The 72089-nt window shown below is 35.6% G+C and overlaps 1 protein-coding gene across 1 annotated transcript; it reads right to left on the bottom strand.

The window, feature by feature from the left end:
• Positions 1 to 50362: 50362 nt before the first annotated feature.
• Positions 50363 to 62594, bottom strand: LOC113521101 (peroxidase-like). Its single transcript, XM_052894545.1, has 11 exons — positions 62389 to 62594; positions 59502 to 59641; positions 58537 to 58701; positions 58120 to 58307; positions 57746 to 57950; positions 57108 to 57305; positions 56515 to 56659; positions 55248 to 55404; positions 53878 to 54045; positions 52412 to 52610; positions 50363 to 50706 (listed from the first exon to the last, which is right to left on the bottom strand). Exons 1-11 carry the CDS (start codon positions 62514 to 62516, stop codon positions 50597 to 50599), a joined length of 1803 nt encoding a protein of 600 aa, XP_052750505.1. The 5' UTR covers positions 62517 to 62594; the 3' UTR covers positions 50363 to 50596.
• Positions 62595 to 72089: the final 9495 nt, after the last annotated feature.

The following is a 72089-nucleotide window of genomic DNA, read 5'->3' as shown; positions in this document are numbered from 1 at the left end:
AGCCGCCTGCGTGGCGTCAATTCTCTTTGGGAATGCATTTGCCGTTGACATCTGCCATCTATGGTACATAAAATAGGATCGATAAAAAAGTAAGGGGACATTGTGAGTCAGTAAGGGAAGTTGGTAACAAAGGAATGAAGAATTTATGAGAAAAACTCAAAGGAGAACATTGTAGTTGCGGAGAGGAGACTGGTCAGAAACTGTTGTTTGCTATTTTAAATAGTATAAAAAAATTAGAGTATACTATCATGTATCACGTGTTAAAGAAATACGGCAACTCCAATTTATAACAGTAAAATTTAACGATTAAAAAATAATTACACAGTAATTTCACAATTGTTAGAAAGTTTGTTTTAAACAAACGTCATCGTGTAGCACAAAAAATTTAGACAATAATAAAAATCTGCGTAGACTGAATGTTGTTTAAAAATTAGAACACAACTTTTAGCGTATATACTAATATATGTCTGGGTGCCAGTTTGATTGATATCTAGAGTGGAGAGTTCAGCGCAATCTGGAGATACGCAAACATGGGACGTCTTCACGCGCGAAGGATTTATTGTATACTGTGAGATAACAGGGCTAAAGCTGGAGAGAAAATATCAAGTGCATATATTTCAATGTAAAAGAGAGTGCATATGTGTTGGTTAATTCAGTAATATAAAAAATTTGTTAATAAACAATCTTTGTACATGGAAGATAATTAAGAAAAAATATTGTAAGGGATATGATAAGACGAATAAAGATCAAAGCAACAATTTTCAGAAATTTAGTCTGTCTTCAGGTTTTTTTCTTGCGTCTCGCTAAACTGTTGCGTCGAATTGTCTGTACTAATTTTTTTTATACAACTTAGAATGGCAAACAAGCTGACGGCCCACCTGATGGAAAGTGGTAACCGTCGCCTATAGACATGAGCAGTACCATGGACATAACAGAGTATACTGTTTCGCCCATGATACCCCCCATGTGTTGTCATTCCTGAGGATTCAGGTGTTACTCCTCTGTACTCAGTAAATTCACGCCAAATTCCACCCTTCAAAACCGAAACACAGCCATGCAAACACAACTGCTTCACGGTTGAAACACGAATGGGACAGAGGTACTCAAGCAATCGACTTTTGCACAAAGACTCCCTCTAGTAAAAGTATTCACAGTTGTAGTTGTCTTGAAAAACTAACATAAAATCTGGTATGTTTTATCTTAACACAAGATCTGGCAGTAGTTTATTTAATTAATTTTTCTATTTCTGAAATCCACTTGTATGAAATAGTGGACAATATTTACATATCAAATCAAATCTTTAAAAAGGTGTGTGTAGAATAAAATGTATCTTAACAGACCACTCTACCATTTGTAATAACATTCTTTGGCGTATTTATTATATTCAACAGTTTCTTAAAAACAGCGATTTTAATAACCTTGATACTAGATAGAAGTACAAATTCAAACTTGCTGTTCCGAAGTACCGTTTAGAAAAAGTTAATGGGTCTTTTATGGACGTTAAATGTTATAATAAAATACTGAAGGATATGTTGGACTTGCCTTTTAATAAGTTTAGAACTGTTGTTAAAAAACACGTATTAAACAATGCCTAACTTATAACACACTAAACGATTACTTGAATGACAAATATGTTTGGTTTTAGTCGATCATGCACTTTAGCAACTATGTAATTTTAGATATAGTACATTTAAATAAATACACATAATGTTAACAGAGATTCAAAAGAGTAACTTTTGAGTTTCTAGCGGGCTTTTCTCAACAGATAACAACTGTCCGAATCCTGCATTCATAAAAAATGGCAATTTAAAAGTGCTTATACACAAGTGTATTTTAATATAGATGATTCGAATTTGAATATTTTTAGTTTTAAGTTCAAGCAATGTAAAGTCCCCGCAATACCGTCTCTAGTGGGACGCGAGCAATTCAGTTTGTTGTCTGGAACTGCGATTTATTCTCATAACGCTGCCCGGTCGTGTGTATCAAAAAGAAATATGTCGTGCGATGTAACGTTACCACGTACGGCCGTGTCTCCGGTTGTGATATTTGTAATTTTTTTTATTCAATTACTAGATTATTATAGCGCCATTGTACGACTGTTGTCTCTTATAAAGTCATATATATATATATATATATATATATATATATATATATATATATATATATATATATATATATATATATATATATATATATATATATATATATATATATATATATATATGGATTTATTTAAATATGTATTGGTAACTTAAAGTATACATTTATATATTCATATTATTATACATATGTATATTTCTATATGTATTTAAAAACCGAACAGTTTCGTGCCTCCAGTCAAACTGTTTATAATTACTCCTCTCCATCCAAAGGTTGCCTGGAAGAGATCGCTCTTAGCGATAAGGCCGTCCATTGTTTTCTTAGTGTAGTATTTTTTTGTAACTGTTTGTATTTATAATAAGTTTTCTATTGTAATCTTATGGAGGAAACAATAAATGGTATCATCAATCTATAGTCTTACAAATTATTTATTTATTTATTCTCGTAGATAACATTTCAACTTCAATTATGGACTCTATTGGGCACAGCAAGTACGAGAGAGATGGACAACACTTTTTTTCTTTAAAAAAAATTGTGACAATTATTTGTTGAATTATATATAAAAAAAGAAGTTCATATTGGGTAGTCAATTAAAATAATAACCTTTATTTACCGTTAACAATTTAGGCTGGTAGGATACTATTAATTCGTAGTAATGAATTCACCAGAAATTTACCGTATAAAGAACGCCGTGGAGGTCGACCCGAGTGACAGTGAACAATTGTTCTATGTTTAAAATATAAGTATCGACTGCAAAATAATTATCACAATCGCTTTAGAAATAAGTAACATATACAAAAAACAAATACAGACAGTTTGAGAATTCAAATAATAATTTCTTTTGAAAGTTACTTAAAACTATATTATACTCGTACTAGTTTTTTTTATGCAACTTAGAATGGCAAACAAGCTGACGGCCCACCTGATGGAAAGTTGTAACCGTCGCCTATAGACATGAGCAGTACCATGGCCATAACAGAGTATACTGTTTCGCCCATGATACCCCCTATGCGTTGCCATTCCTGAGGACTCAGGTGTTATTCCTCTGTACCCTGTAAATTCACGCCATATCCCACCCTTCAAACCGAAACACAGCCATGCAAACACAACTGCTTCACGGTTGAAACATGAATGGGACAGAGGTACACAAGCATTCGACTTTTGTACAGTCTCCCTTCGCTCGCGTGTGATATTCGGTTTATCGCGGATACATTTTCCACCATGAGAATTTTCACGTGTAAAACTTGACATGACGAACTTCTAATCTTGACTCTCACGTTACTAAATTATAAACCGTCAAAATCTAAACCTCTTTTTATCTCCTTAAGGGATATTTAACCTAACTTGGCCGTATAAACTTTTAATAACGCCCTCTTTACCCCTTTAAAGGTTATATTTCCAAAATACCTTTCTTTCACCTATATAGCATAGGGAACTTAAAGAACTTATCTGCAAAATTTCAAGATTCTAGATTTACCAATTTCGGCTATGCATTGGGTATTGGATATGGTTCAATCAGTCTGTCACTCACTATCTTCATTTATATATATTATATAGATTTTCAGATTAGAATTGCATAATTAAAATTATGCTCTTCACATGATTAAATTAATATAACATCTTTTACAAAGAGAAATAAAAAGAATCCATATTCCAAGTAAGACTTCTAAAAATCTCTACTCCGGTAACTATGACAACGTCACGAATTGTCGACAAATTTATTAAATCCGTCATATTAAGTTTAATTTCTGTTGTGATAGAGTTGAAAATGCTTCGTGCTATCCATTTAATACTTGTTCAAGTGTAGTAACAATGTCGATTGGAGTGGACAATGGCGCAAAATTGTTTGCTTCGCTTCAGAGGGACTTAAGAGCTATTAAGGACGTCTACGAGTCTTATTGGAGCATTTTGTATGATTTAACTCTTAACAGTGCTGCAGAATGGTTTAATGTTTGATGAGTGAATTAAAATTGTATAATAGCTTTATACATAGTTCAGTAATTATTATATTTATTCAGTTATGCATTTAGAAAAGGAATACTAGTAATTTAACTGGTAATTTTTTTATGCAATTAAGAATAACAAATAAGCTAACGGCCCACTTGATGGAAAGTGGTAACTGTCGTTTGTAGACATAAGCTGTACCATGGACATAACAGGTTATCCGGTGTCGCCTATGATGCCCCACATTTTTTTTTACACAACTTGTATTGGCAATCAAGCTTTTTTTTTTTTTTTTATAGAACTTAGAATGGCAAACAAGCTGACGGCCCACCTGATGGAAAGTGGTAACCGTCGCATATAAACATGAGCGGTGCCATGGATATAACAGAGTATACTGTTTCGCCCATGATACCTCCCATGCGTTGCCATTCCTGAGGACTCAAATGGTATCCCTCTGTACCCTGTAAATTCACGCAATATCCCACCCTTCATACCGAAACACAGTCATGTAAACACAACTGCTTCACGGTAGAAACACGAATGGGACAGAGATACCCAAGCAATCGATTTTTGTACAAAGTCTCCCTTACATGTGTTGCCATTCCTGAGGACTCAGGTGTTATGCTTCTGTACCCTGTAATTTCACTGCCATTTATCACCCTTCAAATCGAGGGAAAAAGGGATTAGTAATGCAGACTACAAATCTCATTGCTAGCAATATACCCTGGCAAGTCAACTTCCACATGGCCCTCCTGGAAACCATCGTACTGAATTTCAGGTGTATTCATCACGATGGGCTAAATGACCAGCCCTTTCATTCTCACTTATCACCCCTCACTGGTGCCCCACCAGCGTATACTGTTAGCGCAAGCGGGGCTACCAATCCATTATCACCCATTAAAACGCTCCAAACCGAAACACAACCATGCAAACACAACTGCTGGGGAATTAATAATGAGAAGAAGAATATTATTTGCTAGTAATATAGCCTATCAGGTGGTTCTCCCTGGCAACCATCGTGGTTAATTCGACATGAATTCGTCACAAGGGTCTAATGAATCTGGGGACCATGAAATGATATTCCGAATTTTCGGGCTCTGTTTTGTGTTTTGTGTTCATACCAGGCTGTGTTGCTGGCGTCCATAGGCTACAGTGACCGTTTACCATCAGACAGGCTGTATGCTTTGTTTGCCACCATTGTGGTACAAAAAAAATTCAATAACATTTCGTTCGTCATAAATAATTTTAAATACATTTAAACAGTACGTATTATGTAAATTTAACATGAAATTTATATTTCATTCGGGCCTGAAATTTCGGAAAATATTTCATGGTAGGCCTACCATGAAATATTTTCCGAAATTTCAGGAAACCATATCTATTTTTATCCTTACCTATCACCCTTCACTAGTACCCGCCAGCGTAAACTGATAGCGTAGGCGGGTTTACCATTCCATTTTCACCCATTAAAAAAACATATATACTTCACAGTAGAAACACAAACGAGACAGAGGTACCTGAGCAAATGATTTTTCTACAAATTCCGCCTATAGTAAACTTTACACTATACAGTCAACTCCCACAAATCATTGTCGTTAAACCCTGATGAATTCGTCACCAGGGACCAATTTATCTGGCTTCATCCTCACCTATTAACATTCACTGGTGCCCCGTCTGCCTACACTAATAGCGTAGGCGGGGTTATCACTATTTATATCCCATAAAAAACCATGTTGCCACTTCTTTTCGTTCCCATGCCATGTAAGGGACTACAATAGGCGTTATCGACCTTTCTGACAATACGAGGCTATACGGTTAGTGTATAGAGACATAAATAAGTATATAATTTTCTGCATTACTTACTGTATACAAACAGACATAGATACATACAAAAAAAAAGTAGATAAAAGAATACATATACAAAAAAAAAAATACACAAACAAGTAAAAATTTTTCACTTCGTGGTTGTAACACAGTAACACAAAATGGCCACAACTCAGTTTATTGCTTTGCCCTCAAAAGAGCAAAACACTGGTATTCGGCTCTGACCTTTTGACCAAAAGTAATCTATTTTTAAATTTTTACAGAGTGAAAAATAGAAGGTTTTCAATTTGATATGATTTTTGTGTGTATGTAACGCGATGTGTTGAGTAATTGTGAATGAAATTTAATAATTATTTTTTAATAAAGATGATTTGTCTCTGTTTTGATGTTTTATTATTAAATTTATCCATACGAGAGAGACTTTGAGGGAGACTTGACTCACCAGAAGAAGACTTTGTAGAAAAGTTGTTTGCTTGGGTACCTCTGTCCCATTCGTGTTTCAACCGCAAAGCAGTTGTTTGCATGGCAGTGTTTCAGTTCCCACCCTTCAGGTGGGATATGGCGTGAATTTACAGGGTATAGAGGAATAACATCTAAGTCCTCAGGAATGGCAACGCATGGGGGTATCATGGGTGAAACAATATACTCTGTTATGTCCATGGTAGTGCTCATGTCTATAGGCGACGGTTACCACTTTCCATCAGGTGGGCCGTCAGCTTGTTTGCCATTCTAAGTTGTATAAAAACATATAAAGGTTGCATTTAAATATTTGTGAAATATTTATATATTTTATGATTTCAATGAATTTAACTCATTGAAAATATTATATAAATTATATGTAACGCTTATTATAAACAAAAAAATAAAATAAAAATATGGCAATGCAAAGAAAAAATCTGATTTTTTTTTTATTTTATTTATTTAAGGATAACTAAAAAAGCATACATTTATATCTTCTTAAAATACATGATAATATGGTTACATTATAAAATATCACATAAAAATGACCAATAAACTTAAGGAAACTGTACGAAATTATAAAATTACATTACCGTTACAGAATAGGCCACTCTTCCTTTCCCATGGGTGTCGTAAGAGGAGACTAAGAGAGCTTATGGTGGAGAGATGGACAGTAGCGTCCCTCTTAAAATATATGTAAAAACCTAACTGCGGTTGCCAACCTGCCTGCCAAGCATGGCAACTACTGTCAAAACTCCCCTTATGGGGAGGCTTATGTTCAGCAGTGGACAGGTTATCGCTGAAAATAATAAATTATAATATTTGACAGTAATAACATTTCATAACATAACGTCTCATCCGCGGATAATGCTGAAGATATCGAGTTGAAGGGTGACACTGTATATACACGACGGCTTACCAACACTACCAGTGGCAATAACACGGCAGATGAAGAGAAAGACTGCGGAGATCAGCCGTTCATACCCGAAGACTTCCGAACACCGTCTTTCTTATCTGTGACGATGCCGCAAGCGCCTACAGCTCGCGCTCAGCGGGCCGAGGTACGCGGATTTGTGCTCGCGTCACAGTAGCTCTTGACTAAGGATCACGTATTGATTGCGAAACTAGTTGATCTAAGTAAATAATAACCTGTACATATCCTGTAATTTGTGGAGATGAATAAACTAATTATTACTATTATAACAGTCGAGCTTTTTCGATATAATTACAATTAAGTTAAACCGGTAGGTTATCTATATTAAAAGCAATAACATAATAAAAATAAATCTGTAAAGAAATATCTTCATCAACAGCATCATTTCAACTATTATCCGTCCACTGCTGGACATAAGCCTCCTCCATAGACTGCCATAAAGAACGGTCCTGAGCCACCTGCATCCATTGACTCCCTGCGACGTATTTCAGATAAAAAAATATAAAAGAAGTAAATTAAAATACATATATTAAAAGAGAGTTTACGTCAAACACAAGACTGATTTCGGCAGCCTCCAAAATAGTCCGAGTGAGAATTTGAGTTTCTGAACCGTTCATCTTTAATTAGCGAGTGAAAAGTCTGCACTTTCCCCCGAAAAAATTGTTTTAAAAAAAAGTTTCTCAACTTCGGCCGTTCGTATGATACGGGTTTAATTAAAGTTAATTATACAAACGTTGGATGGAAAATTTAATTGGATGCTAATGTTTTTAATAACTTTTTGATAAATAAAAAAAAATGTATGACAAAATTTAGGAGAAATAAGATCAAACATTTTTTGTTTATTTGTTTAAATTATCTTTATTGATCAAAATAAAATATGGTACAAAAGGCGGACTTAATGCTAGTGACATTCTCTACCAGTCAACCTTTGGGATGAACAGTGCATCACGAACGCAGTACTTTATTTTTGTGATAGGTAAAGAAAATAGAAACTAATAATGCATACCTACACACACACACACACGCACACACGCACACGCGCACGCGCACGCGCACGCGCATGCGCACACGCACACGTACACGCACATGCACACGCACACGCACGCGCACACACACACACACACACACACACACACACACACACACACACACACACGCGCACACACAAATAAGACGAAATGACAAATGATTTGTATTTTGAAAATTCTGTCCATTACAAGTCGGTCACGGATCGACCTGTCTGTCTGTACTTCGGAAATATCAATTCGGTGGGTTTCCTCTAAACGCGTACGACTGCGCTGGAGTGCAAGATGTCTGTTGCCAATTAAAACGGACGAATGACAAATGCGTATGACACACGAGCGAGTTTAAAGTAATGTCGAAAGCAAAAATGCTCGTCAAAACAATAGCATACAGAAAAAAAAATATTAAGAAAATAAAACTAGTTTAGTGACAGATGATTTATTATCTATGGTTGATCACTAAACAAAATTAGACAAGAAATCCAAGATGGCGCCGGATACGAGATTTGTGATTTTTGTTGATTATTGTGTAATTAAAGATAATGTGAAGTAAAATTTCAAATTTGACGAATTCTTTTTATTATTATATATAAATATAAAGTGACAGATAATACGTGATCTTTTCCTGAATGAATTATAACCCACACAATCGCAACCTTTCTTGCTAGTGCTTTTTTTACAAATTTGTACAACACAAGAAAATAAAGACACAAATGATGATAAATTATTATTATACTGGTAAAAAATAAATAAAATCACTCGCCAATTTAGAAAATTTGTCTCAAATAATCTTTAATTACAAATAATGATCAAAAACAAAGCTTAAATCTATCACCATTTCGTATTTTGTGTCTAATTTTGTTTAGTAACTAAGCAGACCGTCACAAGCAACTTAATCAAAATAAAGCACATTATTTGTACATAGTTTTTTAGTTACCTCTATTCAATTATACAGAACAATGCCGATATAGATCGGGAAGTTAACTTCAATGCTGCTTGCGCTTAAGCACAGAATTAGCGCTAGCTGGTTGGAATAGTGACAGGTCTCGGTAACAGTATTCAATCCCCTAGGGGGCATTCCCCACAAACTGAATGGTAAAGTTTACAAATCTATTATAAACCCTGTCGTCCTGTATGGATCTGATTGTTGGGCCTTAAAAATGATGGATGAAAGACGAATTTACGTGGAAGATGTTAATGTTGAGATGGATGTATGAAATGAATATATGTATAGGGAAGTCTAAAATTTGCACCAGTAACAAGGAAGTTGCGAAGTAATAGATTGTTTTGTTATGGTTAGGTCATGCCAAGACATGACATAGCCATACCAAGCCATGTTTTAAAGAAAATGTTAAGTTTGTTAATATGTTAATAACCTCCGCCTCAAATTCCTCTTTTATTCTTGTTCCTTTTACTCTAAATCCTTTACTGTTCAGGCAGTTCGCCTGTGGAACTCACTACCTACCTCTATTCGGTGCGCTCAAACTCTTACTAGCTTCAAAACCTCTGTTAAATTCTATTATCTCTTCCCTTTTCTGTGTTCTCTTCGTTTTCCTTCATCATTTTCTTCTGTCGCCACCTCCCCTTTATCTTTTTCTCAATGTTCTCTACGCAAAGGTTGTCTGGAAGAGATTGCTTGGCGATAAAGCTGCCTTTTGTATCACTTCTCATGAATATTTACTGTATTTGTTATTTCTCTTTTTACTTGGTGCAATAAAGTGTAAAATAAATAATAAAAAAAGTATGAATGTGGATGGACGTAAAGGGAACGACCGAGGAAACGTTGGATGGACTGTGTGAAAGATGATATCTGGTGTACGATTACATAGACTTCAGCAAATGATACCTAATTCAGTAAAGTAATAAATATTTATAAATAAAATCTAATATTTAGATAACTTCCTTAATAGGTAATTAGTAATACTAATTAAAAGGTAAGTCAAATACGATTATAAGGGGAAAGGGATTGTTAGTAATGGAGATTAAGAATCCCATTGCTAGCAATATACCCAACCAGGTCGACCTCCTCGTGGTTCCCCCCGGAAACTATCATGGTTAATTCCTAATGAATTCATCATGATGGGCTAACTGGCCTGTTTTCATTCTTATCGCCAGCGTATCCCGTTAGCGCAGGCGGGGTTACAATCCATTTTCACCCATAAAAAAAAAAAAACGATTATTTATAATACATTTGGACTTTTACACACAATTGTACCGAAGACCATGCTACGTTTAGTTTGAGTAATGGCCGCATACAAAAGTGTTCTTATTTGGACGCCCACAAATAACGGATACGGTAGACAGAAGAGACGCGAGATTTACTTTTAATTTAACACGAATACTTTGTAAGTACGGATATTTTAATTAGTAGTCATCCCCCTTTATTTGAAGAGGGATTTGATATATGGAAATTAAGTCATACAAATTCCATGAAACGTGTTCTTAAAAGATATGGTATTTAGCTTAATTGCAAACTGTTTACTGTTTGGAGCAATAATAATAATTGATCTACACAACTTTTCTTTTTTTTTTATAGATTGCGGTTTGATTTAGAAGCATGTTTTTTTGCCATTCTATATTTAAAATTTTATTGACAGTCATATTGGTTACACTTCTTTTTTCAAAACTTTCTTTAAGAAGGGCTTTTAACAAGATCTTTTTGCTTATTTTTTTAATGGCAACCTCGTCTGCTGGTAGTACTAGTGAGTGACTATACGTAATGATGAAGTCAGATCAGTTTTTTTACAACTTAGAATGGCAAACAAGCTGACGGCCCACCTGATGGAAAGTGGTAACCGTCGCCTATAGACATGAGCAGTACCATGGACATAACAGAGTATACCTATTGTTTCGCCCATGATACCCCCCATGCGTTGCCATTCCTGAGGACTCAGATATTATTCCTCTGTACCCTGTAAATTCACGCCATATCCCACCTTTCAAATCGAAACACAGCCATGCAAACACAACTGCTACACGGTGAAACACGATTGGGTCAGAGGTGACCAAGCAAACGACTTTTGTACAGTCTCCCTCTGGTATCTGGTTTTTCACAGTAGTTGACAGTGAATTCTGTGACGTCACAGTGCAGTTCGTACCCTCAGATGACGGTTACCATATCCCATCATGTGGGCCATCAGTTTGTTTGCTTATTCTATGCATATAAAAAAAGTTCTATGAATATTATTTGATAATACTATACAAAAGCGGCGCAAGCCTTTCATAGTTGAAACAAAGGGGGCCGGTGTCTGAAACTTGATATCTACGAAATTGGAGAACTCGACGGTTGATGAACAAACGGACAGGGACGCCCGCATATCTGATACGCAACTTAAACATTCACTATCCCCTAGGCGTTAAGGTACAAATTCGTTTACAGAAACCTTCATTTCAGTCAAATAAAGACGTGGCTAACTCTGTTAGAGTTTCCCACGTGGATTTATAACCAAACATACTGACACGCGTATTATGGTAATAGAAAAATAAATTATCGCCGACCACTTTGCATAATCCGGCGATGGCGGAGTGACGTTAAGATGTCTGTTTGCCTGTTTACAAGTACTCCTTGACCACACGATGTAATAATAAACTTTATAATTGAGCCAATAAGGCACGTCGCGAGTGGATACGTTTTTTTTTAATGGACGATAATGGAATGGTTATCCCACCTGTATAGCGCTAACGGTATACACTATCGGGGCACCAGTGAGTGATGATAAGTGAGGATGAAGCAGGCCAGTTCGCCTATCGTGACTAACAATAAATCAATTACAATGGTTTTCAGGGGGAACCGCGTGGAGGTGGACCTAATAGGGTATATTGCTAACAATGAGATTAACTCCCATTACTACCAATCCCCTCTCCCCCCCCCCGCGAGTGGAAACTTCAGATTGTTAGTTATTAACGGTCATGCGATGTGATGTGACAGATTATTAGATGCACGACTTTATTTTTCTTTACTGGCGTCCGTGTTTTGATTGCGAGCTCGCTGTTTAAAGTACCTATTTATAGTGTGACAATATGACAAACGGAGAACGGTTTATTCGCTTGTCGTTTTGATGGCATCAACGATGGAATTAAGTGGCATCTTGATGAATGAATAACGCAAATACAGCGTCTAATATTATTGCTTTTTAATTATGTAAAAATATGTTTGAGCACTGTTTTACATAGACCTACGATACATTTACCAGAGGGAGACTTTGTACAAAAGTCGATTGCTTGGGTACCTCTGTCCCATTCGTGTTTCAACCGTGAAGCAGTTGTGTTTGCATGGCTGTGTTTCGGTTTGAAGGGTGGGATATGGCGTGAATTTACTGGGTACAGAGGAATAACACCTGAGTCCTCAGGAATGGCAACGCATGGGGGTATCATGGGCGAAACAGTATACTCTGTTATGTCCATGGTATTGCTCATGTCTATAGGCGACGGTTACCACTTTCCATCAGGTGGACCGTCAGCTTGTTTGCCATTCTAAGTTGTATAAAAAAAAAAAAAAAACTATTACAGAGACTCGATTCGTTTCTCTATATAAAAACTTTATCTAAAATGTGTCACTAATAGTGTAGAGTCCATAAAATTTAAAACTGCTCCAGAAAGAAGCGACTTTTGTAATTGTACAAAAAAATAATATGGAACAGATCATAAAGCCCTATACATTCCAAAAAGTTCTATCTATTCAGATACTACTTTTTGGAAAGATGCCTTTTTTAAGTATTGTTAAAGGCATCGTGTAACGAATATGATGTACTAGCTTTTACCTGTAACTTCGTCTATGTGACCGGGATATGTCTTCTGATTGGAATATGTTACCAGAAGGAGACTGTACAAAAGTCGTTTGCTTGGGTACCTCTGTCCCATTCGTGTTTCAACCGTAAAGCAGTTGTGTTTGCACGATTGTGTTTCGGTTTGAAGGGTGGGATGTGGTGTGAATTTACAGGGTACAGAGGAATAACACCTGAGTCCTCAGGAATGGCAACGCGTGGGGGTATCAGTTGGTGTACTCAGTTGTGTCCATGATACTGCTCATGTCTATAGGCGACGGTTACCACTTTCCATCAGGTGGGCCGTCAGCTTGTTTGCCATTCTAAGTTGTATAAAAACACATATGTTTGCTAATCGGAATATTTATTCCGACTACTATTTAGTAGCCTATATCCTTCTGTATCCGATATATAAATATCATAGTAACCTGTTAAGCCATTAAGGCGCTATAAGGTAACAAACAAACAAACTCACTTTCACGTTTATACTGTTAGTAAGTATAGAAAACCTCTTTTTTGAAGTTGGTTAAAAATAAAACGTAAAGAAATGCAAATAAAACGTTCACATTTTCATACCGTTCGAAACTCAATAGATAAAATATTTTTTTCTTTTAAATTTATTTTGGTACAAACAAACTTATATTTTTATATTATATAAAACAAGTTTATGTAGTTAGTTAACTAAAATAAACTATATACCTGTATACAGGGATGAAACAAAAGGAAACCTACAATAAAGTAATATACTAAAATATTGGCAGTATTTAGAAAAAGAATAATTACAAAACGTATTCCATTATAATATTCACTAAGTTCATTCCGTTGCAACTTGTTGCCTGAAATAAATAAACAAATAAATAAATAAATAAAAATAAATAAACAATTCTAAATTCAAAACTTTTAATGGACTGAAACAAATTGTAATAATAAAAGTAAAATCTCGTCTCGTTCCCGTTGTTGTTTTGAATAGCAGTTTTAACAGTTCTCCAAATGCATTCTTAATGGACTAAAAGTTGTGATAATGCTTCCGACCATTCACTTAAAACTAATATAAACCTATTTATATTGTAAAGGTGAAAGTTTGTAAACATGTTTGAATATTTGTACGTTTGTTATTTAATCACTCTTAACGGCTGAACATATTTTAATAGATAGATAGATGTATAATTTATTTGCATCACTTACAGCACACAAATAACATTAGCCATTGGTCCTTGATTAAAAAAAAAAAAAAAAAACATACAAAAAAAATTATACAAATAAAAACATATCTATTTTATTTGTTTAAATAACATCCAATTTACATGAAAAAGTTTGCTGGAAGAAATCTCTTATTAGAGATAAGATCGCCTTTGTACATTATGTTTCAAATGAATTGTGTTTAACATTATATTTTGTGTACAATAAAGAATAAATAAATAAATTAATAAAGTACATAAAAGAGTTTACACAATTTCTCGTGAATGCACCACAGTAGCACAAAATGGTCACAACTCAGTGTATTGCTTTGCCCTCAAAAGAGCAAAACATTGGTATTCTATTGTGGACAAAAGCCAAAATCCAGTACATTGCAGGTTTGTTTTATTACAAGATGGATTTGCATTTGATCTTACCTCACTTGATGGTAAGTGAGGATAAGACCTAGAATGGAGAGCGCTCAGAAGATGCTAGTTCACCATTCAATTAAAGAGTCCCCAATTTTATTTCTCGGGAAACAGGAAGCAGGAAGGGTATTCCAGTACTTAGCATTTCGATAGGTTATATCCTAATTTAACAAATAGGAGATTTTTTTTTCTTTCCATCAGGTGGGCCGTCAGCTTGTTTGCCATTCTAAGTTGTATAAAAACAAATAATATTACATATTGATTTACGCTGGCAAAGCCACGGGAAAGAGCTAGTTGTTAATGACGAGATAAATCGACAACTATAAAATTATACAAATAGAAGCCAGGCTCGTCTATCGGAATAATAATTTGATGACCAGAGGGAGACTTTGTACAAAAGTCGATTGCTTGGGTACCTCTGTCCCATTCGTGTTTCTACCGTGAAGCAGTTAGTTGTGTTTGCATGGCTGTGTTTCAGTTTGAAGGGTGGGATATGGCGTGAATTTACTGGGTACAGAGGAATAACACCTGAGTCCTCAGAAATGGCAAGGATTGGGGGTATCATGGGCGAAACAGTATACTCTGTTAAATTCATGGTACTGCTCATGTCTATAGGCGACGGTTACCACTTTACATCAGGTGGACCGTCAGTTTGTTTGCCATTCTAAGTTGTATAAAAAAAAAATTATATTACATACTGATTTACGCTGGCAAAGCCACGGGAAAGAGCTAGTTGTTAATGACGAGATAAATCGACAACTATAAATATACAAATAGAAGCCAGGCTCGTCTATCGGAATAATAATTTGACATGTCAAATTAAATTTTATTATAACGTTTGAGAATCTGTTACATTGCAACTGGTTTTTGGTGGGAAAATTAGTTGCTTAATGTTAGTTAATAACTTTTAATTTACTGTACATACGAGTATGTAAATGAATGTACAAATTGCATACACGTATATATGTATTTTGTTTCCAATAAAACATCTTAAGATATCGTATAATTATTTTGAATTTGATTAAAACACAAACGGTATTAAATCTTCCGCACCTTTTTAACCGACTTGGAAATAATTTTAGATTGTGTTCGACAAGAAAAATTGTTATGGAAATAATTAATGGTTAAATCAAAATATGATTTCGAAACTGAATTCTTGAACTGATTGTGATAAAATTACTATGGGGACAATTTGAAACCTATCTTTTTAGATAACAGAGTTTTGAGGTAACAAACAAACAAATATAATCAAATTTAGGCCCCTTTTCCTTCTATTCTTCATACTTCTTCTTTTTTAACCGAATTTTTAACTTCTTTTACTTTATGTATTGTTACCCTTTTTTTATACAACTTAGAATGGCAAACAAGCTGATGGCCCACCTGATGGACAGTGGTAACCGTCGCCTATAGACATGAGCAGTACCATGAACATAACAGAGTATACTGTTTCGCATTCCACGATACCCCCCATGCGTTGCCATTCTTTAGTACTCAGGTGTTATTCATCTGTACTCTGTAAATTTACGCCATATCCCACCCTTCAAACCGAAACACAGCCATGCAAACACAACTACTTTACGGTTGAAACACTTGTTACCTGACCATGTATCACAAAATAAATAAATAAAATTAAATGAATCAGTTTATATATATATATATATAAATTATATTAATGAACTAATTATAATATTCTTGTCTCCAAATCTGGAATAATAAAATATCAGTTAATTTAGTTAAAAAAATATATTGTTTTTTTTTTATAGTGGAAATTTTTTATATTCAACGTACTTGTTGCATATATTTTAATATAAACGTTTCATTTTCCTCGAAATGTCGCCGCTCTGTTACGAGATAAAAGGTGAACAAATTGCGTCGACTTGACATTATCCGAGCAAAACAAATATCGCCCGACGAAATCCTATTCGGTCGGGAGGATCAAACGTCTCAAATTTAATAATGCATCGCTTTATTACCAAACAGTATTTATAAGCTAGAAAAATGAAAGTTTGCCGAATGCGTCCCGATGTACTCGTGAGGGGATCATAGCAATTTCCTTGGAAAAACAAGGGGTTGGTAAGGAAATAACATAAATTTTTAATGCAAAAAAGCATTCGAGACTTTTTTTTTACGGGACTTTTCGCTTTTATTGATCTGTCGGTACTCTTTGTTGGGAGTATAAATAGGGACAGTGCAAAGAATTCTAATAAAAATGTTAGATAAATATTTTTATTGCTAACTCTAGGGGTTTTTTTTACGATTTTGATACTAAGTTTCTCGTGGTAGAGAGAAGGCATTCAAGGTTGGAAACTAGGCAATTGGTATAATTACTAGATTATTAATTGTAATTTTAATTACTATTTAATTATTATTATTAATTTATTAAAATTTTAATTAGTTTTGATATTTTTTTTATTAAATATCAACTTTTTTATTAAAATTTTAATTAGTTTCAATATTTTTTTATGAAATAATTATTTTTTAATTAATTAATTACTTTTTAAAGTAATAATCTATTATTTTAGTATTTTTCAACCCGTTCAGTGAACATGTCCCGGTCATGTAGACAAAGTTGCGGGTAAAACCTAGTTTGTAATATTAGTGAGACTATGTTTTTTATTATTATCATTTCAGTCGTTAATTTCTCAGGCTTATCTCCAGCAGTGGACAGCCACTGTTGGACATAAGCCTTCCTCACAAGGGGAGTTTTGCCCGTAGTTACCACGCTTGGTAGGCTAGTGTTGGTAACAACAGTTAGGCTTTTAGAGATGTTTTAAGAGAGACGCTGCTGCCCATCCCTTCACCATATGCTCCCTTAGTCGCCTCTTACGACACCCATGGGAAAGGAAGGGGTGGCCTATTCTATTCCGGCGACTAGGGGGAAAGGAATTGTTAGTAATGGGATCAAATACCCCCATTACTAGCAATATACCCTGTCAGGTCGACCTCCACGTGGTTCCCCCTGGAAACCATCGTAGCTAATTCTAGTTGAATTCGTCAGGATGGGCTAACTGACTTACTTTCATCCTCATCAGTCATCTATCACTGGTGCCCCACCAGCGTATACCGGTAGCGCAGACGGGGTTACCATACCATTATCACCCATTAAAAAAAGAATACGGCGACTATGACCATGTTAAATTACATAAAAATTGTATCCCACCAAAAAATCGACTTTGTAACAAATTTTAGTTTTTGATTTAAAAACTAAACTACTAAACTGATTTTGATAAAATTTCTTTGGGTTATGTAAATACGTATATTTGTAGGCTACCAACCACTTTCAAACCTACAACAAACCTAGTTACAGAAAAATAAACAGTGACGCTCTTGACAATCTTCTTGTCTTAGCAATTTTACCGAACAATACTTTGTATCGCGACTTATTATATCTGGATTTATTTACTGTAAATATTATTCATTATACAATCTCGTACTAAATCTTTCTTTCTCTCACTCCTTCTGAATTTATATATAAATATCATGAAGCCCACATCTACACCTCCACATATTCTTTCAGATAAGAAGAGATTTTTTTTTTTAAATCGGTATAGAGTTGACGGAGTTATGAGGTAACAAACTTAAAAAAACATCACCGAATTCAGAGCCTTCTTCGTTCGAAGTTGGTGCAAAATTTATAAACCTTGATGGTCTAACGGCTTAACGTATGTTAAGCCTTTAGACCATCGCATTTGTTACGCTTTGGAGGGGAAAGGGATTGTTAGTAAGAAGGTCTAATAGCCCCGTTGCTAGCAATATACACCCTCAGGTCGACCTCCACGCAGTTCCCCCTGGAAATCTTCATATTTAAGTCTTGTTGAATTCATCATGGTGGACCAACTGACCCGCATTCATTTTCACCTATCATCTTCCACTGGTGCCTCGTCGGTGTATACCGATAGCGCGGTCGGGGTTACCATTCCATTTTCATCCATTAAAAAAACATACCATTTTGTCTCTTGATAGTCGTGAATTTGATTTACGCATAATATAAATCTTTGAATCTGTTTATACTCGTATTTGTCTAAGTATTCTCTATGTATTTTTTGTGTGTGTGCGTGTGCGTGTGCGTGTGCGTGTGCGTGTGCGTGTGCGTATGCGTGTGCGTGTGCGTGTGCGTGTGCGTGTGCGTGGGCGTGTGCGTGTGCGTGTGCGTGTGCGTGTGCGTGTGCGTGTAGGTGTACGTGTGCGTGTGCGTGCGTGTGTGTGTTTGAGTGTGTGTGTGTGTGTTTTATGTGAAAACTAGTTTACTAATTAAAAGTTTGCATGTTAATATATTATGTAACATACCTAATTATGCATTCACTTACAATCATTATCGTGCAGTATGCAGATGTAGGGGCTATGCAAATGCTACCAGCGACAATTTATTATGCTCAATCATGAATACGCCATTGAGTAAGCGTGCGTTACGCGTATACACGGTCGATGTACTGACGCGGTAGGCGGCAACATCAAAAGGCTAGCTTATTACCGACTTATTAGTCGAAATTCTGTCAATGGACATATGGGTATGCTAATTCGGAAGTAGGTTTATTTTTTATTATTATTATTTCAGCCATTAACTGTCCACTGCCGAATATAAGCCTTCCCCGTAAAGGGAGTTTTGCCAGTAGTAGCCACGTTTGGCAAGCGGGTTGCCAACCGCGGTTAGGCTTTTAGAGATGTTTTAAGAGGGACGCTGCTGCCCATTCCTCGCCCTTCCTTAATCGACTCTTATTACACCCACGGGAAAGGAAGGAATGGCCTATTCTATGCCGGGACCACACGGCAAGTAGGTTTATAGTATATTATATCCAGCTTACTGATCAAAGCTAGACGTAAGCTTTAACTGTCACCTGTGGGGTTACTCTTGAAATAAATTCCGATAAATCAATACTGAAATTGAGATGTTTTACTGTCTAAACTGCATTACTAGCGACATAACGACGACAGGCAACCACTTACCATCAGGTGGTGCATGCTTGTTTGCCACCTCAGTGGTATAAAAAAAAATGCCTACGGCCACTTTCTACCATTGTACGGCTCGCCATCCACAGAGAGTTCACCTTCATATCCTACAGCCTAAATGGTCGCGTATAATGCGGTTTCAGAGATGTTTTCTCCTAAGAACACTCAGGTTATGGAATGAGCTCCCTGTCGAAGTTTTTTCAGAATACTATAGCATGGGGTTCTTCAAAAGGGGGTAACCCCTGGTATTGCAGGCTTTCGTAGGCTACGTTAACCACGTTACTATCAGCTTGGCCATATGCTTGCATACCACCTCAGTGATATAAAAAAAATAATAATAACTCAATATTGTTCTGATAGATGCATATTAGTGCAACTTGTCAATGCAAACTATTGTAAACCGATCCCAATTATAACCTAATTCCTAACTATTGTTTCATGCATTATAAATTGTCACTGGCAATAAATTGGATTGTCATTTTTTTTATGGATGATAATAGAATGGTAACTCCGCCTGCGCTAACAGTATACGCTGGCGGGGCACCAGTGAGGGATGATATGTGAGAATGAAAAGGCAGGTCTGTTAGTCCATCGTGATGAATACACTTGGAATCAGCACGATGGTTTCCAGGAGGGACCACGTGCAGGTCGACCTGTTAGGGTATATTGATAGCAATGGGAGTAGTAATCCGCATTACTAACAATACCTTCCCTTTTGATTGATTTTTTTTTATGGATGATAATGGAATGGCAGCCCCACCCGCGCTTCCGGTATACACCGGCGGGGCACCAGTGAAGGATGATAGGTGAGAATGAATGCAGGTCAGTTGGCCCACCATGATGAATTCGACAAGAATTAAACATGATGGTTTCCAGGGGGAACCGCGAGGAGGCGACCTGGTTGGGTATATTACTAGCAATGGGATTCGTAGTCTCCATTACTAACAATCCCTTTCCCCCTTGGATTGATATTGATATTAGATTCAAGAGTAGACTTGCTGTTTATAAAATAAGTGTATATTTTGATTACAACATTACGAATAATTAGATTTGTGTTTAATGATTTTTGTACTTAAATGACTACATTAATTATTAATGAATTGAGAGAGAGAGAGCATATATATATATATATATATATATATATATACATATATATATACACACACACACACACATATATATATATATATATATATATATATATATATATATATATATATATATACATTCACAAATACATAACCAACAATACAGTTATGAAAATCTACACAACGATGATAAAATATGACACCGGAATGATGGCGGCTACAGCCCACTTCCTCGAGCACGGCGACTTACTCATATATTTTGGATAACGTCCAAATAATTCCGTCGGATTCCGCCCATTTCGTGTTTATGCGTGTCGTAAAAATATAGCATCGATATCTTCATCTCGAATGGGTTGAGCCGTAATGCCCTGGATGCGAGATGTGTTTCAATTCGCGATTGAAGTCGAATGAATGTTACATTAACAAGTGGTCTTCACTAAGTCACAAATAATCCGACTAAAATAAATTTCGTGCAGTTTATTGGCAGCCATATTTACTTTTCACTACCGTCATATAGTATATAATCCATAAAACATTCTTTTTTTAATAGGTGATAATGGAATGGTAACCCCACCCGCGCTATAGGTATACACTGGCAGGGCGCCATTGAAGAATGGTAGGAGAGGATGAAGCAGGTTAGTTAGCCCATCGTGATGAATCCACAAAAATTGTTCACTATGGTTTCCAGGGGGAACTACGTGGAGGTCACCTAATAGGGCATATTGCTAGCAATGGGGCTGTGAAACTCCATTGCTAATAATCCCTTTCCCCCATAAAACATTCTCCATCTCTATGGTTCATCGTCATTTCAGTTATTATCTGTCCACTCCCATGGGCATCCCTATAATGCGGGTTAGTGTTAGATGGAGACTTTGTACAAAAGTCGATTGCTTGGGTACCTCTGTCCCATTCGTGTTTCAACCGTGAAGCAGTTGTGTTTGCATAACTGTGTTTCGGTTTGAAGGATGGGATATGGCGTGAATTTACTGGGTACAGAGGAATAACACCTGAGTCCTCAGGAATGGCAACGCATGGGGGGTATCATGGGCGAAACAGTATACTCTATTATGTCCATGGTACTGCTCATGTCTATAGGCGACGGTTACTACTTTCCATCAGGTGGGCCGTCAGCTTGTTAGCCATTCTAAGTAGTATAAAAAAAAAAAAAAAAAAAAAAAAAGATTGTGATCAATATCGTGATATAAATATAATATGGAAGTATTTTATTTATTTATTTACAAAAGTAAAACCAAGACTTATTTTGTACTATTTTGATGTAAAAAAATAAACTTTGCTAGGTGGCTATTGTCAATTATTTGTACCACAGAATAACTTATGTACTTTTCTTTATTTTTCTGAACTGATCTTAAGTTTTAATACGTTCTAGTTGTTAATCTATCACATTGTGTAAGAGCTGCGTGTACATTTGAATCGTGCTGTATGTATCGAATCAGAATAAATAAATATTATTATTATTTATTATTGTTAACGGTGCACTGCTCTCGATTATGTCAAGTAAAAATGTATCGAGCAAAGCTCGCCTTGCCATAATTCAAGGAGTACTGACACCAACACTCATGTATGGAAGCGAATCGTGGGTATGGCAGAAGAAGCATGAAAGTAAGATAAATGATGTACAGATGAGAGCTTTGAGAAGTATGTGTGGTATTACTTTAAAAAATAGAGTAAGAAACAGTGTGATTAGAGAGAAGTGTGGACTGAAAGACGATGTAGTGACAAAAATCGAAAAAGGAATGTTGCGTTGGTTTGGTCATTTGGAGAGGATGGATGAAAGAAGAATTACGAAAGAGTTTTATCGAGCAAGAATAAATGGAGATGTCGGTAGGGGCCGCCCTAGACGGACGTATGTCGACCAAATAGGCGACGTGCTGAAGAAGAGCCAAATTAAAAGTACCCGTAACCGGCGAGCGTGTATGAAAAGATTGATGAATGTGGAAGAAGCGAAAGAGGTTTGTTTGAATCGAAGCATTTGGCGTTCCATTGTTTCTGTCTACCCTAATGGGAGACAGGCGTGACAGATATGTAGATATTTATTATTTTCATAAAAAATAACTATAATACCAATGAAGCCACTTATTGATTTTCACCAATAGACGCAATATACAAAATTTGACAGTGCTTGCCACAGACAAATAACTCAAAGAGAATTAACTCGATTATATATCTCAAGCACCCACACATGTTAGGCAAACATACATATTGCATATAATATAGTGAACAATATATAAAACAAAACAATTTAAATCTAATTATTCTTCCATTCACTCATTATCCATTCCCATTAATATTTCCACGGTATCTATGGCAACCTTAGACTGCGTAAAGGAAATTAAGCCTATATTCAAGAACACGTAGGCACTGGGAAGAAAGAAAATTAAATTGCTCATTGACCCGCGACAACGGTTCAGCGACTTAATCGAGTTTGAGAAGTTAAATCAACGATTCATGCGACGATAATGTTACCTGAAGTTAATGGTTTTGCAGAAAGTACAATTTTTTAATGAACGCAAATTTATCAAGCGTCACAACTGATGAATAGACGGTAGGTAAAATTTTATAAAATATATATTGATACCAATAAATCAATATTAATAAATTTTTCGATAAATTCATAACAAAATACATATTTATATTCAATAAATAAATATTGATTTAATAGTTTTTTTATGCAACTTAGAATGGCAAACGAGCTGATGGCCCACCTGATAGAAAGTGGTAACTATTGCCTATAGACAGGAGTAGTACCATGGGCATAACAGAGTATACTGTTTCGCACTTGATACACCCCATGCGTTACAATTCCTGAGGAGTCGGGTGTTATTACTTTATACCCTGTAAATTCACTGCCATATCCCACCCTTCAAACCGAAACACAGCCATGCAAACACAACTGCTTCACGGTTGAAACACGAATGGGACATAATGTATAAATTAATTATTTATGTTCTTTATACTACATTTTTAATTTTTTTTTAATTTAAAGGTATTTTTTAAGATGGTAAAAAACTATAGAACCTGCGACACTATTACCCTAACCGACACCTTTGACGATTCAAAAAATACACACGTAATTGTTTATGTTTTCACTTTTTCACTCTGGGAGTGCGGACAGAAGTGAAAATTTGGGCCAAAACCTTTGGTATATTACCAAACGTTTTGGATCAAATTTTCACTCCATAAAAACATATTACCTCGACTCCAAAATTCATATAATTGAGATAAAGGCAGGAAGATGATCATTAAAGTTTTTGGATTGTCTTTTTTTCTACTTTCCTAAGTTACTATATTATCTGAGTTCCAAGTATCTTCTGCCTATCATCAACACGTCGTCAGCTTCGCACATAATCTATTACCAAATAGATCAACGAGATATTGTTGTATTTTGATCTCATATTGTAATAAAACTAATTAGAAATTGTATATATTACGTACGCATTGTGAGTAATGGCGTCCATTTATCTTTCATACGGCAAATATCATAAGCAATGACTGATTACAATATTACTTGGAAAACCTAAAATGTCTATCTGACCACACAAGTGATAGATGTAGTCGCATTGCAAAATTAAACCTTAGTAATATAATATTGAAAGTTAAAATTAGATTGTAAGTATTAAATGTCGTTTTGTTCCGAAATAAATTCTAATTAGATACGAAGTCAAGCGTTAAGCATTTTCATCTTTTACGTTATGATTTGTGAAGATTTCTGAGAAGAAAGTAATATTGTGTACGGATTTCTGAAGTATTGGATGATAAAATTCAATACGAATAAAACGATTCTCAAGCATAAGTTGTTATTATTAAACTCTGTCAATATAAATTATTAATTCTCTTATTTTTTTTATGTTATTGTACTAAATTGAATTTGTTATTTAATATTAATACATTTAAAATGATTTAAACGAGCCTTACTAATATTATAAATGTGAAAGTGAGTTTGTTTGTTTCGAATTTCAAACTAAACATATCGTTTCATATCTATGATATAATAATTAAATACACAACTGTAAATTGAATGGAAAAAATAAGATATGTATGAATTTAAATTATTTTATATTTATTTCTATGATTTTGTATGGCTTCCAACTCTTTTGGAAAAACTTTGCAGCGATCAGCTCTTACGTCACCCACAGGAAAATTCTAAGTAAATTCCTATTGTAGATTTAACATTTAAATGCCTAAACCCTATACTCGTAAAATATTCGCACCCTAAAATTGAATATAATAACAAAGCTACCTTCACATCCCCATATGCTAATGTACGAGTTTAAACAGGAAATTAAAATATCCAGTACAGTGTGACACGGACCACACTTCCGCTTCCGGCTACCTGCGTTTCAATATATTCAGACCAGACAGCGGAAATGTATAGCGCTTCTAATTTCATGAAAGGGAAAAGTTTACGAGCAGACAGGACATGCCGTCTGATTTTGAAACTTTGCGATTATTATATATGTAGGTATATATTAGGGATCCGGTCTGGCTTCGCACGGATAAATAAATTTTTCAAAAATAGTTTCTGTTACTATTGATAAACAATGAAATATTTTCTCTTCTAAATATTTTATTATTATGTACTCATCGATAGAACCAGTCAACTATTTAGGAATGGTGAACTCTCTGATCTGGAGTTTGGGAGTGAGTTTGTCTACCTAGGATCTCCCTTGACCAACGAAGGAGGAAGTGAGCGAGAAACTAGAAGAATGACTCAAATAGCAAAGACCACAATGAACAAATTAACATGCATTTGGCAGAACAGGAAGATCTCAAATGTCACCAAGACAAGACTAGTCCGTGCTCTGATTTTCTCCATATTTTTGACTGAAGTCGAGTTATAGACAATAAAAGCAAAGGAGCGGACAAAGATTGATGTTCTCGAGATGTGGTGCTGGCGAAGGATGTTGCGAATTCCCTGACCAGCAAAGCGCATGAATATGTCCATCCCGGCGCAACTCCGAATAAAAGATATGCTCTCGACAATCTGCTATCAGAGAATTCTCGGATACTTCGGTCATATTCGCTCATCGACAGTCCGACAAACTGGACATGCTAATGGTTGTAGGTCTTTTATAGAGAGAAAAAGATCACGCACATCAATCAGATCACGAAGTCGATGGTCGGACCAAGTAACCGTTGTTACAGGACTATCAATTGCAGCTGCACCACGAGAGGCTGAAGACCATGCGAAATGGAGAAATATCATAAGAGAGGTAACAGACACCTTTCAAGGACACGATCTTCAGTAATGAAGTGAACGAAGAGAGAGAAAGAGAGTTGTTATATAAGTCATTAAGTGTATAACTACTGAATATAGCCTTCCCCATAAGGGGAAATTTACCAGTAGTGACCACGCTTGGCAGGCGAAATGGTAACGGCAGTTTGACTTTTGGTGATGTTTTAAGACGCTGCAGCCTATCCCTTCACCATAAGTTACCCTAAAACATCCATAGGAAAGGAAGAGGCGTACTATGTTCAGCAGTGGACAGTAACCGGCTGATAGGATGATAATGATGAAGGACTAAGTAAATAAAGTGCGAAAAATCTAACCGTTTGATAATTTTCATTCGATCCCGTTTATTCGTTTGTGCGTAATTGAGTAATAAACATGCAAACATTTATATATATATGCAATATTCGAAGCATTTTATTTACTAATATGCAATATTTAATTAACCAATTAGCTGACTATTCAGTCGCTTATGCTCGATAGATGGCGCTTTGCCGTAAGTATGTTTGCAGTCGATTAAGGCAAATCTCGTTGTGGACGATTCAGCCGCAAACACACAGTTTGCGAAGTTCGGAAAATTAAGGGCATTCATGCACGAGGGGATGCGTCAGCGAGTCTAATAACAAAGATAGTTAGGTGTATGTAACTGGAATAGACATAAAAAAGATAAAATTGTTCGGTACCAAGCATTGGTTTTAAAAAGTATTTTATTTACATCAATATCGATACATATAATAAAATCGTAACTGTTCGCTGTCTGTACATGGAAGATATGTAAGAAAAACTATCATAGCGGGGCTTTATAAACCCAATAGAACCCAAAACAAAAAATTTAGGAATTTTTGTCTGAGGCTACTGAGAATGGCTTATCTAGAGTCAGGAGATTACAGGTATCTTAAACCTTGGGATATCGTTAAGGTAACACATAGGATCTATGAAATGATGGCATAAGGTCGGGGGAAGCGCAAAAGATCCCGATGGGTCGACGTGCAAACGGCTTAGCTGATCGCATATGCGAATACAAGATAATGATTACGAATGAATCTGACTAGTTTTTACTATTTAGTACATATATCTTTTTTTTTATACAACTTAGAATGGCAAACAAGCTGACGGCCCACCAGATGGAAAGTGGTAACCGTCACCTATAGACATTAGCAGTACCATGGACATAACATATACTGTTTCGCCCATGATACCCCCATGCGTTGCTATTCCTGAGGACTCAGATGTTATTCCTCTGTACCCTGTAAATTCACGCCATATCCCACCCTTCAAACCGAAACACAGCCATGCAAACACAACTTCTTCACGGTAGAAACACGAATGAGACAGAGGTACCTAAGCAATCGACTTTTGTACAAAGTCTCCCTCTGGTATGGTATATATCTGGAATGTGTCTTACGAGTTGTAATTTTTATCACTAACAATCAAACTGGGTTAAAAAGAATGTCATTCTCCATCCTGCAATGTACCAAAATTTCCTGATCATTAGTTTAGCAATTAAGCTAAGTTTAAACATCTTACTAACATACGAGGTGGCAAACAAAATAATTTTCAAATTTATAATATTAAATAATAAAAATTGTAATTGTAAAAAAAAAAAACATTATTGTATTGTACATAATTTACATTGGACGCAATAAAAGATTTAATATACAATGTCCAACTTATACTATAGAGGAACTCTTACTGTAAACGTTTATTCTCTAACTTGATAGAAAACTATAGAACGTTCAAGGGTAAAAACTGTACAGATTTAAATATTGAAAATATAATACAATTAAAAGTGACTGTATACATTTACATATGTAAACAATAATAATAGGTAATAATAATTCTCCTACATTCTTCACGACTGTAGAACGCGCTTCCTGATGCCATTAAGAGACTACCGACTAAACCGTCTTTCGAAAAAAAACATTCACGCTCACTTTTTTCTTTTTCCGAGCAGTAATTACTTTATATTATTCTCAATTTCGTGTATAATATAGTATATATCATATATGTGTAAGTATATTTGTTATTGATATATATTTATTCGTTTATATATGTAATTTTAGTATGTATGTATATCAACAATTACTAGTACCGCATTCGAGTATTCTGACACTTCCCTATGGTTGACTGGGAGAGAATGCTTTTAGCATTAAGTCCGCCATGTACATATATTTGTACTAAGGAATAAATAAAATAAAATAAAATAATAATCATCTAAGATTTTAACTGTCTACTGCTGAACATAAGCCTCCCACTTGGGAGGGTTTTGCCAGTAATTGCCATGTTTGGCAGTGGTAACCGCAATTAGGCTTTAGAGATGTTTTAAGAGGGACGCTGCTGCCCATCCTCCGCTCATCCTTAATCGCCTCTTATGACACCCACGGGAAAGGAGGGAGTGGCCTATTCTATTCCGGGACCATACCGCTAAATAATAATAATACACAAATAATAAAATAACGTTAATACATAAATAAAAAATAAATAATAAAATATGAATGACACTTCCATTAAATACGTATCCGTGGTACTAAGCTCAGCTCGTAATTGTGAGGTTCGAATAAAATTTATTTCCACGGTTAACGAGAAGGATTTCAATGATTTTAGACTCACGTGAGAACATACGAATGGCGGTTAGCGTACAGAGGTGCATTTTTATGTGTACCTACATTTCCATATGCTTTTATTTATGATTATGATTCCATATTTTTTTAGAATTAATACAATATTGTATTAATACAATATTCCTTTAATAGTATAGGAATATTGTACAGAGTAAAATAGATTTTTTTTCAAAGAAATAAAATTTAAAATCAAATAAAGGGTCGTATAAAAATTGGTTTATTGTTAAAATTTATGTTCATGATGTGTGCGTGCGTGTGTGCGTGCGTGCGTGCAGGAATTTTATGAACTTGTTATATCTTTTGAGGCATGTTTCTTTATGAAATATGTCCGATTTCACTGGTAAAACACTCCCATACTTATTTTGCCTGTATATAATGATTTAAAAATTAAAAATTTTATTCAACAATGAAAAACCGGCTTAATTTTTACATAATTATATTGTATAATATACGAAAAAAAATATAACAAAATAAAAACAAAATATAAAGATAAATTAAAAATCTCATCCTTTGGGTGGAATGGAATAAAGATGTTCTGATCCTATTCCTTTTTAAAGTCGGTTGTTAAAGATATATAGATATATGTATATAATTCACTATTAAATGAAACGAATTAAATAAACAATTGTCATACGCCGTCGAATATTCGTGCCGTTGCCATAGCTACCGCGTCCCCCGACCTACCCTACTCTAGAAAACCTAATAAAAACAAAGTGACAAAGATAACCACGACAGTTGAAATGAACTCTCCTACTTAGGTAATAAGTGTTACATTTAAATATTTTTATTCCGGGTAAAGTTGGCCGCCATTTGACTAAACGTTTGAACGTATAAACATTTTCTCGTCCCCGCTTATTTAGTAATACAATATGTACTTCGTCGGATCATAGGATGTGATATGTGGACATTTTTATTTTTCTGGGGTGTAAGGGAAGCCTTAAGAACGCTTAACATGATTTTGCTTTATATTCGAAGTAGAAAAAATAAAGCCAAACGCTATGAATCGCCAGAAAAGTTAGGTGGCATTATATTTGGGAATGTTCTGAAACGGGTTAGTAGAGAAATATGGATTTGAATCTTATCAGGTTGTTAAATTTTTGTATGTAGGATGTATATTTAAAAATTTATGATGCAGGATTTGTTTTTAAAAATATTGTCAAATATATAATATGTAAAGTCATTACTAAACTATACTGCCGCAGTTTCTAATAGTAGGGAGTGAAATACCGTTCAGAATGTATTATTTTATTCGTGAGTATATACTATTTACTGTGAGTGTTTTCTGTATATTATCTTATATATAAAATTCTCGTGTCACGGTGTTTGTTACCAAACTCCTCCGAAACGGCTCTACCGATTTTTATGAATTTTTGTGTGCATATTGGGTAGGTCTGAGAATCGGCCAACATCTATTTTTCATACCCCTCAATGATAAGGGTGACCCTCCCCAAACATTTTTTTTTGTTTTTTTAACAAATTTTTTCATTTTTATTTTATTATGATTTAGCTTTCAAAAATACATACAACCTCAAATTTACACCGTTTTACGATCAACGCCTGTTTGTTAATCGCTATTTTTATATTCCGCAATAGGGTTGCAAGATGGCAATCGAATATAATAATTGTAGTATGATAAATTTTCATGTATAGTTCTCGAAATAATGTATATGGTAAAACAACGTTTACCGAGTCAGCTAGTATTTCTATGTATTATAATCTATTTATTAAAAGAAATCTGTTAGTAAAGTGTTATCTATGTTATCGATGTCAGCGTGATCGTGATAATATGTATTCTACGTCCTTCTTAAATAGGTATACTATGCATATGCCAAACTTTATGACGATTGGTAGAGCCAATAACACCGCCTTTAGGTAACAAACAAATAGACAAATAATCCTTATATAAATATTGTAAATGTGAAAATAAGGTTTTTTGTTAATTCGTAGCGACTTCAAGACTTTATTACAATCACTTTACAATTTGATTTACATGTAATATTTAGGGTGGAGAAGGGCATAGGCTATTTTTTGTCCTGATCAATGGACATATCCAGGTCATGCGGACGTAGGCACAGGCAAAAGCTATAAAATATTATATAAATGACAGACAATCATATTTTTGTATTTAAAATCATCATATCAGCCCTTATTGGTGCCACTGCTGAACATAAATCCGCCCCTTGGGGGGTTTTGCCAATAGTTGGCAGGCGGATTAATAACTGCAGTTAGGCTTTAGAGATGTTTTAAGAGGGACGCTACTGACCATCCCTTGCCCTTCCTTAGTCACCTCTTCGTAACATCTACGGGAAACCTATTCTATGCCAAAACCCTACGGTAACAGCAAAGATAAAACTTTGTTCTTTGACAAATGTAACATCTTTAACTTTACCGTGTTTAAGCAAATAAAGATTATTATTATTATTTTTAAATTTTACCAAAATTCTCATCTCCCCTCTTAAGGAGAGGAGATGGCAACTAACCCCCGGCAGAAGCACAGTCGGCCGGGGTTCAGGGCCCCAGGGAGAGAAACCGGCGTACAATGCGGGCAGAATCTAAGAGCACCGCTTTCTGCATCTTTCCCGGGAGTGAGCCGCCTCGGAATCCCAACCGTCTGAGATGTTGTTCCAGACTGGTTGGGATAAGACCGTTCACCGACATAACGATTGGGATGATTTCGGTAGATGTCACCCCCCACATTTCGGTCACCTCGTGAGCCAGGTCGAGATATTTTCTCTTCTTCTCGGTTTCGGCTTTCACGAGGTTCTCGTCATGCGGTATGGTGACATCCACCAAAAACACCCTCGAAAGTGCCCGGTCCATCACCACGATATCAGGTTTGTTCGCAAGAACAGTCCTGTCCGTGATGATGGATCGGTCCCAGTAGAGCCTGACGCTGTCGCTTTCGAGGACCGGCTGTGGCTCGTACTTATAGTACGGCAACCTCTCATTCGCGAGGCCGTACTTCAGAGCTAGCTCTTGATGGAGTATTTTGGCTACCTGGTTGTGCCTGTGCAAGTACTCTGTGTTGGCAAGAGCTGAACAACCCGAAAGCACATGTCTGAGTGACTCTCCAGGATGGCGACATGCTCGACAGATGTCCTCAGTGCCATCCTTCAGAATGTGCTTTCGGTAATTGTTCGTCTTAACCACCTGATCCTGTATTGCACAGACAAAACCCTCGGTCTCTCCGAAGAGATCACCGAACTGTAGCCAGTGCACGGAGGTCTTCGTGTTTACGTACGGCCCGTGAAGGGCTTTGAAGAACCTTCCGTGCAACTCCTTCTCTTTCCATACGGCCTCCCGCTGAGAGGTACTCAAAACTTCGGGTTTTCGCCAGTCCTCTTTAGCCAGAGAAAGAGGGGTGAATCCTTTGTCACATTCTATGACCTCTCTATGCAAACCCTCGTCTCTTTTCTCCAGAAAATATGTCCTGAGGCTGTCAATCTCGCGGTTGTGCATGGTCTTAACGCTTAACAAGCCTCGACCACCAGCTTTCCGCGGGATATACAGCCTCATGACTGACGATTTCGGGTGATGCATTCTATGGAGGGTCATAGTTGTGCGGACTTTCCGATCCAGGGCTTCGAGTTCGGTTTGAGACCATCTGAGCACGCCAAAAGTGTAAAGGAGTACGGGTATGACCCAGCCGTTATAAGCTCGGATTTTATTGGCGCCCGACAAAGAACTTTTATTATTTTTTTATTACTTTATTATTATTATTATTATTATTATTTAAAATACCCAATTTCAAACTGGCCCAATTGCAAACGAAAGGAAGGGGTGGCCTATTCTACGCTGGGACCATACGGCAATTACAAAAATTAGAATTTAAATAAAAAAAAAATACAAGTTCTTATATATAGCTTTCATTCATTTGTCATAAAAAACCGTACGCAGTCGGGGCGGTCGCTAGTATATAATAAGTAAATACTTTGTAACTATGTAAATAATTTTAAATATTTTCATCTTTGGTCTGGCTAGATCTAACCACTGCATACATATCGAATGCCTCACTACAGAAGTGTACCTTTAAAGTATTTTAATGAGGCCCCAACAAAGAGGACCAAAAGTGGGTAGGAGGACTTAATTTATTCTTAGGGTCGGATAGGGATCGCGGACTATTCGCGTGTGAAATTAAATGTGAAATTGTTAACGAGAGCACGTAATTTTGCAGTATATTCTGGAAATATACGGGAATGTATTGGCTGATTTAAGCGCGTTTTTGCGTACATACAACCGTTTACCTGCGACTTCATTTGCGTTTAAGGGTAGGTAATATATATCAATAGGAGGGGGGGAAGGGGTTGTTAGTAATAGGAACTAGTACCTCCATTGCTAGCCATACACCCTGTCAGGTCGATCTCCTCGGGGCAAGGAATTAATTGTTGCTAGATGCCTTGTGGTTAAAAGGAATATGCTCTTTTCATGAAGGTTACGATGATAGATCAGCTCGGAAATAATAATTGCTGGAAGTTGATATTATATATATATATATATATATATATATATATATATATATTAGTTAAGTAAAAACAAATGTTTTTATAATAATATTAACAGTATGTTGACAGTTTCACGAAGTGTCAACGATTACAACTAAAAACATATTATTTATTAGCTGTTTTCCGTGGCCATGTAATTGATACATAAAGTATCCTATTTGTTAAGTTAGGATATAAACTATCCATGTATCAAATTGCATTCAAATCTGTCCAGTGGTTTTTGTGTTAAAGACAAACTTCCATTTATCCATCTTTACAAACTTTCACTTTTATAATATTAGTATAAATTCTCTTTAACTAATGTAGTTCTCTTATTAAGACATCGCACTACACAAACTACAAATGCGACAATTTATGTAAATGCGTTCGATAGGATATTTACCAGACGAAGAATGCAGCGTTATTATATAAATCAAATAAAGGAACTGTGTGCTGTCAAATGGAGTCGGTTTATTTCAGACGAGCGGTTAAAACGCTGGTGCATCGAAATGCATCTTAATAAATACCAGAGGGAGACTTTGTACAAAAGTCGATTGCTTGGGTACCTCTGTCCCATTCGTGTTTCAACCGTGTAACAGTTGTGTTTGCATAGCTGTATTTCGGTTTGAAGGGTGGGATATGGCGTGAATTTACTGCGATCAGAGGAATAACACCTGAGTCCTCAGGAATGGCAACGCATGGGGGGTATCATGAGCGAAACAGTATACTCTGTCATGTCTATGGTACTGCTCACGTCTATAGGTGACGATTACCATTTTCCATCAGGTGGGCCGTCAGCTGGTTTGCCATTCTAAGTTGTATAAAAAAAATAGAATGTACAAAATATCACTTGAATTCATTATTATCGCTAATAGAATTCAAGTTGGCCTATATGAGTTGGCCGTGTGGTCAAGGCATAGAATGAACCCCCCCCCCCTTCCTTTTCTGTGACTGTCTTTTTTGTTAAAGGATGAAAATGAAATGGTAACATCACCCGCGCTATTGGTATACACCGATGAGGCAACAGTGGAAGATAATAAGTGGGAATGAATGCAGGACAGTTGGCCCACCATGATGAATTCGACAAGAATTAACCATGATGGTTTCCGGGGGAACCGCGTGGCGGTCGACCTGAGAGGGTATATTGCTAGCAATGAGGCTATTAGGCCTCAGTACTAACAATCGCTTTTCCCCCTTTCTGTAAATGTCGTAACAGGCAAGGGAAAGTAATGGTCGAGATATGTGCAGCAGCGTTGCCCTCAAAACGTTTTGCAGTCTAATTGCGGTTGCTAATCTGCGTATTAAGCATGGCAACTATAGCCAAAACCCTCCAAAGGGGAAGCCTATGTTCAGCAGTGAACAATTAATGGCTGATAAGTTTATATATTGGTACTCATTATCATCATCATGATAATGAGTACCAATATATAAACTTACAAACATTTTTATAAACACTAGACCTTTATATTTGTAAAGTAAATTATTATTAACGCAGTGTAAAATAACCCTCCACTAGATGGAGTGATGACCTGAAATACATTGCAGGGAGTCAGTGGATGTAAGTGGCTCAGGACCGTTCTTTATGGCAGTCTATGGGGAAAGCTTAAGTCCAGCAGTGGACGGATAATGGCTGAAATGATGATGAAATTATTATTAAAAAAAAGATATTATAATAAATACCTAACCAGTTTCGCTCTTTAAAGTATTTTTAAAGATAAATTTTGCACTAGTTCTCTAGTTCTACAAAAAGAATGGTTTAAATTGTAACAAAACCAGCCATTATGATCTAAAAATTAAACTACTAAACCGATTTTGATAAATTTTCTACATGGTTTAGAATTGACGGTGTTATAAAGAAATAAATGTATTTTTTCTCTTTTTTACTGTACATTTATGTCTATTGTTGTTCGTGTGCTGTAAGTAATGCAAATAAATTATCTATCTGCCTATCTATCTAAATAGACACAAAAAAATACAACCGAATTGAGAACTTCCTTTTTTGAATCTGGCTAAAAACAAAAAAAATCTCTACTAAAGTTTCTTGTCACCATTAAATTCCAGGCGATAAAACCGCCTCAAAAACGCCCGTCTGCGTAAACCAATACGAGTCTTGCATATAAAATGGACGTCGATATACCAAGCGCGAGGCCCGCGGAATTCTGAACGCTTCTCACTACCTACTTTATTGACTTTAAAGTGTAAATACTGACGCCAAAGAAATATATCTTACTAGAATAGTCGTTCAAAAACAAATATACTGTATTTTAATTGCCACATTAACCGTTAACTGTTTATTCCTGAACAGAAGCCTCTCCCATAAGGGGGGGTTCTACTAGTAGTTGCCACGCTTGACGGACGGGTTGGCAACTGTAGTTAGGCTTTTATGATATTTTAAGAAGGACACTGCTTATCCCTCGATCATTAAGTTCCCTTAGTCGCCTCTTATGACATCAACGGAACAGTAAGGGGTGGTCCATTCTATGCCGGGACCACATTATATTTTATTGTATATGGAATTATATAACATTGGTTGCAATAGAAAGTCTATTACGAACTAGCTTTTTTTTTGGGCTATTTTTAATTTCACGAGAAAGTGTGTTTCATAATCTAATTGCAGCCACAACAAAAGAGTCATTATTAACAATCATAATTTATTACTCGAATTCGATTTTTTTTTATAAAATCAATAGATATATAAATAATCAATATGGCATAATCTCGCGTAAAAATAACGCCATCTGTCGACGCACATAATAACTTTTTTTTGTTGTTATTGTAATAGGTAGAACTTTTTATTTCTTTGTTTGACAGTAAGCACATCCGTTGTCCGTCAAACGATTTATTATATGTATGAAATTGCAAGCACTAAAAGGAATATTACCTATTGTTCTTATTGCAAACATGTGGCTATTGGCGTTCGTTATTTTAAGAAACTGTTATTGATTGGTACGTGAAAATTTTACGAAAAAGATTAAAAGCAAAAATGCTTAATAAACAAGAGGTAGAATAATTAATTACGTCGTGGTTTGTAAATAATTCGCAAATAAAATACGTGAAAAATATATCACAAAACTGCATGAACTAATAAATCAATCTGCTGACATACGGGATAGTCCCTCCATTACTTCCTTCGAGAAAAGATTTAAATCTCACCTTTTAACCAATAATACATGATAATACTACGCACTGACACATATGTATATATATTTATCTATTTTCTTATTTATTTATTCACAATTTGTGTATGTTTTTTTTTTATATTTACCTTATTTTTATCGGTACCTTTCGTGCACTAGATTACCCGCCAATTAATTATTTTTTCTCTAACGACACTGGATTGGCTGGAAGAGATCTCTTTTAGAGATAGCTCTCCCTTACTAACAAGTTATTAAACTAATCGCTGTATATATTGTTCAAGTCTATAAGCGACGGTTATCACTTTCCATCAGGTGGGCCGTCAGCTTGTTTGCCGTTCTAAGTTGTATAAAAAAAAGGACAATCCCTTTTTTACCGTGGGTGTCGTAAACGGCGACTAAGAAGGGCGAGGGATGGACAGCAGCGCCCCTCTTAAAACATCACCAAAGCCCAACTGCGGTTGTCAACTTGCGTACCAAACGACTGGCAAAATCTCCTTTATGGGGTAGGCCTATGTCCAGCAGTGGACAGTTAACAGCTAATATGATAATGATGATTATATTAAAAAATAAAATTATCATTAATCATTTGAATTGATTCAAAAACCATTCCGTACCTATTATGGCTTTTTTTTTATGGGTGAAAAGGGTATGGTAACCTCGCCTACGCTAACGGATACGCTGGCGGAGCAACAGTGAAGGGTGATAAATGAGAATGAAAACAGGTCAGTTAGCTGGTTGGGTATATTGCTAGCAATGGGATTCTCAGTCTCCATTACTAACAATCCCTTTCCCCCCACCTATTATGGCTTAGGGCGTACGTAGTTTGTTTGTCAGTTTTATTAATTACATAATAGTCAATTTTAAACTTTACTTACATTAGGAACTGTGAGTTTAAACTGTTATTACAATTATATCTGTGATCTTCCACTAGGCTGGTTGCCAGTGGGTGCTGACTGATAACCAATTTGCGGTGTCCAATTAGTGAAGTCCTGCTTTCAATTGGCGTGAGATCGGAGACAGATAGACGTCAAGGGACGGATACCAGTGAATTCGGATTTATGTAGGTGTCTGTGTGGTTTCATTATAGGACACGTAGTTTGGCTTCCAATTAGTTTTTGATAATTACTTCGCATTTACATAAAAATAGCTATTTCCAGCGGCTTCGCATGGTAAGTGATACACATACTCATGTGTTATTTTAGAATATAGACCACCCGAGTACTAAACTAAACTAAATGTAGCAAGAAGTAGAATTGATAGTATTTTTTTAAAGGGTGATAATTTAAAATATAAACTATTATAATGGATAATTTAATTTGAAACTATTTATTCTTCATATTTGTCCTTGATGTCCTTCCATAGTTTTCCCTTGTTTATGCTTTCGAATATATCTAAAGAGATTACATCAAACGTTCTTTCGAAAAAGAATGTTCCTGAAGCTACAGCGAGAGCAAATGTAGATGTGCGTTTAAATACAACACGGTTTAGCGTCGCCAAAAAAGACATTTTTAATAATCTTATATTATTCACGACAACAATGGATAAGAAAAATCAAGTGACGACAAGTATAATGGAATGGTATGCCCACCCGCGCTATCGATATACACCGGCGGGGCACCAGTGAAGGATGATAGGTGAGGATGAAGCAGGTCAGTTAGACCATCGTGACGAATTCGACAAGAATTGTTCACGATGGTTTCTAGGGGGATCCACGTGGAGGTCACCTAAGAAGACATATTTCTAGCAATGGGGCTGTCAAACTCCATTGCTAACAACTTCTTTCCCCTCAGAATTGTTAGTATTGTTTATATATTATCTAGTTTTTTTTTTACAACACAGGTGGCAAACGAGCATGCGACTCACCTGGTGGTAAGTGACTACCGGCGCCCATGATCACCCACAACACCAACGGCATTGCAGGTGCGTTGCCGGCCTTTTAAAAAGGAGTATGCTCTTTTCTTGAAGGTTATGTTGTCGTATCGGTTCGGAAATACTGCCGCTGGAAGTTGATTCCAAAGAGTGGTTGTGTGTGGAAGAAAGTGCCTTGAAAAACGCACGGTGGAGGACCGCCACTCGTCCAGATGGTTGGGATGAAATTGATTGCCTTGCGGTCCCACCTGATAACAATCGCAGTTGATATAGTGAATTCGCTGTAAGGGGTCAACTAATTTAACTTCATACTCATAATTTTATCCTCCACTTGTGCTTTGCTATTGTATTCCGTTAACATAGACGATGGGACCATTCTTTTTTTGTCCATAAAAAATAATCTCGATAAGTGATAAATTAAAGAAAATAATAGATTTTGGCCATTCATTTGATTTTGAGATTACACCTTTACGTATAAATGAACGTGTATGTATGCAAAAGCATGGAATTGGAAAAAAAAACATAAAACAAAGAATCACCATAGCTTCCCCTGGCACGTGACACCATCATTAGAAACAGATGCTGGGGCGCTGGGCCCCGTGTGAATAATAATCATTGGGGTGACTAATTGATACCCCGAGAGGTTTTGACAGACCGACAGACCGACCGTAATGGGAGCTGATGGCAACAATACTGTGGTATGTATAGAATTTTTACTGTTTATGGCTATAATTTAAAAAAATCTGAAGTCTAATTTTTTTAATACAACTGAGAATAGCAAACAAGCTGACGGTCCATTTGATGGAAAGTGGTAACCGTCGCCTATAGACATGAGCAGAACCATGGACATAACAGAGTATACTGTTTCGCCCGTGATACCCACCATGCGTTGCCATTACTGAGGACTCAGGTGTTATTCTTCTGTACCCAGTAAATTCACGCTATATCCCACCCTTCAAACCGAAACTCAGCCATGCAAACACAACTGCTTCACGGTTGAAACACGAATGGGACAGAGGTATCCAAGCAATCGACTTTCGTACAAAGTCTCCCTCTGGTAAAATTATCCAGATACTATTTTAAGGACTAAAGTGTTAATTCTCTGTACCTAGTAATTTTATTGCCATTTCCCACTGTTCAAACTAAAACAGTTTGAACTAGTCACTTACCATCAGGTAAGCCGCATGCTCGTTTGCCCCCTGTGTTGTAAAAAAAAATGCTATGCATACAACTGCTTCACGACAGAAAGCCAGCTGGCTTCACTTGACTCTATTGAACGTCGAGCCAAAAAGTTTATACGAGACGATTTGATGTCACGTTAGATTATATAGATCATCGAGCCTCAAAAACTTGGCCAACTTTTTGTCAACAAATAGTCAAATTCCGACTCGTTTTTTAACAGAATTGTATATATTTAAGCATAAAATGAATATTGTCTATGTTTTTTTAATAAATAAAAACTTCTACATGTTTTTAATGTGTAAATACTTAATTTACACATTAAAAACATGTAGAAGTTATAAGACAAAATAAATATAGAAGTTGTAAAGGAATCGTTCATAACTATTTATCACGCAAAATTATAAGAAAAAGTTGCCCCTTTTTTTTTCATAATAATAGTTTCAACGTTCGTTATACCAGCAAACAAGTTAAAACTATTTAAAAATTCTGTAAGCTGACTCCTCGTCTTGCTACTGTCACAAACACTGGTCTATTTTGTGCCGCTGTCGGGCAGCCGAAAGTTTACGCCAATTAAGGCCGACTTCACATGATCGATTAATCGTTAGCAATGGTGCAAGTCATAAGCGGAAAACATCGTAGTTCCAAATGTTCCTTCAATATATTTTTTATTATCATAATTTGGTATATTTTTTTTTATTATTACAAACTCAATCAGTTTACTAAGAAATTGGCTTAATTACATACATACATACATATCTGTCACGCCTGTCTCCCATTATGGTAGGCAGAAACAATGGAACGCCAAATGCTTCGATTCAAACAAACCTCTTTCGCTTCTTCCACATTCATCAATCTTTTTATACATGCTCGCCGGTTACGGGTACTTTTAATTTGGCCCTTCTTCAGCACGTCAATTAACAAATTTAATTTAATTTTATATACCGAAATGAAGTTGTGTGAATATTATACACGTAAGGCAGAAAAATATTTTAGTGAAATAGTATAAAATTAAACTTCAATCGACAATAATACTAAATTGATTCTAAATTGGTGGAGATATTGATATAAAAAAATAAAAATAACCAAGATGCACACATAGGAGACTGAAAACTGGCAGTGAAAATAATTAATTTACCCAGTTACAGTTTTCGTTTGTTTGGGCACCTCTGTCCCATTCGTGTTTCAACTGTAAAGCAGTTGTGTTTGCATGGCTGTGTTTCGGTTTGCAGGGTAGGATATGTCGTGAATTTACAGGGTATAGAGGAATAACACCTGAGTCCTCAGGAATGGCAACGCATGGAAGGTTTCATGGGCGAAACAGTATACTCTGTTATGTCCATGGTACTGCTCATGTCTATAGGCGGCGGTTACTATTTTCCATCAGGTAGACCGTCAGCTTGTTTGCCATTCTAAGATGTATAAAAAAAATAACGCACTAATTTTTAACAATCCAGCGCCTCTAAGTACAAACGAATCTATACTTAGAATTGTTACTGCTGGCGAGCCTAGAAGGTAAAATTAGATGGCGACGTACGCTGTGTTATTATTTATTTATATTATATATGTGTATATACTCGTATATTATGTATATTATTATATGTGAGCTCTGATCGAAATGATTCTTTTTAATTCCTTTGTCCAGGGGCGTTATTTTATTTGTTATTAAACATATCAAAATGACAACAAAGCTTAATTTTACCGTAAATAAATCAACTTTATTAATGACATATCCTATGATAACTATATTTTTTTTTATATTTTGGATTTATGTAGTCTATAATATTTTATTATTTTACTTCTATTATTATTATATTTATAATTACTTAGAAACTAGAAATTATTTATAAATTAATATAAAAATATGACGTGTCTACAATTTGCCAGACCGATATCGCTACCGCTTATAATTTGGGCCAATCGTTCACGGTCAAAGTGAAGGGTCTGAATTTAACAAGGCACACGTGTCTGCAGCAATAGTTGGCCACTGTAATTAAGTGTTAACACGTCACCACCACGTCATGAGAGTAACTAGTGGTAAATCCTACACATGCATGATTGATAATGACTGTGTTTAAACTGCAAATATACTTACCTAATAGCTATAGTAGGGGGAAAAGGGATTGTTAGTAATGGAGACTGAGAATCCCATTGCTAGCAATTTGGGTATATTGCTAGCAATGGGATTCTACGACTAGCCAGGTCAACCTCCTCGTGGTTCCCCCTGGAAACTATCATGGTTAATTTTTGATGAATTCATCATGATGGGCTAACTGGCCTGTTTTCATTCTCATCTATCACCCTTCACTGGTGCTCCGTCAGCGTATCCCGTTAGCGCAAGCGGGGTTACCAGTCCATTTTTACCCATAAAAAAATATCTATAGTAGTGGGGGGAAAGAATTGTTAGTAATGGGGTGTTAGTCCCTATTGCTATCAATATACCTTATCAGGTCGACTTCCACACGGTACCTCCTGGAAACTATCTTGAGTAATTTATCGTCGAATTCGTTGCGATGAGCTAATTGACCTACCTTTTCATCCTCGGCTATCATTTCTCACTTGCGCCCCGCCAGCGTATACCGATAGCGCAGAAGGAGTTGCCATTCCATTATCGTCCATAAAAACTACTTACATTAGTGTACTGAAGAGATTATGGATGATAATGTAATCGGCGTGTATGTCCCGGCATAGAATGGGCCACCCCTTCCTGTACCGTGGCGTCGTAAGAGGCAACTAAGGGAGGGCGAGGGATGGACAGCAGCCTCTCTCTTAAAACACCCTCAAAGGCCTAATTGCGGTTGTATCACACGAGCTATTTTCAACTGTTCCGGAAAAATACCTTCCTCCAAACATATATTGTAAAGATGAGCAAGTGGTTCTGCCAAAAATTCTATGTTTTCTTTAATAATGGACATTGGTACGTCATCATATCCACAGGATCTTTTAGTTTTCATGCTTTTGTACAGTCTGTATATATATATATATATATATATATATATATATATATATATTATTGAAATCAGTTCAGCAATGATTGAAATATTTTCAATCACAATTTAATTGATATTTGATCCAAAACATATATATATATATATATATATATATATATATATATATATATATATATATATATATATATATATATATATATATATATATATACATATACATATACTTATATACACTTGTACAGTCTAAAACTCCTATCATATTCGACACAATGTAATATTGTTATAGAATAAATTAAAATGAATTGAATTCGGAAATTCTTTTTAATTATATAATACATATAGTTGATTGTTGGGTACAGTACAGTATATTCAATTAAGCGTCGTCAGTATTTTAAGGAACTTTCAGTGAATAATGGAGGTTTTTCTTTTTTATAATTTTCTTACAGAGTTAACAAATACACCGTCATATAATCCGTTTTTCCTTATCCGTTTTATTTTACGGCTTCCATTGTAAGGAGTTTGTAAATAAATTACGAGTTGCAGAAATAATAATGTGTATTTACTAGCATTTAATCTAATAATTCTAAGCACAAGTAATCTTTAACGTTTTAAGTATTACTTGTACATTATTAAAGTTTAACCTTTTAATCGTTTGACTTTGTTTTTTGTTTGTGGCAGTTGTTGCTTATTTCGAATTAGTGTATTTAAATAAATGTAAATTGTGCTATATATATATACGGCGCAAACGAATTGTTTCGCTGTTGGGTAGGGTGCGTGTTAGCTCAAACAGTGTCCTGGAGACAATTGCTGACAAAATGGACTGTCCCATCCTAGAATGTTGGGTGGGACAGGTTATCAATGCAAGAGCGTCATGACCGTTCATTTACTAATACAGGTTAAGTCAATTTATAACTATATATATATATATATATATATATATATATATATATATATATATATATATATATATATATATATATATATATATATATATATATATATATATATATATATGCTCTGTTTTTACCGACGTCAAAAAAGGAGGATATTATCAAACGTATTTTCAACCAAATTTAAAAAGAATTCAAAATTACAATTCGATTGTATTTTTTATGTTTGTTACTTCATAACTCCATTAGTTTTTAACAGATTTGAAAAATTACTTTTTTTTATGTGGAAGGATGTACTTACAGATTGGTTGTATAGACATTTTATAAAAATCGGTTTAGTAATCTAGGTTTTAAATCCAAATAACTAATTTTGCCACGATTAAAGTGTTTTTTTATGTAAAAAATAATGTATTAATGCCAGTGAAATCAATGATAATAATAATTACACACATCAAAAGTGCACGGGATTGTAAGAAATTACAAAACCGATAATATTACCTTACAATATTATTAATAAATATTTACATTACATAGTGCACAATCAGGTAAATGTAAAGATAAAAAAAATAAACAAAACAATAAATATTTGTTACAAAAAAAAAATATTTATTTATTTGTTACATACACAAGATAATTTTACAACAAAATATTTAATAATACCAATACATATTGATGCATAAAATAGGTCTAATTACCAATAACAAGCTCTTTTAAATCAAATGTCAGGTCTTTAACCTTTTAAACACTCATTCTAACTCAAATAGAAAAAAAAAAACTCAAAAATATTAAAATTCTATTGGCAGATTGAACAATGTATTATTTAAAATAAGATCTTATAATATTATATATGGGTCACCAATAGAGGCTAAGCGCGGTGTCTCACATTCACATTCATGGGTCACCAATTCACTCATTGCGTGTGACATTTGTCTTTCCAAACTGAAAAATCTACTTTTCGTATGTTATCACAACTTTCTATCTTGTTTCTGAAAATATACAAATAATAATAAATAATTTATTTCAAAATAAGTGTTACATTTTAAATATAGGTAAAATGAGGGGAAAGGGATTGTTAGCAATGGAGTTTGACAGCCCCATTGCTAGCAATATGCCTTATTAGGTCGACCTCCACGTGGTTCCCCCTGGAAACCATCGTGAACAATTCTTGTTGAATTTGTCACGATGGGCTAACTGACCTACTTCATCCTCATCTATCATCCTTTACTGGTGCCCCGCCGGTGTATACCGTTAGCGCGGGTGGGGTTACCATTCCATTATCATCCATTAAATAAAATATAGGTAAAACCCTGCTCCCTAAATAGGTAAATCCTGTACTTTAGGATAAGCAGTGCTCTTCCCTATACGGCATAATGACACATAATTATATAAAAAAGAAACAAGAAAAGTTAAAGTACTAATACAGTAATAATTAAATTTGTCCAAATAATATTTCGTAAGTGAAATCTTGACTGTGTAATCCTCTTCCTCTCGGACCGCCGCAAGGTGTTGACGTCTTTATTGTGTACTTTTCTTTGTTTAATAATATTATTTGCATTTTAATTACAAAAAATATATTGAATACGCATTAGGAGTGCATAAGCAGTAAAGAAGCATCTATAAAGCGGCGCAATTTACCTACTTCTTCAAAACTTCTTACAGCCTGGTAATCGGCAATATAAGGTACGGTGAATAACTACCTATCTATTTTTAGAAATCAACGCAAGGTTTACTATTACTATAATAGTTAATGAAGTGCCCCGTCTGCTGCAAGTGATTGGTCGCGGAAGCTCCGCCTATAATTTTACCTGTTACATTCATATAAACCGAAGAATTGTATTGTGTGCGACAGCTCATTATAGCTATTTTAAGATTGCATTGTAAAGCGCCTGAGTTTTAATCTACGTGAATCGATCTATTGTGTTTAGCTACACAATACATTGTGGTATTATTTTATTACTGTCAAATATCTTGGTAATAGGAATGGAGAATATGAGCAATAAATCATTATCGGAAACAAATCTTTCGGAAAAACAGGATCAAAGTACTCCACCAAATTTTATGATTAAGCGAAGTAAACGAGGCAGAGAACATGAATGTGAGTCTGAATTCAGCGCCTTTAAGGATGAAATTAAAGTTTTACTGGCATCTAATATGGCGACTCAGCAAGAGGAGAACAAAAAAATTTACTCTGCCGTGATGGAAATCAAACAATCTAATAATAATATTGAGAATACCGTGGCCTTTCTTGCTATGCAAAATGACGAACTAAAAAAGAAAATAGAACAACTAGAACAACAGGCTAAAAAAGACAAAGACTATATAACTATTTTGGAAGAAAAAATAGAAGATGTGGAGCGCGGAAGTAGAAAGGCTAATATAGAGATAAAAAATGTACCAAAAAATAGTAATGAAAATAAGGAAGATTTAATAAGCATGACTGTGAAATTATCTAAGGCTATAGATTGTAATATCGATAGGCGAGATATTAAAGATATATATAGAGTGCATAACAAAAGGAGTGACACAAAAAATAGTTCTGTCATACTTGAGATGTCATCCACAATTTTAAAAGCCGAGTTCATCAAGATGAGTAAATCATATAATATCAGGCACAAAGAAAAGTTATGTGCAAAACATCTTGGATTTAAGATTGACGAGTATACTCCGATTTTTGTCTCAGAGCAGCTAACCATTAAGGCAGCTCGCTTATTTTACCTTGCAAGAGAAGTAGCCAAGACTAATGGATATAAATTTTGTTGGACAGCCTATGGAAGGGTGTACATCAGAAAAGATGAGAACTCCCCCATTATTGTCATAAAAAATGAAACACAAATAAATTCCCTAATGCAACTCAAATGACTAGACGTAGTTCCAGCCATAAATGAGTTTTTGTTATATTTTGGCCGTGTGATGATTTATTATAATATTATTTTATATGTAAAAAATATTAATAGAATATGTAATGTAAAAGAGTGGATCGTTTATACAAACAAATATATGTTCTCATTTACACTACAAACAACACTAATTTATTTCTATTATTTTATACAAATTCAAGATATATATTTATACAGTACCTACTCATTACAAATACTAACACATTCATACACATATGTTCATTTACACACACACATACACGCTTGTTTACACAGATATATGCACACACATAAAAATACTCTCAAGTGTATTGTCCTGACATTTTATAAATTTCATTATGGATAGTACACTAAAAGTAATAAACGAAATAGACAATTCTGATACAATACAAGTAGTTGAATGTACTTCAGAGAATTTTTTAAAACAAATGCGAGTTAAAAATACTGATTTTATGATAATATCACAGAATATTAGAAGCATTTACTCAAATTTCGATGACTTGCAACTAAATTTAACTAATCTAAAAGTTAGCATAGATATATTGATCTTGGGAGAGTGCAGATTGCGTACAAATAAACACATACCACAAATTAATAACTATATATCGTATCAAACTACCAATCATTTAAATAAAGCTGACGGAGTAGTTGCATATATTAAAAATACACATAATGCAAAAGTTGATGAGATAAAATTAAAAAATGCCTCGTGTTTACAAATTCAGATCTCCACAGATTTCATTGTGCTTGGTATTTATCGATCCCCTTCGACGTCCAGTTCTGATGAGTTCATAGATTCTTTGGATCAATACTTAAATTCGATTACACCTACTAGAAATATTATAATCGCTGGAGACATAAATATAAATTTGATATCTAATCAGCATGAAAAATCAATTGATCGTGTAAATAGATTAAATTATTTAAACATGCTTGCTATGCACGGCCTTTTACCTGGACATACACAACCTACAAGAGGAAAAAATTGTCTCGATCATTTTATTATAAAACTTAACTGTGTATATAAAAAGGCTAACATTGCGATTGTTGATACAACTATAACTGATCACTATATGATTTGCTTAAAAATATCTGACCTATTTTATAATAATAAATGTATTAAAACAAAAAAATCTCTGAATATAGAAAATGCATTGACTGATCTAAAAAGTAGTGATGTATTAGATTTGATAAAAATAAATAATCCGAACACATTGATAAATAGCTTAATTAATAAAATTCAACAATGTCTTATTAATAACACTAACATAATTACAATTCCTGTAAAAAATAGAATCCTTAAACCCTGGATGACAGTAGGATTAGTGCGTTGTATTAGGAATCGTAATAACATGCAAAAAAAACTAAATTTGGATCCACATAATGAAATATTAAAAATAACATACAAACGATACCGTAATCATTGTAATAATCTGATTAAAAATCAAAAACGAAAATATGAGCGAGAAAAACTAAGTAAAGTACAAAATGACCCAAAAAAATTGTGGAACACTATAAACTACATTACTCAAAGGAATCCTAAGAAACAACAAAATTTGGATTTACTGGAGATAGCCTCAACACCTTTGGAATCTGCAAACGAGGTAAACAAATATTTTTCCAATATTGGCAAGGTACTGGCAGATAAAATTAAGGTTGACTCCTTCGCTACTCAGGATCCTAATATTTATGAACCTAAAAATCCTCCTGTTTTTTCATTTGTGCTATATGATACAGACCCTGCTGAGGTGCTTTCAGTGCTGATGAGTTTAAGGTCGGACAGTGCACCTGGAATTGATGAAATACCAACTAGTTTTTTAAAAATAGCACATGATGTGACTGTACCTCTATTATGCCATCTAGCGAATTTGTGTTTTGAACAGGGAATCTTCCCTAACGCTTTGAAGCAGGCTCTTATAACGCCTGTGTACAAAGGAGGAGATGGTAACAAACCCGAAAATTACAGGCCAATTTCAGTCCTAACACCTATTTCAAAAACTTTAGAAAAATTAATTAACAACCGGTTAACAAATTATATAACTAAATACAATATATTATCATCGCAGCAATTCGGTTTTAGACAGGGGCTTTCTACTGAGGACGCAGTTTCGACGCTTGTTGCTAAAATTACAGAGGAGGTTGATAAGGGAAATAAGTGTTTAACTGTTTTCCTTGATATCAAAAAAGCCTTTGACACTGTTTCCGTTTACAAACTTCTGTACAGACTTGAGGGTATAGGTGTAAGAGGAATACCTCTTAAACTTTTTAAAGACTACCTATGTGAACGGAAACAAAGGGTTAAGATAGGCGAATTTATCAGTACAGAAGAAACAGTTACGTACGGGATCCCGCAAGGAAGCGTCCTCGGCCCTACACTGTTTCTTATATATATTAATACTTTATGTAACATGGCATTAGAAGAAGGATTAGTTATTTCATTTGCTGATGACACAGCTGTTATTTTCACAGGAGAGACTTGGGAACAAGTAAAGTTACATACTGAGAGCGGACTGGCTAAAATAGCGGATTGGCTGCAATATAATCTACTGACTTTAAATGCCATTAAATCTAACTACATCTGTTTTACTAACTATGATCGTACACAACCACATAATAGATTTAATATAAAGATCCACAAATGCCGAAACTATCAAAATTTAAATTGTTCTTGCGCTACAATTAATAAGGTACATAACACCAAATACCTGGGAGTAATTATCGATCAGCGTTTATCTTGGCACCAACACTCTGAAATAATTATGAATAGAATTCGAAAGCTTATTTGGGTATTTAAAATGCTACGTCATATTACTACAAAAACCTTATTGCAGCGAATTTATGTCTCCTTGGCTCAATCTATCCTTGTTTACTGCTTAGCAATTTGGGGAGGGGCAACAAAAATAAAATTTCTAGAACTAGAAAGGGCACAGAGATCGCTGTTAAAGGTGATGTACTTTAAACCATTTCGGTTCCCTACTGAAAGCCTTTACTTAATAACCGATCTTCTGACAGTAAGAAAATTATATGTACTTCAACTTACATTAAAAAAACATAAATCGCTAACATATAATCCTGAAAAGAATAAAAATAGAAGAAAACACAAAGTAGCTGATACAATCACAGTTAAAACTACATATGCAAAAAGACAATACACCAGTCAATCATCAAAAATATATAACAATTTAAATAAAGAACTCGATATATATTCACTCAATTATCATAAATGTAAAAAGACTCTAGTTACTTGGCTTAAAGCCAAAAGTTACGATGAAATAGAAAATATAGTCTGGAATTAAAAAATAACCATATAAGTAATAAATAAAAAGTACAAAAGTAAAAAAAAAAAATAATAAAGAACACAAACTATATTATTATATATATCTATACCATACACACAAATTCACACATACACACACACACGACGCACGCACGCACGCACACACGCACGAACGCACACACACACGAACGCACACACACGCACGCACACACACGCTCGCACACACACATACACACAAGAACAAGCACATACACGACCGCATTTATTATCATAAATAGACATTTTTTCTTTTTTTATGATATGTAAATTTTTTAGTATTATTGTATAAAAGTAAAACAAAGTAAAATTTTTAATGCTGATTAAGAAAAAAAGAAAAGTAAATTGTAATGATCATGAAATTTAATTATTGTTGTGAAGGAGCGGTTTCTCCTAACACAAGCAATTTTTGCTTAACAGGAGATACCAAACCCTGTAATGTAACTAACTACCTTTGTATAAAGAAATAAATTATTATTATTATTATTATTATTATAATTTGTGAGTGTATGGAATGGATGAGTTATTGTAAAATGGCAGTCATAACCTAAGATACTACTAATAATAAATCTTCAGTTTCATCGTATGTCTTACTTAATAGCCAATCATACAATAATCATATAATACCATTATTATCTATTTATATAACTATATATTATGCTATTTTATGTTAACAAATTAACATAGGCAATTGTTTTAAATACATAATTTATTTGGAATAAGTAAATAAAGTAATTAGGTACTTTGTAAACTGTACAGTTTATATATTGTATAGTGTTGTCTCACACTAGGGGGAATTTTCCATTAGTTATTACGCTAGGTATTTTTTTTTTTTACAACACAGGGGGCAAACGAGCATACGGCTCACCTGATGGTAAGTGACTACCGCCGCCCACGATCACCCACAACACCAGCGGCATTGCAGGTGTGCTGCCGGCCTTTTAAAAAGGAATATACTCTTTTCTTGATGGTTATGTTGTCGTATCGGTTTTGAAATACTGCTGCTGGAAGTTGATTCCAAAGAATGGTTGTGCGTGGAAGAAAGTGCCTTGAAAAACGCACGTTAGGTAGTATGTCTGGCAACCGCAGTTAGACTTTGGAGATATTTTAAGAAGGATGCTGCTGTCCATCTCTCGTTCTCCCTTAGTCGCTTCTTACGACACCCAGGGGAAAGGAAGGGGCAAGGAAGGGGTGGCCTATTCTATGCTGGGACCAAACGGCATATTATGTTAATTATTTTAGTCAAACGAAACCAAATTAATTAAAAACTTAGTTTGTTAACTGTGATACTGTAATTTTTTGACAACTTTTATCATATATAAAATCTAAAAACCAAAATAAAAAAATTACTTGTGACCCGCCCTGAGGAATCCGTGTGGCTGAATTTCCATTACACCATCAGCTACGTCGCACAGCAAACGGGATACTGTTACCTTTCTTATTTCTTGTAGTTGTTCTAAAAAAAGCAACTTATATCCTTAGCTATATCATATAGTATGTAACTACCAAACATACTATTTAGTTAAGATGTAAAGGCGCCGAGAGGTATCAATCAATCACACACACACACATATATATATATATATATATATATATATATATATATATATATATATATATATATATATATATATAGGGATAATATTTATATTATTATCACATATCACACATATATATATGTATCACATCTCTCATATTTAGAACTAACAAAATTTTTCATTGTACCTCCCACCAAATTGTTTATAATTACTCCTCTCCATCCAAAGGTTGTCTGGAAGAGATCGCTTTTAGCGTTAAGGTCGCCCATTGTTTTCTCATTGTGATTATTTCTTGTAATTGTTTATATTTATAATAAGTCTACTACTGTAGACTTTTGGAGGAAACCATAAAGAGTATCTATCTATCTATCTATCTAACAGTCATTTTCACAGTTATTATATTAGAAAAGAGAGTTTATACATATAAAACAAATTATATAAATTACTAATTATTTAATTAGAATTATTTTGTTTAATTCCGCTATCATTAGTAAGTGTGTGACTGCCAACACTCCAAGTGTCGTAGGATCACATCCCTAGTAGGTATATATGAAACATCACTAGAGGTGGCCACTGGTTGGTTAATGATTAATGTCTGAATAATGAATAAAGCATCTTCAATATATAAATTAAATCGTTTATTATTAAAAGAACTATAAAAATATAACACCAAGATTGACCACCACTAATACTACCAGAAGTTCCACAACCTTCCATATTAGCGATCAATCTCCGACTGTCATTTTGTTCACGCACCTTTTGCAACATGTTTCGTTTCCCAACGAGGCATGTGCAGGAAAATTAATTCCGGAATAAAATAGAATAATTCTAATTAAATAACCAGTGATATGTACTTCCACAAGACAATACTTAATTTATCACAGGGTGACTTTGTACAAAAGTCGTTTGCTTGGGCACTTCTGTTACATTCGTGTTTCTACCGTGAAGCAGTAGTGTTTGCATGGCTCTGTTTCGGTTTGAAGAGTGGGATATGGCAGTGAATTTACAGGGTACAGAGGAAAAACAGCCGAGTCCTCAGGAATGGCAACGCATGGGGGGTATCATGGGCGAAACAGTATTTTTTTTTTTTTATACCACTGAGGTGGCAAACAAGCATACGGCCCACCTGATGGTAAGCGGTTACCGTAGCCTATGAACGCCTGCAATACCAGAGGTATTACGCGCGCGTTGCCGACCCTGAAGAAACCTCTTTACCCCCTTTTGAAGAACCCCATGCTGTAGTCTCTCGGGAAAACCTCGGCAGGGAGCTCATTCCATAACCTGAGTGTTCGTGGGAGAAAGCATCTCTGAAACCGCGTTGTACGCGACCATTTAGGCTGTAAGGTATGAGGGTGAACTCCCTGCCGATGGCGAGCCGTACGATGATAGAAAGTGGCCGTAGGCATCATATTGAATAATTCCTCTGAGCACAATCCGTTGTATAAGCGGTAGAACACGCAGAGTGAGGCAGAACAGTATACTCTGTTATGTCCATGGTACAGTTAATATACCTATAGATAATAGGCGACAGTTACCACTTTACATCAGGTGGGCCGTCAGCTTGATTGCCATTCTTAGTTGCATAAAAAATACTTAGTTTAGAAAAAAAAATCAATTACTCACCTAAGGTAAAAGCGTTCGGTCTATTAGACCTCTCGTACCAGTGTCTGTCAGAGATCATATTTCTTATTAATTGTTCTACTACGAGACAGTAGAATGTACTCGGCACTGAGCCACCTTTAATTAGTTTCTCCATCCAAATACCAGCTAAGAGATCTATATCTTCTACATGCTCATAAATTTCTTTGAGTAGTTCTATACGCTGAAAAAATATAATAAAAAAAAATGTTCATGGCTGTAATTCTTAATGGAGCAATTAGCAAGGATGAGGGAGACTTTGTACAAAAGTCGTTTGTTTGGGCACCTCTGTCCCATTTGGGTTTCGACCGTGATGCAATTGTGTTTGCATGGCTGTGTTTCGGTTTGAAGGGTGGAATATGACAGTGAATTTACAGGGTACAGAGAAATAACACCTGAGTCCTCAGGAATGGCAATGCATGGGGTGGTATTATGGTCGAAATAATGTACTCTATTATGTTCATGGTACTGCTCATATCTATAGGTAATGGATGCAACTTTCGGTCAGGTGGGCCATCAGCTTGTTTGCCATTCTAAATCGCATAAAAAAAATAGTATATTTTCTCTCGATTTGTTTTCATAGTAGCCTGACTAGGTCGTAGTCTTGGATTTATAATCAAAGATGTACAATCTAGTCTACTCGGTAACTTCAAGGCAACACTGAATACAGGACGTGAGCGAGTGAGTAAAAATGACATGAATAATTCAAATTAATTAAAACTCATTGCACTCATTGTTAAAAAAGGATATAAATAAATTTGATAGCATTGGAAGATAAGGCTGTTTAAAATAAAATCAAGTAATTTTTTTTAAACAATTCGGTGTATTATGAACAGGATCTACTTAATTTATTTGGATGCAAAAAGTAGAATTAATCAAAGCAGTAGCTTTGTCAGTTAGATTGCTTACAATAATATTAAAATAAACAATACGACTAGAAATATTATACGGCCTAAACTAAACAGAGTTTTTTAAAGATATTAAATAATTAAAAGACAAACTTCATAACATATACATAAAAAAAAGACACTCAAAGCAGTACAAACAGACATTTATACAGGGATCAAACTAGCGACAATAGGAAGGTTATAAAATGTGTAAAGATACTAGAATTTCCAGGTTGTTATTTTGCTCACTTCATTATTAATAAATTTAAAGTCATTTAAACGATCAATTTGAAATGTCAAATAGTTATGATTGAAACAGTAATGGATAAGTTTGTTATTAAACTAGTTAGTTGATTACAATTATTTTGATTAATTCCACTATCATCACTTTATTTTATTGACTTCTATTATTTATTATTACCAGAAGTACTCGAAGTCAGTCATCAAGTGTTGGCAGTCGCAGGAATACTAATGGTAGCGGAATTAAACAAAATAATTATAAACAACTAACTAGTGATAAGAGTAAGGTAGTTCAGTAAAATACTTGTAAATTCATGTACATACTTCAGGATCAATCTCATTAGATAAATCATCGAATGACGTATATTCTTTTTGGTTGCAAAATTGTTTATACTTCACGTAAGGTTGAAATCCAAAGTATCGATTCTTAGCTATATCATTTGTTAAAATATCAAATGCTCGTTGATGAGGTCCAAGTCCAATGCCTGCCATCTGGAATGGAATATTAAAATTATTAAGTTGAAAATAATGGTGGACACCTAAATATACTATTGGAAAAGGTCTCTTCTTTCCTTCTCTTGGAATTCATCACGATGAGCTACTTGATCTGTTTACATCCTCACATATCATACTTTAATGATTCACCACCAGCTGGGTTATAATTTCTTTATCATCCATTAAAAATGACAGCTGAAGAAAGAATGGTGATGATCTAAAATCCAATTAAATTACAAAATGTGCTCTGAGCATAATCTTACTAATATAATTAAATTTTAATAAGATATTGTCTGTACATGGGAGATATTTAAGCAAATTTGATATTGATCGGTGTCTTAGTAAAAGAAATAGATGTCAAAACAATAACTTTTAAAAATTTTGTCTGTCTGTATGTTTGTTCTGGCATCACGAACTATCACTATTATCTTATCACTAAATTAGATACGATTCCTGCAGTTGTGTTCTTGAAGGTCCGATCTGATATATGTTTAAATCTGGTATATGTATTATCTTAGTGCGCTAGCCAGAAGTGGTCATCTTTACTACTTCTTCACTACTTTTAAACACATTGACACATATGAAATAGCGGCTAATCAATCTATTGGAAATATCATCTATACAACTCAATCAATAGTGGACAAAATTGAAATGAAAACAATGATGTCGGTAAATAGAGAGAGAAAGAGAGAGAGAGAGAGACCTTGTACAAAAGTCATCTGCTTGGGTACCTCTGATATGACAATAAAATTACAGAGTACAGAGGTATAATACCATAGTCCTCAGGAATAGCAACCCATGTGCGACACAAAATGCTCTGATATGTCTATGCTGTTCATGTATATAGGCGATAGTTGCCACTTTTCATTAGATAGACGCAAAAGGGAGACTTTGTACAAAAGTCGATTGCTTGGGTATCTCTGTCCATTCGTGTTTCTACCGTGGAGCAGTTGTATTTGCATAGCTGTGTTTCGGTTTGAAGGGTGGGATATGGCGCGAATTTACTGGGTACAGAGGAATAACACCTGAGTCCTCAGGAATGGCAACGCACGGGGGGTATCATGAGCGAAACAGCACATTCTGTTATGTCCATGGTACTGCTCATGTCTATAGGTGACGGTTACCACTTTCCATCAGGTGGGCCGTCAGCTTGTTTGCCATTCTAAGTTAGAAAACAAATTGATTTTATAGATACATACATCAAAGTCTACAACATAGTCAACATTGGCGCTCGCCTGTCGGAAACTACCTTGTGTAATATAGTCAATATTATTGTCTACAGCCAGGAAGCCTGTTCTTAGCGTGAGATTCACTAGCGGGAATTGTCGAAGATAGTGGCCGTGTTTATCATAAAATCTGAAACACCAAAAGAGGTTTTTACCACGCACAACCACGCTTTGATGTCAAATTCCAGCAGCAGTATTTTTGAACTAATATCAGATTGTCAGCTTCAAGAGAAGATCATATTCTTGTCTAAAAGGTCGACAGTACACCTGCAATTCTTCTGGTGTTGCAGATGCTCATGGGCGACGGTACTCACTTAGCATTAGATGAGCCGAATGCTCGTTTGCTCCCTGTGTTATCAAAAGAAATCTCTGTTTATAACTTAGGGGGCAAACAAGCATGCCAAACTTTGTAGTTTGCCAACTTTTACGTGAACTGTACCATCACAACGTGGCTTGACCTTATTCCTACCGAGACGTATTTTCTTTATTCTATAACCTCTGATCCCTGAAACTTAGCATGAAAAAGCACTTTGTGAATCGCTATAGTGCGGTCAACCGTCGAGATTTTCTTTTCGTTTGGTCGTATTTATTGACCATATTATCTCTGTATTTATCAGGATCGTGTGGCCACTAATCGTGGTATAATAAAAAAATGCGGCTCACCGTAAATGATTTTTTTAAAAAGAAACATGTTTTTTTCATAAAGGTTTCAATGTCGTATTTATTCAGAAATACTGCTACTGGATATTAGTCCCATACTTTGGTTAAGTGTCATGATATATATAAATTTTGCACTAAATTAAATAATTTCTAAAGTTGTTATAAAAATACCTACGTAAATATAATTTTATTAATTTATTTATATTTAGATGAACATAATAATATTTATCATGAGCTATGGCTAAGGTCCTATGAGGCAAATGCTGTAACGTAAGCACTATATTTACCCTGAATAAGGCTTACGGATTAAGTCGAAACAATTGTCGGAAACAACAAAACAATAAGTAAATAGTAAAATTCGTTAAATTTACAATATTAAGTTATATGTAAAATTTGTTGTCCACTATAGCACAATTGTACAAAAATATTAGAAATAGCGATGATATTGAGAAGATGGCTGTATAATAGACGGATACGAAAAGCAAAAGATCGCTTATGATGTAAGGGATTAGCAAAGGGCTATGTCGAACAGTGATTAGATAGAGAGTGAAATATCTGTGACGTTAAAAAAACCACTTACTTCAAATTGCCCTCTTGCATAGTATGCACCCATCGAAGTACAAAAGGAAATTCTAAAGATAACTGAGGAAGTACATTGGAATTATATAAATCTCTGAAACCTGATGACGATGATATAACACCGTCGCGAACCATGTTTTCTCGACCTGAAAAAAATAATATATAGATTCTTTTTTTTATACGACTTAGAATGGCAAAAAAGCTGACGGCCCACCTGATGGAAAGTGGTAACCGTCGCCTATAGACATGAGCAGTACCATGGACATAACAGAGTATACTGATTCGCTCATGATACCCCCCATACGTTGCCATTCCTGAGGACTCAGGTGTTATTCCTCTGTACCCAGTAAATTCACGCCATATCCCACTCTTCAAACCGAAACACAGCCATGCAAACACAACTGTTTCATGGTTGAAACACGAACGGAACAGAGGTACTCAAGCAAACGACTTTTGTACAAAGCCTCCATCTGGTTTTACCTTTCTCGCCCAAATTGTGTATACAATGTAAACTTATGAACATCGTTAGTTTGCCAAAAAATATTTAAAAAATGTTACCAGTAATATAAGAAATCTAATATAATTTTAACTTACCCAACATCAAGGGAAGAAATTCATAGTAAAATATCTGCAGAACTGTAGCAATATTGATGTCTCTGGCCGTGTAGAATAGACGGTCGTCACTCCAACATGGGTTCAGGTTAGCCAATTCATTGGCTATAAGATTGTGATATCTCCAAAGCCAAATTGAGAAGAGATTAATTCCAAGAACGGTGTTGGTTGCAGCTTCAGCTGTTTAGAAGTTATCATTAAGTTATTTTTTGTTAGGGAGGCAAATGAGCAGACGGTTTGCTTGTTGAAAAGCGGCTACCGTCACTAATGAACAAAACAGGAGTTGCTTGTGCGTTGCCGACCTTTTAAATAATTTCCAGTATGTGGTAAGACGTAACTAAGGAAACAAACTACCTGTGTAAGAGAGAAAAATAACTTAAAATAGACTAAGTCATCTGACTAATGTGATAATAGAAGGCTATCTTCTCTTCTTATAGAGAGAGATCCACACCAAGCAATGGAAGTTTAATATGTATTTAGGTAATAAACATTTTGTTTCTATTTACATGAAGGTGAAATACTTTAGTATCAAAAATGGCTAGCGTGTTATCGTTTATTTCAAGGGTTGCCCATCGTGGAACCTTATTTTATGTATTTCAATATTTTAAAATTTTACTTACGTGTATCATGGCATCGTGTCTCAGCTGGTTTTTGGTTGAGCAAACATAAATTGATGGATGTCTTGGTTCCTGGCGGCCATATTCTACCATTTTCAACGTCGTATTTCAACAAACCACGTTCAAATTTTCGAGCCTTTTTTATGGCACTTTCTTCTATCGTGCCGTATATATTTGATAGATCAAATAATGGAGTTGATGATACTATCTATAAATATATATTCATATATGTAAAACACGTCGCAGGCTATATACAAGTTTCGCAATTTTCGCAACTTTTTTACTCTCAAAATGAGACATTTTATCATCTGGGCAAAAAGTGTTTCTTTTTTTTTGAGTTTCTAAAAATTATATCACTGCTACTATTAGAAACTTACCCTTTCTGGAACAGTATCATTTTTAATACATCCAGAAGACTGGAATGATATAGGTCTGGTCATATTAAGGCACCGAATATCCGAGTGACGGAATACCGGATCGTCATCTGGAACCTTATTAGGGGTGCAGTCTCTATCAGTTTTACCTTTGGGTAGGCAGCAGTATGGTTTCCACATTATAAAGTTCACTAAAATATTAGAAAATTTATTGAGGTTTTCTTCCGTAGGGTTATGACTGATGTATAATTAACCACGATTGTTTTCAGGGGGAACCGCGTGAAGGTGGCTACGATGCGGTATATCGCTAGTTATGGTACAGTTACATCTCATTACTAATGATCCCTTTCCCCTGGCACGATAGGTTATATTTGGTTACATTTATACTTGAAAACTTAAGTACTGATAAATAGTATATACCAGTATCTTGTGCGGAGATTATATCGGCTGGCAGGAAGACGAAGAAGTGCGTGGCAAGTTGTGTGAATCTCTGGCTTGGTATCCGACCCTCAGATAGGAGGTGAGTACGTAGTTGCCGGGCCAAAGGCATTTCTTTGCCGGATTTTGTCTTCTTTGGTTGAAAATCTGTAAAATTTTAATAGTTTGTAATATACCTGTTTATTCCCGTGTGGTCCTGGCCACAAAGGCCATTAAATTGGCCACCCCTTCCTTTCTCGTAGGTGTCATAAGAGGCGACTAAAGGATGGGTAGCAGTGTCCCTCTTAAAATATCTCTAAAGTCTAACTGTAATTGCCACCTCACCTGCCAAACGTGGCAATTACTAGTAAACCCCCCTAGGGGGAGGCTTATGTTCAGTAATGGACTGTTAAAATCTGATATGATGATACCTGTTTATGGCATGATGAAATTCTGAGCTAATAATATGTAACCACTTAACCATTGATATGATCTCATCAGCCTTTTACTGTCCACTGCTGGACACAGGCATCCCTGGGTTTTGTTGATTATTTACTACACTTAGCAGGCGGGATGCTGATGTTTTAACAAAGATGCTGCTGTCCATTCCTCGGCTATTAAGTTCCCTTCGTCGCCTCTTACATCGCCCACGGGAAAGGGATGGGTGGCCCATTTTATGTTTGGACCACATGGCAACCATCGACATGAAGAAGAAATAAATACGTTATAAGTCTTCCTTATAAATTAGCAACTATGCATCTTTGTCTTGTTGGCTTTGTTTTAGGTTTATTTATTTATTTATTATTCATGTTCATGGTACTGCTCATATTTATAGGCGACGATTACTACTTTCCATTAAATGAGCCATCAGTAAGTTTGCCATTTTAAGTAAAAAAAGAGTTAAACTGTAATTCATATAAGATGTACGAAGGAATTCCAAGTATGATAACGGACGTTTACAACCTTACCTTCATCGTAAGTTGCCGGCAAGACTCTATAAAATGGAGTATGGGTTGCACCTCTAGTGGGATGCTCCAAGTTATTGCACGACCCGTCTATTCGTCTCCCTTCATTAGGATCGCATGGTGCTATATCATTGATACACCAGCTAAAAGTTTCAACATTTTTTTTATAAATGTATGTATGATAGTTTAATAAGAACTTAAAAGAATATAGGTATTGCTTTATCATTATGTCTGTCGTTATTGGTCCACTGTTGAACATAGGTCTTCGCCACAAGGAACGGTACTGAGCCACCTGCATTTATTTATTTATTCATTAGTACAAATATGTGTACATGGCGGACTTAATGCTAAAAGCATTCTCTCCCAGTCAACCATAGGGAAGTGTCAGAATACTCGAATGCGGTACTACTAATTATTGATATACATACATACTAAAATTACATATATAAACGAATAAATATATATGAATAACAAATATACTTACACATATATGATATATACTATATTATACACGAAATTGAGAATAATATAGAGCACTTACTGCTCGGATAAAGATGAAAAGTGAGCGTGAACGCTTTTTTTGAAAGATGGTACTACTGACTTCCAGTAATGTATTTGAGTTTGTTGCTCCATCTACTGGGAAGTGATCCTAAACTGCGTTTGTTTGTATGGGGGTTCCACTCAAGAACCTTTCTTCCCCATCGGTTGTCGGTTCTTCAAACTATGCAACCAGTCCATTACCACTTCAGCTTGCTTATCTTTCAGGCTATGTCAGTTACTTTGATTCTGTCGGAGATATCCTCGTTTCGGATTCTATTACGCAAAGAAACTCAGAGTATAACCCTCTCTATAGGGGGAGAAAGAGGTTGTAGCAATGGAGTTTGACAGCCTCATTGCTAGTAATATGCCTTATTAGGTCGACCTCCATTGGTTCACCCTGGAAACCATCGTGAACAATTCTTGTTGAATTCGTCACGATGGGCTAACTGACCTACTTCATCCTCACCTATCATCCTTCACTGGTGCCCCGCCAGTGTATACCGATAGCGCGGGTGAGGTTACCATTCCATTATCAGCCATTAAAAAAAAACCTCTCCATAGCCCGCCGAGTAATTTGTACTTATGTCGGTCGCTTTGGTAGATATTGTACATTGTAAATAAACTATTAAATAATACGTGGATATCACTCAACATTTATTGTGATCAAAAAATTTTAAGTCAATCTGCGTGGTAAACAAACATAAGATACCAGAGGGAGACTTTGTACAAAAGTCGTTTGCTTGGGTACCTCTGTACCATTCGTGTTTCAACCATGAAGCAGTTGTGTTTGCATGGCTGTGTTTCGATTTGAAGGGTGGGATATGGCGTGAATTTACAGGGCACAGAGGAATAACACCCGAGTCCTCAGGAATGGTAACGCATGGGGGGTATCATGGGCGAAACAGTATACTCTGTTATGTTCATGGCACTGCTCATGTCTATAGGCGACGGTTACCACTTTCCATCAGGTGGGCCGTCAGCTTGTTTGCCATTCTAAGTCGTATAAAAAAAAAAGATACGTTTGATTCTAATGAAATAACTAGTGGGAGATTTTATATAAAAACTTGTTTACTTCTGTCCATAAATCAGCTGTGCATATCTGTTTCCCACCTTTATTTTGATTTAATAACAAACTACTTGACCGATTTCGATCATTCATTTTATTGGACTAATCTGTAAGTCTATCCTTTCAGATAAAAAGAAAATTTACCAAATTAGTTCACAACTGACGGAGTTATGAGGTGATAAATATACGTATAAAAGAAAATTCAATCGAATTGAGTACACTGCCCGCGGGTAATTAATGCTCCTTTCCACTCAGGGTTTGCTGGAAGAGAACTCTTACAGAGTTAAGCTCGCCTGTTGTACATCTTTATTTTATATATATTATGTGATTGTAATTTTTTATGTACAATAAATTATAAATAAATAAATAACCTTCTTTTTTAAGTCGATTGAAAAGGCGATGAATGCTTTCGATTACTTTTTTTTTTATTATCAAAAATACAAAGTTACAGAAATTATGTTACATTAGCATTCAGAAACCACGTAGGTTTATATATATATTTTTTTTTATGGGTGAAAATGGTATGGTAACCCCGCCTGCGCTAACGGGATACGCTTGCGGAGCACCAGTGAAGGGTGATAGATGAGAATGAAAACAGGCCAGTTAGCCCATCATGATGAATTCATCAGGAATTAACCATGATGGTTTCCAGGGAGAACCGCGAGGAGGTCGACCTGGTTGGGTATATTGTTAGCAATGGGATTTTCAGTCTCCATTACTAACAATCCCTTTCTCCCCCGTAGGTTTATATTAATACTAAATACATTCAAATTATTTAAATTGTATTAAAACCATGCAAGAAGTATCGTTTTAATTTACACTTGATGTTGCTAATAGTAATGTTATCTCGTACATCGGTGGGTAGTTCGTTAATAAATCGAGGAACCAGGGGGCTTACCATGAAATATTTTCCGAAATTTCGGGGACGAACGAAACAGAAATTTGATGTTAAAATTACATAAAACATGCAGTTTAAAATTATTAAAAATGTTAAAATATCGTTCCTCTGGACTATTAGTCTATAGGATTTATGATGAACAAAATGTTAAGCTCCATTTACTGGGTCGATTTCGGTACGAACAAAAACATGAAATTGAGCCCGAAAATTCGAAATTTCATTTCATGGTAGACCACCAGGTAGTCAGCCGTACGCTCGCCATAACAGTTATTTACGCGAGCGCTATTGGTACAAAGTTGCTTCCGTGCGACCGCCCTCGCATATACAGCATGATTAATTTCTCTATTAGAGAATACAGTATTATCAATTATAAAATGAATACTTACAACGTAGTATTTCTCTTCATATGTTGTTTCATGTCTTCCGTACTAATCACAGTGCCATGGAAAGAGTCGTAAAAAGCCGAATTGCTGACACCGTAAAACGTTGTAAAACAAAATAGTAATATTAACATTTTTATTAAATTATTAAAATTTAATCTAGATTAATTTCGAATTAATTTAATAATAATAGATTTAATATATTAATTTTGTTTTTTTTTCTAATAATAGATTTATTATTCACAGAACATGTGTGTTCTGAATGAGGAATCCAAATAAAATGTTAACAATTTATTAAAATATTTAAGCTTCTGTATCCAGTTTTAAACACGTTTTCTTGCTCAAGTTAGTGTATGTGTATGTGTGTGTTTGTATAATAATCTGTTATAATTAACATTATGAAATAATTATTTGCAATAATTTAAAATAATTACCTCCTGTAAAATCAAATCTTTACTAATATCATAAGTGTAAGTTCGTTTGTTTGTTTTTTTACATTACCACTTAGTGCCTTAATAATTAACCATTCACTACGACCATAAAATTTTATTTATTTTTTTTTTTTATGCCACTGAGGTGGCAAGCAAGCATATGGCCCATTTGATGGTAAGTGGTTACCGTAGCCTATGAACACCTGCAATACCAGAGGTATTACGCGTACGTTGCCGACCCTGAAGAAACCTCTTTACCCCCCTTTTGAAGAACCGCATGCTGTAGTCTTTTGGGAAAACCTCGGCAGGGAGCTCATTCCACAACCTGAGTGTTCGTGGGAGGAAACATATCTGAAACCGTGCAGTACGAGACCATTGAGACTGTAGAACATGAGGATGAACTCCATGTCAATGGCGACCCGTACGATGGTAGAAAGTGGCTGTGGGCATCATATTGAACAATTCCTCTCAGCACAATCCATTGTACAGGCGGTAGAACATGTGTGTGAATGTGTGAATGTGAAAAGGACTCCATTTTCCGCGCTTAGCCTCTCATTTGGGCCATTGTGCGTATGAGTCGTGGCTAGTGCAGCCAACCTAGCTCCGTCCAGAAGCGCAGAAGCTTCCTGGGTTCTTCACAGGCCTCACGGAGCGACCTCACCGTTCCGAGGATTTCTAAACGTTGATGGGCCACAGCCTCACATTCCAGGATTACGTGAGCAGCCGTATCTTCGGCGTCGAAACAGCCTCGACATTGAGGGCTGTCTGTGGCTCCTATTGTGTATAGATGTTTGTTTAATGGACAATGACCCGTTATTGTCCCTATCATTGTTTTGAGGTTTTTTCTGTCTAGATGTAATAAACGTTTTGATAGTCGTTGATTCAACATAGGTACGGCCAATTTTGATTGTCTGCAATCAGTAGCCTGTATCCATCTTTGGTTTTGTATGTCAGAGGATCTTTGACGAATCCACATTCGAAGTTATGAGAATGGAAGAGGAAGGAGTGGATACGGGCCTACCACCCTCGTTCCTGAGCCTTTTCTAGCTTGTTCGTCTGCGGCATCGTTACCATAAGATCCACTGTGCCCTCTTATCCATTGGAGGATAACTCGGTTATTGGAAGATATCCTATCCAGTGAATGGTGGCATTCAATTCAATGTGCCGGCGGTAGAACATGTATTATTGTTTATAATACAAATATTTGTATATAACAAAAATGTACACAGGCGTACTTACATACAATAATATCTAATACATACAATAGCAATAATTAAGTTTGCATTGCTATATTCTATAATACTAGTTTCAAGTATGAGGAACTAGCTTTAACCCACGACTTCGTCCGTGTAACTAGGATATATTCACTGAGCGAGATAAGAAGCAGCATATGCCATTCATCCCTTATAGTATGTGTATACCAAATTTCATAGGAACTGATTAAGCCGTAAAGGCGCTAAGTGGTAACAAACTCAACAAAAAACTGGCGAGCTCTCTGTCGAGGTTTTTCCGAGAGACTACAGCATGGGGTTTTAAAAAAATGGGATGAATTTCTTCACTGTCAGCAACGCGCGCGTAAAACGCGTTCATAGGCTACGATAATCGCTTACCATCAGGTGGGCCGTATGCTTGTTGCCACCTCGTTTGCCACATTAGTCATATAAAAAAAAAGACAAATAAATGTACTCGTAGTAAATTTATTAACAAATTGTTTTTTTTTATAGGTGATAATGAAATAGTAACCCCACCTGCGCTATCAGTATACACCGGCGGGGCACCAGTGAAGGATGATAGGTGAGGATGAAACAGGTTAGTTAGCCCATCGTGACAAATTCAACGAGAATTGTTCACGATGGTTTCCAGGTGGAGCCACGCGGAGGTCGACCTGATAGGGCATATTGCTAGCAATGGGGCTGTCAAACTCCATTGCAACAATACCTTCCCCCTAACAAGTTGATTATCTTCAGGAAACTTGAATTATTCACTTATTTTATAGTGACGTTTCGTAGACACATTAGACTGAAAGTATTTGAAGGTGAACGAAGAGACGGAGACGGGCATAAATTGTATTTTTACCTCGGTCAATTAATGCCTCGGACGCGCGGTCGAAGTCGCGGGTAAAAGCTAGTGGTTAATATGCTAATAACTTTGAGTTATATATAAAAACAAGTTGATTCATAATGACTATATCTTCACATAAAAAAAAAAGATAAAGCCTGTTTAAAATTCATTCCAATTAACGGTGTTTTTATTTTAACTGATATATGTACTAAATATGTTACACATAAAAATTTGTACCTACCACATCTGGACGTATGATTTTGAAAATAAACTTGTTTGTACATTTATATAAACTTTATTACGCATTCATGATCGTCATCAGCCGATTATTTTAAATGGGTGATAATGTAATTGTGACCCCGACTGCGCTATCGGTATACGCTGGCGGGGCACCAGTGAGGGATGATAGGTGACGATGAAAGCAGGTCGGTTAGCCCGTCGTAACGAACTCCAGTAGACGTAACCACGGTGGTTTCCAGGAGGAACCGCGTGGAGGTCGACTTCGTGGGGTGTATTGCTGACAATGGGTCAGTCCATAGATCATAGATAATAGATCCCATTACTAACAATCCCTTTCCCCCTCATATCAGCCATTAAATATATATTACTAAACATAGGCTTCCGCCTATTGAAATTCGTATTTAAAACAGATATCAGGTCGTAAAGAAAGTGACGAGGTAGACTTGTCCCTTGAAGAAGTTTTTCCAGTCAAACTTGTAAAGCTTAAAGGAGAAAGTGTCTGTAGGGTTTGTATGTAAAACATAAATAATATATTACATAGGGGGGAGAAGGGATTGTTAGTAATGGGGATTAGTAGCCCCCTTGCTAGCAATATACCGTGTCAGGTCAGGCGAGGTAGGGGCCTCGAGGCGTACCCCATTGCCCCAGCTTCAACTCCGAAGCCCTTTTGGTCTCCTGGTCTCGGCTCTGATAATCTCCGGGTCTAATAACCTTCAGGTCTCTTGGTTTTAAGCAAACATATACTGGATATCACCATCAAGACCAAATCCTCCATGTTTCATATCCTTAGCTCTTAAAACTCTATGTGCGAACCTGTGAAGTGTCAATGAGATAAAGTACATAGATATAGCCAAACGTTCGTTCACTTTAAACGAATGCGTAACTTTAGATACCTTAATCCCATTGAAAAGAGATTTACATGCAAATGACAACGTACGTGAGTGGAAAGATTTCATGGGGTATTATAGGCTCCTTCAGATAATCTGAATATGTGTTTATCAAGTATGTTTTTTTCTTATTACGTTATGATGTTTACGCGTAGAAAAAAAATGAGCATGTGAAATTGTTAAACGATTAAATTTTCTTTTACAGTAGAATCTCGATTATCCGAACATCGATTATCCGAATATTCGATTATCCGGACTTATTTTTCACGGCTCTAATTATCAATTTAATAATGGTATTGTGTTATCTTTATAGCTTGTAATTTTTTTGTCATATTATTTAAATGTAATATGTAAAATTATTTGTATAGTAAAAATATAGTAAATTTTAGTTATTGTTCGATTTGACTTTGAAATCGATTATCCGGATTTTCGATTATACGAAATATCTCTGGTTTTGTTTGATTCATATAATTAAGGTTCTACTGTATAAATAACATATGAAACGTTGTATATTTTTACATACGTAAAAGATTTTCTTGATCTCTGGAATTCGTGACAGCAAATATACGTATTTTGTATGGTAACAGCAAGCAGAAACAGCAATTTTTTCAGTGGGTTCATCCGTTCGATGAATACGTATACGCGCCCACGGATACCACAGTTATCACTATCGTATCCCACATAGTAACATCTATCCCTTTCCCTAAACTCCATTAAAAATCCACAAAAAAATCCTTCCAAAAGTTCCAGTGACCAAGACGCTTGCCCAGTGTGGTGACTTATAAGCATAAACTCTCTAATGAAAGGGATCAATAATTGGTGGCCTTCAGCTGGAAAAATGAAGATGCGCACATGTTTGAAGCCATTGGGGATGGCTTATATCCAGCAGTGAGACGGAAAGGGATTGTTAGTAATGGGGAGGTTAGTCCCCGTCGTTATTAATATACCTTATCAGGTCGACCTCCACGCGGTTCCTCCTGGAAACCATCGTGACTAATTTATCATTGAATTCGTCACGATGGGCTAACTGACCTGCCTTTTCATCCTCACCAATCATCTCTAACTGGTTTTTTTTTATACAACTTAGAATAGCATACAAGTTGACGGCCCACCTGATGAAAAGTGGTAACCGTCGCCTATAGACATGAGCAGTACCATGGACATAACAAAGTATACTGTTTCGCCCATGATATCCCCTATGCGTTGCCATTCTTAAGGACTCAGGTGTTATTCCTCTGTACCCAGTAAATTCACGCCATATACCACCCTTCAAACCGAAACACAGCCGTACAAACACAACTGCTTCACGGTTGAAACACGAATGAGACAGAGGTACACAATCAATCGACTTTTGTACAAAGTATCCCTCTGGTGCTCCGCCAGTGTATACCGATAGCGCAGGCGAGGTTACCATTCCATTATCATCCATCAAAAAAATATCCAGCAATCGATAGATACAGATTGAAATGATAGTGAATGATTTTGTACAGCAAAAAGTAAAAAAAAAAACTTCAATCAAGAACATACACGCTAATTATCGATCAAAAAGTTCCTAGACATCATTTAAATATAATCATCATCATCTCAGCTTTCATCTGTCTACTGCTGTACCTATGCACCTATGTATGTATGCCTCCCCCATAGACTGTTTTAAGGAACGGTCCTGAGCCACCTGCATCCACTGAGTACCTGCAATACCTTTGAGGTCATCACTCCATCTAGTGGGGAGTCGTCCTACACTGCGTTTGCCCGTACGGGGTCGCCACTCCAGAACCTTTCTCCCCCATCGGTTGTCGGTTCTTAGAGCTATGTGACCAGCCCACTGCCACTTGAGCTTGCATATCCTTCGGGGTTATATATATTTATATACCTATGAAAAAACTCTCGCTATTGAATTTTACTCGTATGTATGTTTGTGAACTCGCTACAACAGCGCGCTCTGTGTTGACATTGACTTAATCCGGCGGTTGCCACGCAATATATTTCTTTGGGCCAAGTTTAATATTTGGACTGATCCTGCTTTACCTCGTCTGCGGACTTGGAATTTAATATCTGTATGTTTGCGAAGGGATTCCGGCACAGATCTGTGTTTCATTGATGCGGATTTGACCCACCGACTCGTTCGTACTTTTTTTTAAGCTGGAGTCACGCGAGAAAGATATTCCTATATATCCATAATGGAAATATGGGCGTTGTGAAACCTCTACATATTTCACTAGCTTTTCACCCATGATTTCGTCAATTTGACCGGTATACGCTTATTGACCGGAACAATATTATTATTTGAAATATTAATTAATTAAGAGACCGAGAATTAATTTACCAGAGGGAGACTTTGTACAAAAGTCGATTGCTTGGGTACCTCTGTCCTATTCGTGTTTCAACCGTGAAGCAGTTGTGTTTGCATGGCTGTGTTTCGGTTTGAAGAGTGGGATATGGCGTGAATTCACAGGGTACAGAGGAATAACACCTGAGTCCTCAGGAATGGCAACACATGGGGGGTATCATGGACGAAACAGTATACTCTGTTATGTCCATGGTACTGCTCATGTCTATAGGCGACGGTTACCACTTTCCATCAGGTGGGCCGTCAGCTTGTTTGCCATTCTAAGTTGTATAAAAAAAAATATCAGCTGTTAACTGTCCACTGTTGGACATAGGCCTTCCCAATTCCCAATAAAGGAGAAGGAGTCGACCTACCCAATTAATTGGAAGGAGAGATCCATTCCATGTCAGGACTACACGGCAATAAGATGTTGCTTCTTTATTTTGCTTATTCCATCACTTTTTTTTATAAAGAGTTTTATTTATTTATTTATTTATTTATTTATAAAAGACACACCAACAATATGCTCACAATAATTAAGCAGACAATATACAATGTTATTAGTAAGTAAAAGAGAAAAACTACTATTAAAAAATGCTTAATTCTAAATTTGAACAAAAAAATCTTACTCCTCACTACCAAGCTTAAGGCCATATGAACACATCATTCACTTTATGATGGTAATTCAGTTAATAATACAATACGAGAATTACCTATACAGTAACTATTAATGTGTCTCGTTAAACAGATATTTTCCAGTAAATCGACGCAACATCGTCTTTTTATTCAAATCACAGTGCATAGAAATCGATTCACATTAGGGAACATTGGTCAGAACGGTACGTGAGGGCATTTGGTGAGTACGCGACAAATGTCCGTCTTAGAAAGATAAAGGCCTTGTTTTATTACGGTTATTTCTTACGTCGGTTATTTATACGGATTCTTGTGCGAGCGAACGTAAATACTAAGATTTAATAATAAATTAAACCTTGTAATTTTATAAATGTGTGTGTCTAAAAAAAGGGTTTTTTTTTTATACAACTTAGAATGGCAAACAAGCTGATGGTCCACCTGATGGAAAGTGGTAACTGTCACCTATAGACATGAGCAGTATCATGGATATAACAGAGTATACTGTTTCGCTCATGATACCCCCATGCGTTACCATTCCTGAGGACTCAGGTGTTATTCCTCTGTACCCTGTAAATTCACGCCATATTCCACCCTTTAAACCGAAACACAGCCATGCAAATACAACTGCTTTACGGTTGAAACATGGATGAGACAGAGGTGCCCAAGCAAACAACTGTTGTACAAAGTCTCCCTCTGGTTGGAACCTAAGAACAAAGAATTACAAATCTTTGGTTCAAACTAAGGCATTTTGACGTCTCCTGTCAGTTTTTAATATTGACACATTGTTTGTTTATTTGTTTTATTTAAATGTCAAACGTAGAATATGCCCTCGTCGAGCCAAATCTTTAATCTCGGCGGCGTCCAGCGGCGAAACAGCGGGACACCCATACGTCGCTATCGTCCCATCAACACTTAATGTCCGTACAGTATTTCAAATGTCAAGTCCTTACAAGTACTTCGGCATACGCGGCACCCAATATCCGCAGGATGTCAGATTCATCGATTGATTTTGTTAAAATATTTTATTGAAATCTTAAAAAGTATGTTTTACTAAAGAGTGATTTTGTACAAAAGTCGTTTGCTTGAGTACCTCTGTCCCACTCGTGTTTCAACCGTGAAGCAGTTGTATTTGCATGGCTATGTTTCGCTTTGAAGGTTGGGATATGGCAGTGAAATTATAGGGTACAGAAGAATAACACCTTAGTCAAAATTCAAAAAATTCAAAATTCAAAAATCATTTATTCATGTAGGACATTTTAGCCGCTTATGAACGTCAAATTTTTACATTATAATTTTATATTTACCCTACCGTCCAGTTCGGTATATAGATCCAATTGAGAAGAACTGGCAAGAAACTCAATTGAATTACTTTTTTTTTTTAAAGCCAGTTTATTTACAATGTATATTTATATAGGTGTCTATGTCTAACATTAAATGAAAATTCAGTGCATGAACAACTATTGCCATGCACACTCGTCATTCAAGTAATCGTTTAGTGAGTAATAGGCTTTGCTCAGTAAATATGATTTAACAGATGTTTTGAATTTATTTAAGGGTAATTCCAACATATCCTTTGGTAAAAGTCCTTACGAATGATAACACATGGGGGGTATCATGGGTGAAACATTATACTCTGTTATGTCCATGGTACTGCTCATGTCTATAGGTATAGGTTACAGGTACCAATTTCCATTAATTGAGTTTATATACATGGTAAGTACTACATCAAATTGGATATGGTTTACACTGTTGTGTTCCTGAAGATCTAAAATCTTAAAAACTTGTTTCTATCTTCACATGCCATTTAGAAATGGTTTAATTCATTAGTTAACCTACTTTCGAAAAAGTTAATTATTAATTGAAATGTTTGTATTGGACAAATATTGAATTTTCCATCATCGATTGGTGATATAATATGATTAAACGAATACACCATCAAGACCAAGAAACATCAATGAATTCTCTGCTTTAAATTTAATTTTTAAGTTTAAATTAAATTTATTATTTATATGTATATAATTGTGGGTACTTGTATGTAAGCTTGTTGCCTCGTATAAAGAAAAAAATTAATAAATAATAAAATAAACATAAAAGTAGTGTTCAGTATCAACTCACATATCTAAGGTACGTAAGTCTAAAATTAAAACTTCACTCAAAAATATTTATAAACATAAATCATCGTACAAAATAACAACCATGGATTCTAAAATGTCCGTATATAATTTAGAAATATGCAAATTAACTGTAAATCTCAAGAACATAGATTAAAAATTAGACTGGTCACTTTTCGACTTTTATGCCTAAAGGTAAATTTAGAGTACAGCAATATATAGGTAATACCGTACACAATACGACATAACTCGAACGATAAGCAAGCTTGTGATGGTCCCCCCCTTTGCCCCTGTGTACACCCTTATATAAAATAACTACCCTCAAAACTAAGCTACACATGGAAAACCTACAAAGCCTAAGAAGGCTTAACATAATGAAATCTATGAAAATATAATGAAAATCTACCCTAAAGAAAGGCCTAACACCCTCAATATAGCCCATACCTATATTACCTTATACACCCTAAACATCTTATGAATCTTAAAAAACCTTACAATAAACACATAATATTAAACAGATCTTATAGTAGAACACTTGATCATTTGGCCAGATAAATAAATGTGTGATCGTCTAGTAATGTAGGACCCATTGTGTGTGTAATAACCAAAAGGTTCTTTAATTGGTATATGATAGGAGTTAAATAATGAAGATGATTGATAAATCTTTAAGGATTAAGAATAATTAATGAATAATACTCATAATTCATGTAACTAGGAAGTTATGTTAATTTAATAGTAAATTACAGAACAACTGTAATAATAAAAAAATGGGGGAGCGGTCGGGCCCCTCACACGCCCGGACCAGTGGAAGACTTTCCAACTATCTATAACTCTTCCTCCTAAAAGGTAGGGAAGGGTATTACTATTTATTAATGCACTCTGATGGTAATAAGGGAATGAGTATTCTCAGTTCCAAACCAAACATAAGTACATTTACTTCAACATTACAGTGGCTCCACCAGCCCCACGATGCTTCCAGTATAAATTAGTGTTTGCCAGAGGCAAAAGGATCGGAACT

The sequence above is a fragment of the Galleria mellonella genome, unplaced genomic scaffold (genome assembly GCF_026898425.1).
Source record: "Galleria mellonella isolate WM207_F2 unplaced genomic scaffold, CSIRO_AGI_GalMel_v1 utg213, whole genome shotgun sequence".
In the NCBI taxonomy this organism is placed as follows: domain Eukaryota; kingdom Metazoa; phylum Arthropoda; class Insecta; order Lepidoptera; family Pyralidae; genus Galleria; species Galleria mellonella.
This window is presented reverse-complemented; position numbering and strand designations above follow the sequence as displayed.

Coding starts and splice junctions, on each gene's coding strand:
- LOC113521101 (XM_052894545.1), bottom strand. CDS start 62,516: ATGTTAATATTACTATTTTGTTTTACAACGTTTTACGGTGTCAGCAAT. Junction 57,306..57,745: donor GACACGATGCCATGATACAC/GTAAGTAAAATT, acceptor ACTTCTAAACAG/CTGAAGCTGCAACCAACACC. Junction 55,405..56,514: donor ATGCAAGAGGGCAATTTGAA/GTAAGTGGTTTT, acceptor TTGGTGTTTCAG/ATTTTATGATAAACACGGCC.